The 65,587-nt window shown below is 33.7% G+C and overlaps 1 protein-coding gene across 2 annotated transcripts; it reads left to right on the top strand.

The window, feature by feature from the left end:
• The first annotated feature begins 9,843 nt into the window (after positions 1 to 9,843).
• On the top strand, positions 9,844 to 12,676 carry LOC127860957 (gastrula zinc finger protein XlCGF26.1-like). Of its 2 annotated transcripts, XM_052399288.1 has the most exons (3): positions 9,844 to 9,926; positions 10,735 to 10,881; positions 11,417 to 12,676. In XM_052399288.1, the coding sequence occupies exons 2-3, from the start codon at positions 10,739 to 10,741 to the stop codon at positions 11,691 to 11,693; spliced, it is 420 nt and encodes a 139-aa protein (XP_052255248.1). In that variant the 5' UTR covers positions 9,844 to 9,926; positions 10,735 to 10,738; the 3' UTR covers positions 11,694 to 12,676. The 2 variants fall into 2 exon arrangements, with proteins under 2 accessions (XP_052255248.1, XP_052255247.1); XM_052399287.1 differs by lacking the exon at positions 9,844 to 9,926 and having other exon boundaries at positions 10,003 to 10,881.
• Positions 12,677 to 65,587: the final 52,911 nt, after the last annotated feature.

Below are 65,587 nucleotides of genomic sequence, written 5' to 3'. Positions count from 1 at the left end.
GTATCATTTTGTTAAAACAGGAAAGAACTGTTATATATATTTTCTTAAAGGTGTAAAGAATCTAAAATATTCTGCGATTAAAGTTTTATTTAACTGGATTAGTATAGGCCACATAACAGACGCTATTGTACTGATTTGTACTAAACACAATTTTGTCATAATCAACAGTTTTAACATGCCGCAGTTTCCTTGGAAGTTAACCTTTGATTGGACTTATGTATAAAACATTAACAAGGTATTTGTTGACAGTTTGTCCTGTCACAATTATATATTAGTTGAGCCAAACGTGTGATAAAGATCCCTTTTAGGGTGGCGATAAATACTATTTATATTGTTCAACAGTGGGAGACTGAGAAAACATATGTTACAATTAATTTGTCTACTTTGCCTGCTTCTTCTTTCTATATTTTTCTTGCTAATCGTTTAAGTTTAGTTTTAGTTAAGTAGGTATATCAATTTACATTTTTTGATAGATATTTATTTGGATAGTAATAGTATGTTTTATTTGACTTGACATCATTGAACCGGTTTATTCATTGATAAGATCGGGATCTCCACAGGTGTTTAATCTCGATTGTTAGGTGGGGAGAAGGGTCCGAATGATAATGTTGTCGTCGGCTTACGAATCACATTTCACAAGTTTTAGACAAATATGCATACGTTATAAACCTAATTTAAGTATTACATAGATAATAACTTATCTTTATTTTGATAAACTACGTTTAAGGTATAAAACTATAATTATCTATTTGTTGTGTGCCGCATACATACCATCTTGCTTTTTTAAATTTGATCACAACGGTCCGAAGTCATAAACATTCATTATGCATGGTTGCTAAAGCACAATGTATACTAACTAACCTATGTTTATTGTTGTTTGCTAGGGATATTATTATTATGTATTTCTTTTATTTGGGGGGGGGGGAGGGCTTTTATAGAAGATTTTAACTAGTCCTTCAATTAACGAAAAAAAAAAGTATTGGTATAGGAAATATAAAAGAATAATAGACAGCTTCATTCATGCTGTTCTATGATGGTTTAACGCATATAATTATGTATGGTTGATGAAGCACATTGTATGCTACCGATGTTTATTGTTGTTTGATGATGATGTTAAGTTGGTGTTGCTGTTGTTGTTAATGATGATGATGAGGAGGAGGAGGAAGAAGAAGAAGAAGAAAAAGAAGATGATGATGATGGTGGTGGTGGTGGTAGTAGTGACGACGACGACGATGATGATGATTTTGATTATGATAATGAGATTTGAATTAAATTAATGCGCAAAGATTTTTCTTTTTAGCGGCCAAGTGCAGATATCTGCGCTCGGCCGCTGTAAGGGTTATGTAATATTTGCAATCTACATAGGAGTCAATAGCAGATACCAAGCACCATATGCTTATGAGAAACAAAAGCAAAATATTGGCAATCGCTGAAATCTCGAATATGACTTAATCATTTTATTAAATGAAAACCGGTAACTATTTTAAACTGTTATTATATTGCAACAACATAGCGTTGTTTATCCAAAAGACCATTGTTATAATTACAGGGACGTAAATAGGCCAAACTATTCAGGAAATATGATTTGAGTCGTCAAGAATAGATTTTGAGATCAATGTACGTCCGATGAGATTTTAAGGGAGTTGGAGGCGTAGGGACAGATTCGTTCGAGTACGCGATCATTTGAGAACAAATAATGTTGAAGCTATATCGGAATTCCGGAAATTTGCGATCGGAACCGATTTTTCCTGATTGAGATCAATGTACGTCCGATGAGATTTTAAGGGAGTTGGAGGCGTAGGGACAGATTCGTTCGAGTACGCGATCATTTGAGAACAAATAATGTTGAAGCTGTATCGGAATTCCGAAAATTTGCGATCGGTACCGATTTTTCCTGATTCTTTTTTATTGATTCTGATAAGCAAAGACCTATCAATATACAAAGATAAGCGTTATCGGGTTATCGCGGATTTTCTCCCGGAGGGAACGAGATTTAGTCACGTGGCCAAAGGCTAGGTACAACGAATAGTTCGTCTGCAACGAGTCAGTAACGTGTCGATTGATTCGCAAAATATGAACGGTTATCAAATCAAATGAACGTAACTTGCTGGTGTCTTTGGTGGTACAGAATACTGCTTTAAATAATTAAATGACCGATGCAATAAACATAATCTTTATGGTAATACAATTCTTTAATTAATTTAATGTCACTAATTCATCGGTTCAAAGAATCATCAAAATTATTTATTCAAAAGTTTTAAGTCAAATAAGCGTCCAATTTTGCAGTCATGCATGCGGGAAATATTGTATGTACGCTAAAAAGAAAAATCTTATAACACATTAGTAAGTGTTGTAGTTATTAGTAGCAAGAACTATCCTTAAAAAATGTTTATTGGTGGATATTTCAGTAGAGATTCATTGATCTATTAATAAACATGTTTATTTAAAGGGATCTTTTCACGCTTTGGTAAATTGACAAAATTGAAAAAAGTTGTTTCAGATTCGCAAATTTTCGTTTTAGTTATGATATTTGTGAGGAAACAGTAATACTGAACATTTACCATGGTCTAATATAGCCATTATATGCATCTTTTGACGATTTTAAAACCTAAAAATTATAAAGCGTTGCAACGCGAAACGATTGAATAATTTGGAGAGTTCTGTTTTTGTCGTTAAATTTTGTGAAACTACGAAGATTGCTTATATAAGGTATAAAATACGTTAAATATGTGTACTCGGCGGAATAGCTCAGTAGGCTAAAGCGTTTTTACTTCAGGACTCTGCCAGGACTCCAGGGGTCACTGGTTCGAAACCTGCTCCGGGCAATGTTCTTTTCCTTTTTTAAATTTTATTCTTGATTTTTTACTGGAGCTTTTACGATCCAATGTTTACATTTATCAATATAAAGCATTTAATGAATAAGTTAAAAAATGCCAAAATCTGTGAAAAGGCCCCTTTAAGATCCGATATTAAACAAAGAAGACGCCTAGAATATTGTAATAAAACGAAACGAGTAGTTACAAATTCTTGTTATTTAAATCACTTTTCAGACATATTGAAGGAGCATTCACGGTAGTTTAGATTAAAACCGGCGCCAGTTGAACGTCTACTGAAGGAGAATCTCGGGAAGTTAGCAAGCCAGTGAAGCTTCAACAGGTGTCAGATTAGTACACTTGCATATTAGGTTGACAGATTTCGCACCTTTTTTAACATGATTTCCCAAAATAAGGCCCCGTGACCCCGGGACAGACCCCCGGGTTAACCTACACAACATTCCTACAAACGTATTAGTTTTAACATAAGAATATCATATCATTTTTCATGTACAACATATTCACATGGCAAAATATAACAAAACCGATTTTTTTTCATGGGATGATGATTTAGACCTCGATGAAATTTTAGGAGAATATACAGCAGACGAAGATGCTATTGATAATTCAAATGAGAAGCAAATTGCAATTTATATTTGTCCAGAGTGCAAAATGGAGTATAAAAGTATTTCCGGGTTCCGGGGTCACGTCTTGAAAAAGCATGACAAAAATCTCAAAGGTACGCTATAACGGGTTTCCATGTATCTCTTTGAAATTCAGAAGTCGAAACAGCGGTTATTAAAATAGTTCTTGTTTTAGGAAATAGACCATTAAAGTAAGGAAAACAGGAAAAAACAAATGCCTAACAATATACTGATACGTCTTTGGAAAAACGGACAAATTACGTAAATAAGTTGTTAAGCCCCCTTTTCCTATGCTTCTTTCGCATTTTGAAGCCTAACGCACACATTTAAATTCTCTGTAGAAATTCAAATTATTATATACGTTGAAAGCAATAAAAAGGTGTCCATGCTGAATTGCATTGAGCAAAAGTATACCGTAGTACCTAAGCAGAACGTATCCCCCATCGAGGGTAAACGTTGCATAGAATTAACAAACGAAAAAACGCATGTAAATTATTTGATAGTTTAATAGCATATTTAACAACATACAACATTACACAACAGTTAATAATAAATTAACGAAATACCTTTTTATTGAAGAAATGTTGTTTCATTTCACGAGTCGCGTTTCGAGAAATCTGGACATAATGCTTGTGCGTAGTTTCATCCCAGATTAGCCTGTGCAGTCCACCAAGGCTAATCAAGGACGACCCTTAACGCCTAAATTGGTTTTTTACTAAGAAGAGACTTTATTTAAACGAAAAATGTCATATAAGCGGAAAGTGTCGTCCCTGGTTAGCCTGTATGAACTGCACAGGCTAATCTGGAATGACAATTTACGCAAAAACATTATGTCCAATTTTCTCAGAACGAGATTCATAAAATGAAAGAACAACATTTCTGTAACATTTTTGTGTTAAACAGGTGACCAACGTGAATACTTTGCAAGATCAGTACAGATTAAAACAAAATAAATACGGTCAAGTCTAATACATATAGTTTTTTCATATTAATTACTTCTTGCAGCTGCAGACTACAGAAAGAGTTCACAGCAAGTCTACTACAAAGTTCCATTATCACAGAAACCCTGTCAAATAACAATGGCAGATCTGTCCAAATGACATGACTACGAGGCACTGGTTTTCTATGCACGAACAAATTGCATTTGAAGTCAGAGTGCACCTCTATGGACAGTTTTACGGAGGCAGCATCACCGTGCGAGTACATCTGCATCAATGTCAAATTGCTTCTGTCTTTACGAACCATGAAATCCTGACTGATATTTTCCTGAACTTCAGTCTGTAGTTTTAAAAAGTCAACACAATCAACCTCCACCTCCTCAATGTCACATTCCTGATGATTTAGTGTCTATCTCCCATTTGCATTCTGTTCAAAGTCTTCCAAAAATCCACGATTCAAAATGTCCGTCTCATCCAGGTTCATTATGTCTGGACCATTATCAATGAATCCTGTATTCAGCAACCCTGAATCATCATCTAAACGAACACAGTAGTCATGGTCGTTCCCCTCATCACAGGTTTGGACATAAACATTACTACATGTTGGACTGTTGCCAGAACATCAATCATTTGACAATCCCGATAGAGCAGGTATTGTTTCATCCGATAGAGCAGGTATTGTTTCATCCGATAGAGCAGGTATTGTTTCATCCGATAGAGCAGGTATTGTTTCATCCGATAGAGCAGGTATTGTTTCATCCGTGCTGGTTGTGACCTTAGGTTTTTTCCATAGGTACTTCTGTGTACAAAAGCCCTTACTGCATTTCTTCCGCGGCATCCTGCAAAAAATAAATGTTCATATACATGTACATATTATATGTGCTAATATGGTTTCATCAACATAAAGTATGCGTGAGAGAAATTGAAGTATGAACATGTAATAATAATCGTCCACATACTAATCGTAATAATAACATTAGTATCCTCTTAGACAAAAATGAGAACAGAATTTATTTATTTATTCACAATAAACAGGTTTGTTTTTCATGTTAAGCAGAAGCATAAGAAGAAATATTTATAAATAGTAGAAGTAGTAGTTGTAGCAGCAAAGCAGCAGTAGCAGAAGAAACATATTTGCAGTAATAATTGTAGAAGAAATTCTGACGATTCATGATTTTTAGCAAAGGTTACTTATTAAATACTTAATGGTTAGGCCTGCGCTTGTAAATTATTGATGAATAAGCAATTGACGCAACTTACTATTGACCAAGGTTAAAACAATATAACACAAATTTCAATAAACCATAACGGTGTTTCGCAAAGACCTATCGCTCCGATTCGCTCGTACCATATAACAAAGCGTTGCTTTTAATAAAGAGTAAATTGTATCATAAAATGCAATCTACGAGGATCAACCACTACATATAATTTAAAATCAACATTGTTATAAAGTGTAAACATTTCAAAGGCCGATCTTTTATCCTGGTCCGATACTTATGTTTTATAGCTCATTTACATGTAATATCTGTTTGATCGGAAATTATCGGAAATTATACCCACTGGATGAACCGTCTGCTGAATCGACATTTAAAATTACGCATGCATTGTTATTCACTTAGCACCATAAAACTTTAGTATTGGTATTGTTAACAATACTTTTAAAGAGACATTTTATTTTCTCATTCGACTAAATTCGTTTTAATCGCTGATTGCCAATGTGAGAAAACCTTCAATATATATTGATAGGTCTTTGTGATAAGTTAGCGGCCGGCACGGACATGAATATTAACTGACGAAAACCTCTTCGCTACTTTCTGAAAATCTTCGACATGTTGCAAATATCCGTAATATTCCGCATTGTACTCACCAGAAATTGCAACTAGAAAGACTACAATAAATCAATTAGCTACGGCTCGGGCGGGGATTTACCTTTTATCCCTGTAAGGGACCTAATGCCCCAGACTACCGGCTATTTTTTCCGGAATTCGAACTTGATACACTTGATATCCCTGAATTAAATATTAATATCCGCAATTTTGATCTCTAGAGTGCTGACTGTTAGTATTGTATTTGACTGGAATGACTGTCGATTATGTGTTTTTAAGATTAAAACAAGCTTACGAAGAACTTTGTGTTTGCTTTTTTGTACGCTTTCTTTTTAAAAATGTATTGTCCGCCACGGACGCAACAATTGACCAAATGTACCAGATTGTGGTCTCTTTAAAGTGCTATGTTTCTACTGCCGTGATATCTTTAACGAACTACACATTATTGATCGTAGACGTTTTATACTCTTATTGAATCTGTTTCCCCAAAATATGCTCTTCTATTAGTAGATGTTTAGGTGACGATGTTCTAATTATAGATCTTACACGGCCAAGAAACACTAGATAGGTCTTTGCAAAGAGAGCTGTTGGATATCGTGAATGCGTTCAATGTGGCCTGTTTAGTTCAGAAAGCTATGTGCAATGTTTTATGGGGATTTCTATCAAATTGCCAATTGCAAAATTTGATTTAATTCATTCGGACCTACAAGCGGGAAACTTCTTCATTAAAATTCAATGGGCTTTTAAGAAGTTCGTTGAAAGGCCAAATTTGACGTTAAACAGCAACGCCGAAAAAATTGCTACTCAGTCATATTTATCACTTTTTTTGTAAGATTTACCAGTAGACGTTCTTCAGTGAAATTAAGCAAAAACACAGTATGGAAGGGTATTTAGGTAAAATAACATCCTTCTTTGTGACTGTGTCATGATTCTTGATGGTACTTTCAATTAGTATGTAGACACCTAGATGCAACATTCTTGTTCGTTAATTGCATGCTGCATATGTGTATGTTGGTTTGTGCAGAGAGACTTGTGCAATAGGCGCAGTGCATAATGGAATCAAATATTAATGCGTTTAATAAATTAACGCGATTGAAAGATGTGAGTTTCAGCCAAGCACAAAGCAACATACTATCATGCATGATAAAATGATGTCAATTGACAGTCAATCCGAAATGCTACGGAGGACTACGGAAATTTACGGCGTATAACGGAAATTTTATGTTATAGGAGAAGTTGCGCACCTTTGTAAGATATTTGCTACTGAACCGAAATTAACCGCGTGTTTGTAGACTTAACTTTTTTTTGGTTAATGACTAACCATAATTTTTTTACAGTAATTTACCTTCAATAACCAAAGAAAGTCTATGGATATATTTCAATATATGCTACTAATGCATGTATGCAGAGCTCCAGATAAGACGCTTAAAGTCGTAAAAAATTGAATTAAATTTAGTAAAAAAGTAGACTTAAATTCTGTGCGTACTGTTACACATTGGAAAAATAAAATAAGAATTCAAAATGTGTGATCATGCGTAAAACTCAATATCAATGCATATAATGTAAACATGTTATCAATGAGTTCCCACTCGTCTAGGCCCTCATTACATTTATGAAATCAACAGCACTTTAATGTTATTATGAATAACAGACCATCTTTACAACAGTCGCAAAGCCGAACGTTTTCCATTATCTGGTCCTTTTTATCGCAAAAAGTCTGCTGTAACCCGGCAATTGTCATGAGCTCTTCTTAGACTATAAACCTAAATGCGGATGTGCCAAAAATTATACTTACCTGAAAAAAAGAATTAAAAATTGACTTTAAGGCTGGATTTTTTATAGAGTGTAAACCAAGATTTTGTTGAAAAAGTTATCTGGAACTTTGCATGTATGTGGAGAGGAAATCGATTACATAATTTCAAATTTACTAGAGTACTTTTATATTGCACCACATAAAATGCTATAAAACTATAATATTGAAGTGCATATATAAACTTTATTATAGATGGGTAGGTATTTCGTGTCAATCTCTTTCACACATGAAAGAGCTGTTGGTGATGCTGCTTTAAGTACATATAGATGCATGACACAATTTAGATTAAGCAAAATAAAACACTAGGTATTTGCCAAGAGTCAAATATATACGAGCAGTAAGAGCGTAATCGTGCACAGCGAGACTTACTCATGTAGAATTGAAACTCTTATTGCTTTCTTTCGAAATAATTTCATGTGTCCGATCTAATATGCAATATGCCCGGTGTTTTTTTTGCGGATTAATGTTCCGTTTTAGATCCATAATTAATAAATGCCTCAATGTTTTCAAAAATTAACACCGGAATAATGTTCACCGACATTTGTTCATACAGATTGGATATAAATATTATAGAGCTTAACAAAAAAATACATTAAGCCCTGTTCTCCCGGCACACGTGCTGGACACACAGGTGGTTAGCGTGTGGCTATGATGATAATTAGTGAAAACATCTTTTTGAATGATAAATAATCATATTAAAACGAAAAATCAAATTTTCTATAAAAAAAATCACTATCGTTTTATATATAACAAGGTATCCAACTCGAAATCATCCGAAAACGGGGTGCATCGTTTTGAGCAGACATTACTAAATTAATTTTGCAGCGATTTTCATGACCCGGTCTTATTCAACGCAGAAATGAATTTCCTTTTAGGAAATGTATATATCTTGTTATATTTCTACACATGCTGGGTCAAATTTTAAGAAATAAAGCTATACATAATTCGCTTGACCCAGTTGTGATCGATCAGACCGTATTTATGAATGAAATCTCCAGTTGTAAAGACACAACTCCGCATTGGAGCAATGAAATCACTCTTGTGTTTAAAATGTCAGTTGGTTGAAATGTATGTAAACAAAGGTTTCAAAAGGCGCTGGACAGTTAGTTTTGATGCATAATGCAACGGCAAGCACGGTAAGAATGTTTTTTCATACGTTTTATTGAATTATGGTATCGAGGTTCGTGAACTTTGCAGGGAAAATGCCCTTTTCCCCGTGAAGATTTCAGTCATGAATACTGTCTGATCGATCACAGCTGGGTCACGCGAGTTGTGTATCGTGTTATTTCTTAAAAGTTGACCCGGTATTTGTAAAAATATTGCAAGACATATACATTTCCAGAAAGGAAATTTATTTCTGCGTTGAATAAGACCAAGATCGTGAAAATCGCTGCAAAATTGATGAAGAAATGGCTGTTTAAAACGATGCATCCCGTTTTCGGATGATTTCGAGTTGGATACCTTGTTGAATATATATTTAACTTATTTTTTTTAAAGAAAAGTTGATTTTTCGTTATAATATGATTACTTATCATTCCAAAATATGTTTTCACTAATTAGTATTATAGCCACACGCTAACCACCTGTGGCTGGACATACACCTTTAAAAAACACTATACAAATTCAAGTACTTTTGCACTTAATTGATTGTAAACAATGACGGTTGAAATCCGTGCGTGGGAATTTTTCTGGTAACCAAGAGCGACGTCAACGTTCATGACAAACCTGTTTATATGACATTTATTTATTGATTTTTTCAACTTAATTGAAAATCATGTTTTATGATATTTTAATACATGTAGATGAAGTACACCGGGGATGAACAACTTTTGTCACGTGACCGCAAAAGTCAACGCCGGTTGCAGAAACAGATTGTAATCTTGTACATTAAGGTAAGTTTTGTTGTTTTTTCATATAATCAAAATTTCAGTTTTTAACAAGTGATAGCCTATGACACAGTATACTAAATAAACTTTTATTTGAAATGATTCCATTGCCTTTACTGTTTCCACTTTCCGAGAACACTTCGACACAAAATTCTGAAATGCATTGCAAACGCTGTTTGTTTATGTGGTGTTGATGATTTTCTTTCAACAATATTGGTTTAACGACTGAATTAGTATGATTTTACACTTCATTTTAATATATTTAATAAGATTCATGACAAAAATAGCGGTGCAAATTGAAAAATATCTTATTTTTTTGTTTTGTTTTGTTTTGCAAACGCAGGTTGGTATTTCTTGAGCAATAGGAAATGGCAAACGCAGGTTGCGAGAATATTCAAAGGATAATGAAACGCACACTGTACACATTTTTGAAAGTCTTCTAAAATATGATATGGTTACAAATACGAAAATATTAACTATTCAACACAATATATGACTACGGAACTTCAATTGAGGACATTTAAACAGAGCGGAAATATGCTTATCAACACATTAAGTACTGTTACAAGTATATTGAACCACAACGTGCGTTGCCTCCTTTAAGCGGACCTCGAATGACGCTAAACGCGCCAAAACTCACGAAAATCCCGTGCATTAGTAAACACGCATGTTTATTGAACTGTGACGAAAAGAATAGCAGATAGTGTGTCACATCCAATCACTTGCGTTTCATATCTCTTTTGGTGTAGTCTTTAAAACTTTATAAAAACATTTTAGAAATATATTTTAACAAAAAGTAATTCTTTCATTACAGAAACATGACGCTCGTGTGTGAAATCTGTGGAAAGACATTTAAATCGAAGTGGGGGTTAAAGCTTCATGATAAGCGCCACAGAGGGACTGGACGATTCGCCTGTTGTGGAAAAACATTTTACACAAAACAGGCGTTCAACAGACACAGGTTTGTATTTTTTTTGTTTTTAGTACAATGCTAGGTTATGTCGGTTTAAAAATCAAGATACAATTCAACATAGGTCATTGCATTCTGAGCGAAAGTATGTTTTTATAACCTAGTTGCAAAGCACTATTTAAAATGTTTTGAATGGTGTTTTCGAAAAAAGCCGGCTTTAAAACACTTAACACATTATTACTAGTGTGGTGCATATTGGTGTGCTCATTATAGTATTTAGTTTTTAACGACCATAATTGTCCAGATAAATTTCAATGCAAATTGTCACTGAACAATTGGAATTTACACCGTATAAATCCAGAATGTACGCGTTCCGATACTTCACGTATGTAATTGGACCCTTAAACATATTATTTAATGCGTATTTTGGATTTTGAAATGCGTAAATACGCGTTAACGCGCCTTATCTGGAGCGCTTCTGACGACCATCATTTTGTTAAGTTCCACATTGTTATGGATAATATTCTGTGTGTATTTTTCTGTATTGAATAATAATTCAACAGTTCCATTTGTTTTTGTTATATAGATGCAGCATTCATGGTGTTGAAAAGCCGTTCCCCTGTGAACAATGCGGCAAAAAGTTTTCAACCAAAGATGACCTGAATCGTCACGTCCGGAGGGAGGTTGCTGCAAAGCAATTTACCTGCTCAATTTGCAATGCAACGCTCCGGGAGAAAATTGACCTTCAGGCCCACCTTGCCACCCACAATGGAGAGAAAAACTTTGCTTGTGATATGTGTGAAAAGAGGTACAGGCACCGCAGTAGTCTATCAAAGCACAGATCTGCAAAGCACCGGGCCTAGTCATCTGTTGCATGACGATGATAAGACCAAGAATTATTTTTAATTCTTACCAATGTGCCGTGGTTATTTTCTTAATTATTGAAAATACAGACTGTCATACAATAATATATAGTATTACGCGTGTTTTTGCGTCTTAAACATTGTGTTTCATATCGTTTATCTTGTGTTGTTTTGTTTGATATTCCTGTTTTTAATAAGATTATTGTTGTAATATTTATCATTCTAATTTAAAATGATTATGATAATGGTTGATCTCATACAAATTATTGTGTTCATTATTGCTCATCTGTGATTACTGTTGATCTCAGCCCATGAATTGTGATTTATATTGATTATCTGTGATTATTGTTGATCTTATCAAAATAATTGTAATTTATGTTGATTATCTGTGAATTTTTTATCTTAACCTATTAATAGTGATTTATATTATCTGTGATTATTGTTGATCTTATCAAAATCATTGTGATTTATGTTGATTATCTGTGATTATTGTTGATCTCAACCGATTAATTGTGATTTATATAACCAGTGATTATTGTTGATCTTTTCAAAATCATTGTAATTTATGTTGATTATCTGTGATTATTGTTGATCTTTTCGAAATCATTGTAATTTATGTTGATTATCTGTGATTATTGTTGATCTTTTCAAAATCATTGTAATTAATGTTGATTATCTGTGATTATTGTTGATCTTTTCAAAATCATTGTAATTTATGTTGATTATCTGTGATTATTGTTGATCTCACCATATCCGCTGGAATATACATTTGAGCCGCGCTCTGTGAAAAGGGGGTTTAATGCATGTGCGTAAAGTGCAGTCCACATAGGCTAATCAGGGACGGCACTTTCCGCTTTTATGATATGTTTTGTTAAAAGAAAGTCTCTTCTGAGCAAAAATCGAGTTTATCGGAAAGGTTTGTCCCTAATTAGCCTGTACGGAATGCACAGGCTAATATGTGACGACACCTTACGCACATGCATTAAACCATTGTCGTAAAGTGTCTCAACATTCAGGTGTTCAATACGTTTTCCCAAACACCGTATATTTTGTTTTTATTAACTTTCAACATTTTAGTAAAATGCTCGTGTGCCGAAAATATAGTATTATGAATTGCGGAACAGTAGCAACACTGTAGAGATGATTCTCACAGTTCTTCTATAAATTGTTCCCTCAATCTTCACAGCTGAGCAAAACATATGCATACAATTGTGTTCATTCAAATTGCATTCTTTAACTACCAAATCTTAATATTAAGATAATATTTAATATTAAATATATTTGGACAACTAACAAAACAGCATGAGAAAAATAACATTCCGACAAATTATTTTTCAATTCTTTTGAGATCTTCATTTTACAATACTCCGCTCCGAATCGCGATTTATTTTATGATGATAATGGCGATGAAGATGGAGATGATGATGATGAAGATGTTGATGATGATTTGATTTGAACAGTACATATCGAGTATCGCTTCGTGTGTCGTGTGTCGCGGTCTGAAATTAGACCGCGTTACACGAAATTCGGATAATATGGGCGATATTTGAATAATAAAATATCGCGCGTCGCCGCGACTGTCGCGCAAAATATCGTGTATCGCTTCGTGTGTCGTGTGTCGCCCTTGATGAAAGAAGGGCAAGAATATAGATGTCACTATCCGGATTCCGTAATCTTAACCAACCTGCGTTTGCCATAATCCAGCTTCAGCAAACTGCGTTTGCTCAACCAACCCGCGTTTGTAAATTTTTGAAATAGCAAGAACTGCCCAAATTAAATATAACAACAACAACTTATATCGCAAATACAATAAATCATCAAAAATTAAGCATCGTGTGCTCTCATTTTTCTAGAAATATGATTTATTCGTGAATGGAAAGTAAAAAAATATAAAATCAAACTGCGTTTGCATCGAAAATCTAAAGTTTGTGTCGAAGTGTTCTTAAAAACTGCAAAGCTTCGAAACAAGTGCAATGCGTCTTAATATGCGAAAAGGTATGAAGCATGTCATAAGCTTTGTATTGTCCAGAAATTTTAACATATTCTCTATAAAAAGATGAAAATTACCTGACGGAGCGGGATTCCTGATGTAATTCAACAACCTGCGTTGACTTTTGTGGTCACGTGACAAAAGTTGTTCATCCCCGGTGAAGTAGTTGTTTTCTCAACAGGGCCACAATTCCAACACATCAGCCCCGTTATGTCCTGAATAAAATACATGTATAATATCTTGAGTGCCAATTGCATCTTACAAATATCAAAAACATTCACGGCAGTCAATTCATTGTGTAAACCTACTGGTCTTCATGGCAATAATGAACGTATTTAGTTTAATGGAGATTATATAACAAAGGGAACTAATTCAGCTTATTCAGTTTACTAGTCAAAATGATTCGGATGTTTTCGCTTTTTTTTTCCGAAAAGTAATTCATTCAACATGCGGAAAATAAACGCGCGCCACCTGTTGTCATAATTTAGTAACTTGCATTCTGCTTACTGCCTGTTGCTAACTGCCGTTGTTAATGACGCTTAGTGGCAAAACCGATTATTACTGGTTTCAGGAATAATGAACACACAAACATTGGATAGTCACCAAGCATGTTGAAACAATCATCAAGTATAACCGATAGAGAACAAGCATGTTGGAACTGTCATGAAGCATGTTAGAATAAACATCACGCATAGTGTTAATATTCATCATGAATGATGTAATGTTGCAGCAATCATCAAGTATAAACGAATAGACAACAAGCATGTTGGAATTGTCATAAAGCAAATTAGAATAAGCATCAGTCATAATGTAAATATTCACCACGAATGATGTAATTTTTACCTAAATATCCTTCCATAGACATGTGTTGTTACTAAAATAGACATAGAGGTTTGAGCATTGGGAGTGACCTAATCATACTGTGCTTTAGCAGTATTACGGAATACCGTTAGTGCCATCTTTGTTACACATTAAAATCCAGAGGGCGAGAACGCGAGAATGCGATAGTACGATGGCGACAATGTGACAATACGATGATGACAGGGTGACAATACGATGGCGACAATGCGATAGTACGATGGCGACAATGCGAGAACGCGATAATACGATGACGACAGTGCAACAATACGATGGCGACAGTGAGATAGTACGATGGCGACAATACTACAGTTCGATAGTGCGATAATACGATGACGACAGTGCAAAAATACGATGACGACAGTGCGACAATACGATGGCGATAGCCGACAGTGCGATAGTACGATGGTGCCAATGCGATAACGCGATAGTATGATGGCGGCAATTCGAAAATGAGATGGCGACAGTGCGACAATACGATGGCGACAATGCGATAGAACGATGGCGACATTGCGATGATACCACGGCGACAGTACGATATGACTATCGCATTGTCGCCCCCGTACTATCGCACTGCCGCCATTGTATTGTCGCACTGTCGCATTGTCGTCATCGTACTAGCGCGTTTTCGCAATCGTACGAACGCATTGTCGCCATCGTATTGTCGCACTGTCGTCATCGTACTTTCGCGTTCTCGCATTCTCGCCCTCTGAATTTTAATGAGTAACCACGGTGGCCCTAACGGTATTTTGTACAGTAAAGTGCGTTAAATCTGGTTTGGAATAACAATTTATATGCCGAAAACAGATGTTGAAAACCCGACTTTGTTTTATAAGTAGTAGTCTAAATATACAATGAGTTTTCCGAGCATTAAATAAACATATTAAAATAAAATTCATGTTCGTATCGGTTGAAGTTCTTGTTAATAGTAGAAGCAAACAACACAATAAAACGCTGATTGGGCTTACTAATTTGAAGCAAGAAAAAACACATCGCGCTATTATATATAACATATAACGCGCATCCGCAAAGTTCGAGCGCCCGTCTCGGTGCCGTCGTTTCCGGTGAAAGTTTCGCACAGGAGCTACCAAGTTTGGATATGAGACCACGAATCATGGCTTGACTTTATATATCAGTCAGCGTAGAACCTGACCAGACTGCGCGGTTGGACAAGCTAGGATGGACCAACTTTGGCCGCATATGACATAAGACCCATTTTCGCATGACGCGGGTCATCTGACCTTTATAATGTGTATAAAGTTTTGAATGGAATTTGCACATTTGCATGGAGTTTTTGGCATGGACTTATTATGTTAATGTGTTGCACGCTTTCAAAAGCAGAGGGCATACATAAGATCAATTATACTACGGAGTTCATTTTCTGTTGCAAAATGAAATGCAATGAAGATTGTTACTCAGCGGTGTGTACAGTATGACAGCGTTGTCTGTCTGCGATGCATTTATACTGGTTCTAAGCTGGCATACTCACCAATTGGACTCAACCATCTGCTCGAACAAGAATTGATAAGTTCTACTAGCATAAACCTTTAATTGTAACTTATTTTAAAAATATTCATGTTATTTATATTATTCAATTTATTATTCATAATTATAACTATTATTTCCTTTATTTTTGTTTTTTTGCATTAAGAAACTTATTCGGCTTACGAAACTGAAAAATCCCATGGGAAAAAAAAATCCCATATGTGAAAAAATATCGTAGTTGTTCATCATTTCATAAAATATGATGTTTCTGAAAGTTTCATGAATAAATCTCTCAAAATAAGAAAAAAATCCCATGGGATTTTTTCTCCAATTTTAAAATGGGATTTTTTTATTACTATATATGTATATATATAATTGGCATAAAACCAATATTCAGTCCTTAAATAACGTTAAAATACTTGCAAACGCAAATATAACACGTTTTTTTTAAATGTTCAAAATCCCATGGCATTTTTCTCCCATTTGCAAATTATGGGAGAAAAAAAATCCCATGGGTGAAAAAAATCGCATGGGAAAATCGAAAATCCCAAGGGAATTTGCAAAAATCCCATGGGTACCCCAACTTTGCTTATTAATTTCATAGTGAAGAAAACGCGTTTTTTGAGTGAAAATAACCAATTATTAATCAACGATAAGACTTTTATCGCATACTATGTCTCAAAGTTGCAAATCTTTAAGAAAAAGGGTACTTAAGTTTCTGAAATTTCGGTTTCGCAAAGTTTTTCCGGTGGCCGTTTTTATAAGCTATTTTCAAACAATATTTCAGCTAGGTTATTTCATTTAATATTTATTGACGTTATGACGTCATAATTGATATGACGTTATCTCCATGACATTTTGACGTTGCAATATATTGTATTATGCCCTATATATATATATAAAATAAAACGCTTTTATTAAATTTGCCGTTGAATATCCATGTAGGTCGATGCGTAATTCATTCCTAAGTGCGATCCTATAGCAGTTCCTTCTTTTTGCATGTAGTGGTCTCCATTGAATGAAATGGTGTTGTTATTTAGAACAGTGTCCATCATTTTGATCATGTCGTTGGTTGGTACTTCCGGTTGCACTCGCCGATTGAGAGCTTCAAATACTGCAGCACGGGCTTCTTCTCTTGGTACGCTGGGGTAAAGAGCCTTTACTTCCAAACAAAATATGATGGTACCGTCTGGTAACGGCTGCTGCATCTGTGTTATTTTGTTTAGGAAGTCGGTTGTGTCTCTCACATACGACGGAAGTGACGTCACATGATTGCGTAATTCATTCTCCACTATTTCCGCCATCTTCTCTGTCGGGTGATTGCGGCCGTTTACAATAGTGCGGAGAGGCATCCCAGGTTTATGAAGTTTCAGGTGGCCCTGAAGCTTACCGGAAGTTTCACCGCCGCTGGTGAGATACCTTTTAAGGTCACTGTCGATCGACCCCTTCTTGTATAGGGTATCGGCTACTTTCTTCACTTTGTTTTCCACAATCCTTGTTTTATCATCCGTCACCGCGACGTATGTCTCACTGTCCGACATTTCACACTTCAGCTTCTTGACATAGTCTTCCCTGTCCATTATCACTATCCCCGACCCCTTGTCGGCAGGGCGAATTACTATGTCATCGTCGTGGAGTAATTCTTTGATTGCCTGTTCTTCCGATTTGCTTAGATTATATTTAAATTTTCGTTTTAATCCGCAAATGATGTCGTCTTTGACCGCTTGTATATATGTGTCCAGCCATTTGTCGCGGTCAGCCTTTGGAGTCCACGTCGAGGTCTTCTTTTTGTACTGATGCTTATCTTCCCTGGTTCTATGTTCAGCGTCTTCTGAATAGAAATATTCTTTTAAGCGCATACGGCGTTCCCACGCTGACATACAAACAAAATATGGAAATTTAACATATAAAAAAAGTTAAACCGCCAAACGCGAATCATCCATGCATATTTGAAATACTTAAACGCGCGTTATTCTAACAGACCATTGTTAGTGCATTGCCGGACATTGTTATTTGATTCGATTATTGATAGAACCCATAGTGATCACGATCATGCTAAATATATTGCTCACTTTGATGAAATAATCTTTATCAAACCAATCTAAACTATTATTTATACTATTATTGTTGATAGTACATAAATAATATTTGTTGACATGCACTGTGTGCATGATAATTATATAAGCCGTATACCTTATTTTAAAGTTATGGCTGGTCAAAATATAATTCCAGTTAACTCGGTAGCGTTGAAATGTCGATTCCGGGACATACTGACCGCGAACTTACCTTCATACCTAGCGGGATGGAATGTCGTGCATTTTAAATTAGGTCACGATTCAACTCCTTGATCTACGTATTGTTTGAAACTTAACATGTCGAAAGGCCAATTTTGAAAAAAAAAAGAAAATATTATGTTTAAACTACTATCCGGATTGGTAACAACAGTTATAAAATTACAATTGCACAGAATGCAATATGGTAGCCATTAATAAATTACTAAATATGAGAACATAGCCTTTGAAGTATAAAAGTTCAATGCTAAATGACAATGTTAAATCAAAGCGCTGAAGGCACTGAAGTTGTTCGCTATTGCTTGACGCAACTCAGTTTCAAAATTAAGTTATATTTTGTTACATCGCAAGTTTGAAATGAACACAACCCATTCAAATTTATAAAGAATGCGTCTTAAAGCAAAGGTCGAGATGTGTGTGCTCTGTTTATCCTCAAATATATGTTATAGAGATAACTTAGCAAAATAACAACAATATGTCTCTTTTTTCGAAATGGGTAGCTGCACTGGTAACCATCTTTATAATTTTGGTTGCCTTGCTAACGATTAACAAGCCTAGAATCATGTACATGTTGTGGTATGTGTATCTAATACTTTATATATTTTCTTTAAATTATTGAGCAACAATTTTGCCTACATGACAGCCTTTTACTGCATCATGTCTTGTTGTGAGCCGGAATTGAATCATTTCCAAGGCCTAATTGATTCCCAGTCGCTAATTTGTATTTTATGTTATATTGGATTGAGTTGTTCAAGCTCTAAAAAAGCTAGTTGCCCTACTTTTTAGCCCAACTGTAACCAACTTTTGAAATCAAGTTTCCTGGACTTAAATCTACTGGCCCCAGGCTAACAGGCAACCACTAAACCTGTAAGTTATTCGTGATGTAATATCTGACAGTGTATTGAACTCATTCAGTTTGCAAGTCTGAAAACATTAAAGGGACCTGTTCACGTTTTATTAAATTGACAAAATTAAACGATTTTATAATTTGGAGAGTTCTGTTCTAGTCTTTATATATTATAATATTACGAGGATTGCTTATATAAAGTATAAAATACATCTCTAAGTGTATGAGCACGGATGGCCGAGTGGTCTAAACGATATACTTTTATTCTAGGGGTCAGTTGTTTGAGCCCAGTTGAGGGTAACTTTTTTTGGTCTCTTTAATTGTATTCTTTTTTTTCATGGAGCTTTTAAGATCCGATGATAATATTTATCAATATTCAGCATGTAATGACAAGCTGTGAAAAGGTTCTTTTAGATGTTAATTAAACAATGCCACAAGGTAAATATTTAGAACTCATTGGTTGTTACTTTCATTTAGAAGATTTTTTTATTTGCCTTGTCAGCATGGTTACTTAGAAGTAATTATCACTTTTATCTTTTTTTTCAAATCATTCAAAGAAAAGATAATTTAAGCTTCATTTTGGGAAAACAGGGCTTAATGCATATGTATTAATTGTCATCCCAGTACCAGAGACTCTCTTTAAACAAAAAACACCTTGATTAGCTTGTGCGCATTGCACAGGCTTATCAGTGTGCACATGCTAATCTGGTAACCAATTATTTGACATGCATTAAGCCCCATTTTCCCTGAAAGCAGCCAATGTGAACAGATTTCAATGACAAACTGGCCAATCTCGTCGCACAACCTGTTAAACAATATTGATTACACACACACACACACACACACACTGTTTGCAGTGTACCAGTGATGAAGTATAAACAAGCAGATGCGGTGGTTATTGTTCTAAGCGTAGTTAAGAGCAGACTTACTTGCAACGCATACCAATAACTTTAGTTGTCCACAAACACATTAAGGGACAAACACAAACTGTATTGATTTCTAGAGCTGAGTGTGAAGCTGGTGTATCCCTTCAGCCTTGTTACTGTAGACAAAATAGTTTTGCGCATTTTACATCGTTTCAAAACGCAGTGCTTAATTCCATTCCTATAAATTAACGCTTTCTATTTCGCGCAGTTTTGTTATTTTTCATGAATACAAAAAATCCATTTATTCATTTGAGCCTATTTGCCGGAAATTTTCTTAGGATATCTTTCGGCAATTACAAAGGTCAATTAAGGTAAAAGTCTTGGGGAGACAGTTAAGTCGAAAAAAAACTGAATAGAAACACCCAGGCGCGCAGGTTCACACGCGGATATCTTTGTGAAGATTCATCACTTTATACTTTACTCTGCATGTTAACATACGAACGGTCATTTCCAAATCCGTATGCGCCCTGTTTCCACTCTCCACACCCGTCCAGCAAAGTCGCTCCTTTAATAAAACTGAAGAAAAAAATATGCACTTTAGTGTGGTGGACTTTGCAAATGCTTTAAGTGCCACAACCTTTGAGATGTTTCTGTCTCCTCTTGATGAATCATCACCAATCGTGATACATCTACTATCTGCTGCATATTCCATTAAATATACACATCGGCTATCTCCGGAACCCTCCGAACGAGAGGTATGCGTCTATTAACTCCGGAATCCTCCGTAAGATAGATTGATTTATGTCGTCTGCTGATATAGAGTGAACTTACCAAGTCATAATGCAGACATTTTTTTTTCAGGAAACGCACTTGAAAAATATCATCAATATCACGACAGCTTATTATTTAAAGGGAAATAAATAAAGTGTACTTTTAAAACAAATGTGAATAATATTCGAACGACTGTACTTGTTAACATATTAACAATTTAAAGGGATCTTTTAACGTTTTGCAAATTTGACAACATTTAAAAAAATCAGATTCGCAAATTGTCGTTGTAGGTATGGTGTTTGTAAGGAATCAGTAATACTGAACATTTACCATGCTCTAACATATCCATTATATGCATCTTTTGACGATTTAAAAAACTGAACATTATAAAACGTTGCAACGCGAAACGATTTCATAATTTGGAGAGTTTTGTTGTTGTCGTTAAAATATGACACTACGATAATTGCATATTATAAAGTATAACATACAACAACTATATTATGAGCACAGATTGGTCTAAGCGATAGACTTTTACTCCAGGGTCAATGGTTTGAGCCCAGTTAAGGGTTACTTTTATTCTCGATTTTTAGTACAGCTTTTTAGATCCAATGTTTACATGTATCAATAGATAGCATTTAGTTACAAACTTCAATACATGCCGAAATCTTTGAAAAGTCCCTTTTAACAATTTTCGTCACATGTTGTAAAGACAAAATATAAACTGTACTTCTGCTTATGTTTAAGATATTAACCTCTTAATTTACCATTCCACGTGTCGAGGACAACACAGAAAATATACGCATGAAGATGTTTTTATATATTTACCCCAAACATTGGCATCAGTTTCATTGAACACCAAATGGGAACTGAGGGACTGTTTGGAAGACAAAATTGTGTGTGTGTGAAATTGTTTGTTTGGTTTGTTGGTTGGTTGGGTTTTGTTTAAATAACATGAGTTTTTGTTGTCACGTTCCTTGAAATCCCAATTTCCTAAAGATATATTGTAATACTGGCTTGTCGAGATTGTTTTTAAATTAAAAGAAAAAAAAATTGTAAGAACAACAAATGAATGAACCGTACATGAAACTAGACATTGATATGTGACGATACGTTTCTACATTTTATGTCATAGTATATGTAAAACGACGTGTTTAAATAACAAAAGCGCGCGAAGTTCGAAACAAACACGTACACCTCACAGTCACGTTAGTAACGAATGGAATACAATTAATGCAACAATACGTAAAGTTGTAGACCCTCCCCTCAATATTGTGGACAAATAAAGTCATTAGTTTAAGTCATACATCCGTGCACATACACATTCAATACAATTAAATTGTTAAATGAACTTCCATTGTTCTCATATTGAAATCAAAGCTCAATCAGAGGGGGGTAATCACGTGATAGTCAAGATGGCGACGTAAAGACAGGTACTTTCGCCGATTATAACTTTTTTATAACACTGGGAAGTGAGCGATTAAACAAAAGTAAACAATAAATAAATTAAAAGGCGAATACTACCTGTCTCGGAATGGACGTTGCCATCTTGACTATCATGTGATTCCGCCCTCAGACTTTGCAAATGCGCGTGACGTCACTCGTCACTGGTTCATAGACCATTCAAACTAGCATGCACACATTCTATGTCACGTGGCATGTTAACGAGACAGATAAGAGTTCAAACATTAAAGTATCGCGTAAATTCTCAACTTTTCTTAATATACCCTCCTCAAACCGGGCACTTGTCGTTTATTTCAATTGCTCATCGAGTTCATATGTAGGTTATATTGTACAACATAAACATGGATATTTTAAGAATATGTTTTACAGACTTTGAATATAAAAGAGCTTACTTAAAACTAAAAAGGACCACCGCATATGATTGGGTTTTGTTTCGCTTAGCTTTAACTTTGAGTTAAATAGTCTGTGGGCGTCACAATATAAAACGCATATGAAATATAATGTTTCATTTTTATATTGATTATTTCATCGCTCACTTTCGCTATGGCAGCCTCACCAAAAGTGATATGGTACCGGGAATTATATCTTTCGCGATGGCAACCTCACCGCTAGCGATGTAAGAACCGAAATTGAAACTTTCTGTATTGCATTTGAACCGGAAATGATGTGGGAAACCGAAATAAACTGTCCCTATGGTAACCTCAGCGGAAGTGATGTGAGAAACGGAAGTGGCACTGCGCATGTGCTGCAGGAATCGGAGTGCGTAACCGGTGACGGATATGGCATCTGTACATACGGCAGTCCAATCGATCTGTGAGATAGAGACGCCATTCGCATGATCAATTTCTCACATGTGAATCAAACTTAAATTCCTAATTTGTTTCCAAAATTTGAAATCAGCGACTTTACTCGTCTACAAAAAAGAATTTTTGTTAAACCAATGAACAGCATCAGGACGAATATAGTAATTAAGAGCTTTAATGCATGTGCGTTAAGTAACGTCCTAGATTAGCCTGTTTAGTCCACACAGGCTTATCAGGTACGACACAATCCGCTTTTATTATATTTTTGTGTTTAGAGAAATTCTTTGAATAGCAAATTTCCAGGTGAGGCGAAAAGTGTCGTCAGTGATTAGCCTATGCGTACTGCACATGCTTATCTGGGACGGCACTTTCCTAAATTCAATAAATACCCTTTACATCGAGTGAGCTATAATTATTTTTATAAATCAATAATTGTAAAGTATCTTACCCCAGAGTGTGGTCGTTCTGCACCTTCTCGATCCGCTTGTCTTTTGCCCGCCGGTTCTGGAACCAGGTTTTTATCTGATTCTCCGTCAGCTGCAGCGTTGCCGCCAACTCGAACCGTCGGAGTCGGCTGACATAGTCGGTGCGCGCGTACTCGAGCTCCATCTTCAGCGTCTGGTCTGACGTGAACGTCGTCCTCTGACATCTCTGGTGGTTCTCGCGTCGACGTCGACGTTGAACAGACAAAATAATAATCACGTTATTTGTAATGTTTTCCGGTTTTTGGGTGGAGAATACCAGTGAAGGATACATAAACTTTACAAACTGTTTGCAGAAATACGTCGAGGCTGAACTGACAGATCAGCCCCCAGATCAGCATGTGGTGTCAGCGCAGAATTATCAGGGACGACAATGTCCGCTTTCATAAAAAAATCGTTGAAATGAAGTCACTTTTCAATGAAAGTCCAGTTTAGGCGGAAAGGGTCGTCCCTGATTAGCCTGTGCATTGTGCCCAGTTCTCATTGAACGAACCTCAATCATTTAATGTGTTATAATATGTGGTATATGAGTGGAGAATACCGATGATTAGTAAACCAGGGTGCATAATCGACGGGGTCTTCTAGGGTTTACACATGGGCTGGACAGAATGTAATTTTATCGTTAAGAACTTTATTTTTGCATAAAAGACGGGGTTGTTTTTGCAGTTTGTTCCGATGTCTTAAGGTATATGAATAAATCCTTGAATACGTCTAAAATCGGTGACTAAATTTCACGTTGCGTGAAGCATAACTGTGTAGTACAAATCGAATTTTGAACAAGAACACAGGCTTATTAAATAAAGTAATTCAAATGTGTTTCAAATTGCCATAAGCAGCATAAAAATCTGTATTATATGTACTTGTTGAAATTCTTTAGAAAAATTGTTTTAAAAAGTTTTGTTTTTAATAAATCACCACTTACATCCTATAAAGGTAAAAGGGAGAACCCCACACACCCCACAAAGTCACGTGATCCTGCACCCTGAACCTGTTGAGCATGTGTGCAGAAATAGAACATAACATCGCACACTAACGATAAATACTTAACAAAATAAACGGCATAAAACTCTTACAAATCTGGGCAAATGCCGGAGCCATTGGCAGCTCTGCGCGAATTCCGCTACCTTGATGTAACAATGGAGGAAACGGGAGAAATCGTGGATCCGGATATAAGGTCATCATTTGGGAAATGTGTAATCGGTCGTACGAATGTCTCGTTGATGCTGACGTCATCGGCGAGGCGGTGTCGAAGAAAGAAATTCCTCGCGAAATCGGCGCCATGTCCAACGAACTGTGGCTCATCGCTTGAAAAGTGTTGATAACGTCACTTCCGCTTATGACATCAAAATGTGTTGAAAAAAAATCCTCTTCTTTTTTAGTTTTCGGTAGTGCTTGACCCAGCATTATTTCTTCTAATTTTAAGTTTGTATTATCACATGTAAAATTTCTCCTAAAAGTTTTCATACGCGTTTAACTTTAATAATCCGAAAAAAGACTCAACTTTGTTGCTTGAACGGTGTTCAATGTTTCGTCCTTTACTCGAGAAAGAAGAAGCTCAGTTTTTTATTTATACTCGCTCGTTCACTGAGCAAAACCGGACAGAATTGTTAAATTTTATAGAGAAATATAATTGGAAACAAGACAAGTAGGTACCTTTTACTTCAATAATCTCCTCTTTTCGGATATAAGTGTCGTTGGGAATAAATTAACAAACTTCCGGCGTTTTAGACGGGTTCTCGTATAGATCATTTCGTAGTAAATCTCAAATACTAATTAACCAGTCTCCCATCTAAATTAGTGCTCATGAAAAATAAATTACCAATTATCGCAAACTGTCGTTAAAACGACATCACCCGTTTGTTAAGCATCGTTTTAGGAAGCAGTATCAACAATAACTATTAATTAAATTGTCAATTCCTTCTCAGTGATAAAAAATAATAAATTATCTTCGCGTTTTATACAAATGTCTGTGGTAACGTGTTTTATGACGAATTAATTGCATCGCCTAGTGTGATTGGATACATGTGTTACAAGAGGAAAATCGTGAAACATCGACAACGCCGGAATCCTCCGTAGTTTTGATTTATTCAATAAATCGTCTACTGATGCATTTTAACAAGAGGGTTTTTAAAGTGACATATTTACAGATTTTAGGCATTCATTGACGTTTATTGTGTATATAATTGCTCAACATTGATAAATGTAAACATTTGGACTAAATAGCTCCAGTAAAAACACGAATACAATTAAAGAAAGAAAACAAATCCACAAATGGGCTCGAATAACTGTCAATTGGAATAAAAGTCTAGCGCTTACACCATTCGGTCATCCTTGCTCATACAATGAGAGATGTATTGTATACTTTATATAAGCAATCCACGTAGGGTCACAAAATATAATGATAACAACACGACTCTCCAAATTATTCAAACGTTTCGCGTTGCAACGCTTTCTAGTGTTCAGGTGTTTAAATCGTCACAAGATGCATACAATGGATATTTTATTGTGTGGTAAATGTTTAGTATTACTGTGTTCTCACAAATATCATTACTACAACAAAATTTTGCGATATTCAATCCGAAACAATTTTTTTATTTTGTCAATTTACCAAAATGTGAAATGGTGCATTTAATATAACCGAACTGAAAATAAAACAAGTACTGTCACATTTGAATAACACATTTAAATGTGCCATGTTCAAGAACGACATTCTTGTTATTATCTTTTTAACTTAAGTAAAGACGCATGCTCGTAGATTTGATACAAAAACATGGTGACCATATTTATCTTTGATATATATCCATGACAAATTGACAACACTGTGTATCGGTGCATTTACAATTAAGGAAGTACAACTAAGTCATTTGGTACATTGCTGAGTAAATATCAAAGAATGTATCTCGCACTTGTATTTTTGCCGACGTGTATTTGTACTTCAAAGTCATAGAGCCACACGGGATATAGGGTATTCAGGTAAGGTCGGTCGCGATCCATCCACATCGGCCAGCTGAGCATGGTCTGATTGGAACGATGACATGTCATGTGATAGCTATACCAGTCTCTGCTTATGACTGCGTGTGTTTCTGCTGATTTGTTTGATGTTATATTTATAGGAATAAATGATCATCTAGTATATGATACATGATATCTATGGGATAACACAATAATACTAAAATAAAATAGAATATAATATATCACGTAATGATTTAATAACATAGAACAAAGGGAAGGGCTGTACAAAATAGCTAAGAAATAGCAATACATATTATACTATTATTAACACATTTTTAGATTTAGATTTCTGTTTAATTGAGACATTAAAAACAAATTAGTGGCAGTAATCTATTAAATAACGCTTATATAACATATTGACAATTTGGATAAAATGTTTACGACTAAAAAGCTCTAACTTTCTTACAAAAAAACCTAACAAACAACCAAATAAAACCGTTGCTTTCTTATGTTTAGGTCTTTATCGAAGATAAAATAATGTAACGAAATATATGTATAACAAATGTTCTGTGTTTATTATACATTATATGTTCACCTGTTCCTAGGTCTTCAACATTACATGAAATATTACACAACAATCTGTCATTTGCCTCATGAACTTAAGATGTGCGAATGAAATGAATGATGTACCGGAAAGGAAATTAATTGTTTTCTAAAGCCATGTATGTGTGATTTTTGTTTTTAAACAATGACCAATTATCACTCTAAGATCAGCAAGGACTTATATAGTCGTTCAACAATCAATATTTTCTCCTTTGACTCTAGATAAAATAAGTGAATTCATATTATGTATTGAAATGTTTGAAGAAATTATTGTGAAATAATAATGGTTCATAGCTGCAAGTGTAGTTATCATTTTTATAGCATAAGCATAAAGGAGAAATATTGGTTTGAAAGCTCATCATATGTGTCAGTCACTATAAACCGAATGTCATTATGAACTTGCCTAAAATACCAACATACAGGACAAAGATCCATAACATGCTTGCATAAGATAGATTGTAAGTTGCTTTATTTTTAAGTAAATACTTTGTCATAACCTGTATACCATAATTGCAACGTTGCGATGCCAGTTAGTAGCAGTTGCAGATAATTGATCTCTCGACAACTGTCAATCAAATTCTTATTTAAATCTCGATCGACCAATCAGCGATCGATAAATCGTGCGCGCCGGTTGCTAACGACTTGTCCGCCATTTTATAGACAAGGCCTAGTTCTTATTTATTCGACGAGTTTCGTTTATTTTGTTTGAAAATAGGAAATGAAATATAAAGAAACGGTGTAAATAAGTTTTATGTACAGGTAGATAGATATAGAGAAAATGATTAGTATTTTATACAGAAACAAAATCCATTTCGAATCATACAAAATGAAGTTCTGTTACATGCACTACAAATCTGTTAACCAATTGTAAATATATCTACTGTTGCATCGATGAGAAATCCAATATATAATTTTTTTCATGTTGGCATGCGGGGTCTCATGTTTAGGTCTTCATGTGTGTACACAAAGAAATATATATTTTGGATGTAACCTACAAGCCATCATATATTTCAATGTCTTATGTGCTACAAATATACACAAGTTTATTTGTATTTGCAAAATTACTATGACGTGGTGTTGAAAGTGCAAACTATTTTGTTGCATGTTTTGGCCCGGGTTTAGTCATAATAAAACTAACAATGCTTTACATATTTGCATCTGTTTGGTTTCGTTTAATTTAAAACACTCTAGTTTGAAATGAATTGGTTTCCTGTTTAGTTACACCTCAGAAAGCAAAGATTTAAAGGATGTTTATTGGAGTCACTTGGTCGGTCACTCTGTACAGGATTGATTTGTGGTAATATATTTTCACATCTTTCAAGCGATACAATTAAAAATTAAAACATGTCATCAAATCATGTTTGATCGTTTTGTTAGATCAATATTGTAGTTGTCTGCAGACTGGCTGACAGGAAATTGTGACTTGTACAATGGTTAAATTACCCGTTTCAGACCAGTCGGTCATAGGAATTGTAAACCCCTTTATACGGTGCGGATGATTAATTGGACTATACAATGAAATATACTTTCCTTGTCAGGCGCTTATGAATAATTGGACTTTACAATGAGAAAAGTCAATACAATGGCTTTGCACTTTTATCAAGAAGAATTAAGTTCCTTACGTTCTTAGTGATAAATTTCCTCTTGTTCAAAGATGATTGTTCACAATTTTAAAGCATTATAATCAAGTGAAAAACTATAATGATAACTTAAGCCATTCCTATACTCTGTTGCAAAATTTGGAGTCACATCACAGTACTTGTAGTATGAAATTTAATTTTTGGTGAATTTTGAATCAACAAATTTAACTATTCTATTCAATATTAAAATGTTATCTTAGTATGCATGCAGTTATAAATAAAGTAAGGGTTGAATTCAACATTTATACAAATTCACAAACTTTAGTCAACCTATCTGTATCTATACATTTGAAATCAATCTGCCTATGTAATATTTTGCTAATTTTACAACAAAAGTCCGTAAACATAGTCTTTGATGTCTTTTCAAGCAGCTATTGTTTAATAAATTTATCTGAGGAGGTTAAATGTCAAATTCGACCCTATACAACAATCAGAAGCAAAGTGAAAATAGCTATATGTAAACAGCATCAAACCAGAACAGTCTGCGAGTAACTGGCAGTCTGTTCAGGTTGTATGCTGATTGGTGCTAATCAGTATCTAAGGACTGGAAATGAAGCCTTAACAACTGGAATTAAGTAAGGAAGATATTTAATTAAATGTAACTTTCTACCGGACTACAAACATGTCAAACTACGTATCTTAGTGGTGAAGGGTTAAATGTCAAATTCGACCCTATACCACAGTGGTTATTAAAGACGCTACAGGTGATATCAGTAAACACTAACAAACAACTATATTTGTTCGCTATATATGTCTTAATGGTAATTGTACAGGTAGTTTCTATCAACTCTTTTCTATTAAACATGTATGGGAAATTTTAACTGCAAAATAATAAAGTCACAGTCAGTTTTTGGTTTCAGTTATTTGACATGAAGTTATAATATGCGAACAATTAGAAAAATAAATCTACAAAGTGAACCGCTCCTTTAAATACACAACATGTAGGCTATCATATTTCTCTTAAATCAAAAAACTAAAGGCTTCTGACAAAATAAATGTAACAGGTGTAAGGGTTTTAGTTATGGATGTATCATCAATCAAAACAGATAACTATAAAGCTATTTTACCGCTTTTAGTTGCAAATATGTGTATTTCTAGCATTGTGGTACATGCAACTACAGATAAATAATTTAGAGGAATTTAATTTTACAGTTTTCAACGCACGTGAAAATGTCGTCTGGTTAAGTGCGAATGGAAGCTTCAATATCGCGGGCTTGTCGCAAAACGGTCGTAACTGACATTTTTTACAAAAATGACTTTATTGCATATTTTTTACTATTATGTCAATATTTATAAACTGAAAAAATATTTAAGCTAAATTCTGCTTAAAATCCCCCTAAAACCGTCATTTGGCAAAATATCGTATCTGAAAATGAAATTATTTTCATTGCAAAACAGTCGTATCTGCAGTTGCAACCGTTTTGCACTGACAAAGAATATAAACATGATAGTGTAATGGTACCAGTACCTAGAATGTGAGACTGAGACCATGGTAGCAATACATACAGACTGAGACAATGCCGTGATTTGTGTTTCCTATTGGGAAAAGTATTGGTACCAGCCAAATTGTGTGAGAAAAACCCAGAAATCGGGAAAATTCACGTTGTAAAATCTTCATATTTGGAAACTGGTATATTTGATATTTTGCTCCCAAATACTTAAAAATTATTAACAAAATGTTGTCAAGTTGTCATACCATAGAGCTGCATAGGAAAACAAATTAATTTTTTTTCTTCAATTGTGTGTTTTACAGCAATTGGGACATTTGTAGTTTTTTTCCTAGTTGGAAAATGCCATTTCTGGTACTTAATAAAAAATAAATAAAAACGCTACAATCGTACCAGTACTAGTATGTTAGACTGTGAAAATGGTACCGGTATGTATCATGTTAGTATGTGACAATAATACCAGTATGTAGCATGATAGACTGTGACAATGGTACCAGTAAGTAGCATGTCAGACTGTGACAATTGTCCCAGCACAATTAACCAGTCAAACTGTTACAACGATACCAGTACTTAGCATTTCAGACTGTTACAATGGTACAAGTACGTAGCATTTCAGACTGTGACAATGGTTCCAGTACCTAGCAGTTCAGACTGTGACAATTATACCAGTAAGTAGCAGTTCAGACTGTGACAATGGTACCAGTAAGTAGCATGTCAGACTGTTAAAATTGTTCCAGTACCTAGCATGTGATACTGTGACAATTGTACCAGTGCATAGCATGTCAGACTGTTTCAATGATACCAGTACGTGGCATGTCAGACAGCAAAAATGGTACAATTAGGTAGCATGTCAGACTGTTACAATTGTACCAGTACATAGCATGTTAGACTGTGACAATGGTACCAGTACATAGCATGTTAGACTGTGACAATTATACCAGTACTTAGCATGTAAGACTGTGACAATGGTACCAGTACCTAGCATGTCAGACTGTTTCAATGATACCAGTACGTAGCAAGTAAGACTGTGACAATGGTACCAGTACCTAGCATGTCTGACTGTTTCAATTATACCAGTACGTAGCAAGTAAGACTGTGGCAATGGTACCAGTACCTAGCATGTCAGACTGTTACAATGGTACCAGTACGTGTCCCATCAGACTGTTTCAATGGTTCCAGTACGTAGCATCTAAGCCTGTGACAATTATACCAGCATGTAGCATGTGAGATTGAGACAATTATACCAGTACGCAGCTTATGAGACTGTGATAATGGTACCAGTACATGGCATGTCAAACTATTTCAATGGTACCAGTACGTAGCATGTGAGCCTGAAACAATTTTACCAGTACGTAGCCTGTCAGACTGTGACAATTATACCAGTACGTAGCATGTCAGACTGTGACAATTGAACCAGTACATAGCTGGTCAAACTGTGAGAATGATACCAGTATGTAGCATGTCAGACTGTTACAAGGGTACCAGTACGTGTCACATCAGACTGTTTCAATGGTTCCAGTACGTAGTATGTAAGACTGTGACAATTATACCTGTGTGTAGCATGTGAGATTGAGACAATTATACCAGTACAAAGCTTATGAGACTGTGACAATGGTACCAGTACATCGCATTTCAAACTATTTCAATGGTACCAGTACGTAGCATGTGAGACTGTGACAATTTTACCAGTACGTAGCCTGTCAGACTGTGACAATTATACCTATATGTAGCATGTCAGACTGTGACCATTGAACCAGTACATAGCTGGTCAAACTGTGACAATGATACCAGTAGGTAGCATGTCAGACTGTTACAACGGTACCAGTACATAGCATTTAAGTCTGTTAAAATGGTACCAGATTGTAGCATGTGAGACTGTGACAATTATACCAGTATGTAGCATGTTAGATTGAGACAATTTTACCAGTAAGTAGCATGTGAGACTGTGACAGTGGTACCAGTATGTAGCATGTTACACTAAGACAATGGTACCAGTACATAGCATGTCAGAAGAGACGATGGTACCAGTACCTAGCATGTCACACTCTTACAATGGTACCAGTACATAGCATGTTAGACTGTGACAATGGTACCAGTACATAGCATGGTAGACTGTGATGGTTATACCAGTACTTTGCATGTCAGACTGTGACCATTGTACCCGCACGGAGCATGTAAGACTGTGACAATTATACCAGTATGTAGCATGTCAGATTGTGACAATGGTACCAGTAGGTAGAATGTGAGACTGTGACTATTGTATCAGTACGTAGCATGTCAGACTGTGACAATTATTCCAGTACGTGGTATGTCAGATTGTGACAATGATACCAGTAGGTAGCATCTGAGACTGTGACATGGTACCAGTACGTGGCATGTCAGACTGTGACAATTGTACCAGTGCATGTCATGTCAGACTGTTACAATTATACCAGTACATAGCCTCTGAGAATGTGACAATTATACCAGTATATAGCATGTCAAACTGTGACAATTATACCAGTATGTAGCATGTCTGATGGTGACAATTGTACCAATGCGAAACATCTGAGACTGTGACATGGTACCAGTGCGCGGCATGTTACAATTATACCAGTAAGTAGCATGTGAGACTGTGGCAATGGTACTAGCATGTCAGACTGAGACAATGGTACCGGTATGTATCATGCCAAACTGTGACAATGATACCAGTACATAGCATGTCAGACTGAGACAATGGTACCAATGTGTAACATGTCAGACTGAGACAATTAAAATAATGATGCTCAAAAGGTAGGAAAAAGAGCAATAGGATTTTGAACTAGTTTTTGTCTTAACATTTTTCGATATCACCAGGGGTTTCACTGGCCCAAAAAAAGTTGTCGCCACTTTTTCGCAGCGTGATAACTGTTGGTTATTCCAATCTTATTAATAAGAACAATCATTTAAAGAAACCTTACTACATTAATGTCATTGACTATATGATTACTTTAAAAGGCATGTTATTACATAAAAAATAAATATATATGAAAACATTGTAGTTTGTATTTGAATTCAGAAAGAGGGTTATAGGCCTGCTTTTAATAACAAAGTTCATTATTTTTTTAAATTAAAATAAGCTGATAAGACTTGCTTTGACTTGAACTCTATTGAATTATAATAATTACAATACAAATATTAAATGCTTTATGAAAGATTTAAAGATATGACAATAACTTGTTTCTTCTTATGTATTGGTCTTCTACTTAATAATTCTGTACAGGCCCCCAGTCATTGTGTAATGATCATTTTTCTGTTACTAGTATGTCTGCATACATTTAAATAATTAAAATAAATCAAATAAAGTGATAATACTTTATAGTTATAGTTATTGGTTAAAAACAAGCACAATGCAATGCAATTCATGTACTCCAGGTAATCCAACTTGAATTCAAATAAATGTAAAAATTTTTTATTTTTTTCCATCATTAAAAAATTATTTCAATAAACACATATTTAAAGTATTCCGAATAAAAGTCTTCATATTAAGACATATGAACAGAAAAAAAAACTGATCTGATTTTCAGATACGACCTTTTTGCATAAAAAATATAATCAAACATTACAAGCAATTAAGCGCAAAACAGTCGTATCTTGCTATTTAACAAATATCTCTGACCACAATAATGCCAATAGAGGTATATTGTGTGAACTTTAAATGAATGTACAATACCTACATTTATGCAAAATAATTTTGTATTACTGATAAAAATGAATAAAATATTATTATTTTTTATCGTACTGAAAAGTTTACAAAAAGTCCGCGATATGTAGAAAAAACAAAACAATCAAAACCCCCCTTATAGAAAATAAATTTATTTCAGAAACTGAAATCTTATATAAGCAATATTAATTATGAATTATATCACGTGCATATGTCAACTAATAGGAAATATTGGTACTTGCGTAACTTAAAAAAAAATCAACGTTCTAAAGCGCTTTTTATGTCAGAAACAAGCGCTAAAACTATTTTATTTTATTATTTTAATCAAATCGTATTGATGCCACCGTTGTGTTTGTCTGCATTGTTATACATAATACCATGGGGGATTTCGGTACCCGCTTGGTGTCAAAATTGCGTGAAAAACAAAATTCCAGTCATAAAGCGCTTTTCGTGTCAAATACAGGTGCACAAAATGTTTCGTTAGTATTTTCGCAAAAAAACATTAATTTGTCACTTATACCACCATTACACGTAGTAACCGGTTATATTCCGGTAAGGGCGCAAGCGTTTGCGAGCGTGTTTTAAGTACAGAAACATCCGTTATACACAGTTAATGTTCTATATACACTTACATTGTTTTGCATTTGCATTATAAATATGTGGGATACATCTCTTGTACCAGTGTTATAGAGCGTGAAAAAGCACCCATTAAAATCATGCGAAAAATCGGGTAATCTATATAACAATTACCAACGTTGGTGTTAGCTTGTCAAGGTTTTCTAACCGCTGAGCCAAGTGACTTAGTGGGCCGAACGCTCATCGTCCAGGCGAGATGTCTATTGAGATGAAACCCCTGTGGAGATCCCCATCTTATCAGATGAATAAACGGGTTCAGTGCTGAACACATGGTATTACTATCCAAACAAATACCTTTAAATAAATGTTTATTTATAGAAATTTGTTCAGACTGGTTATTATTGTTAAATTGTGGCGATTCCATTTAACAACTATGCTTGCTTGAAAACAATTTGTATGACTAAAACTTAAACTTAAACTCTAAATTAAACTAAAACGATTATCAAGAAGGACATATTTAGAAGAAGAAAGCACAGATACAAATTAATTGTAACATTTTTTTTCTCACTGTTAAGCAATAGAACTAGCATGTATCGCCACTCAAAAAGTAATCTTTATAACACGTTGTGCTCCATTAAGATAAGATGGTTGTACCTCAAACGGACAACAATTACATTGCTAAAGTTTTACACAAGGTGTCCAATTAGATGTTTACTTCCAAGGAAACTTCGGCATGTTAAAACTGTTGATTATGACAAAATGTTGTTTTAGTAACAATTAGTACAGAAGCGTCGGTAATAAAATAAAGAGAGGATGGCCTTTAATAATCCGGCTCAATGAAACAGTAAACGAATCGCAGGACAAATTTGATAGTTTGCATTTTAACATTAACAAAGAAAATATGAAAAAGCAGTAGCAATAGTAGTAATAGTAGTAGAAAGAGAATTGTTGATATAAATGTTACTAATAATAGCAGAAGCAGAAGAGCAGGAGCAGGAGCAGAAGCAGAAGCAGAAGCAGTAGCACTAGCAGTAGCAGTAGCAGCAGCAGTAGTAGTAGCTGTAGCAGTATCAGCAGATGCAGACGCAGCAGCAGCAGCAGAAGTAGCAGTAGCAGTAGACGTAGAAGTAGAATTAGCAGTAGCTGCAGCATAGCAATATCAGCAGCAGCAGAAGCAGAAACAGTAGCAGTAGCAGTAGCAGAAGATCAGAAGCAGTAGCAGTAGCAGTAGCAGCATAATACATGCAATAAAGGTTCATATACTACTAAAATAGAATAATTCATTATTGATATCCAACACAGCCATTGTTCAGTCACCTGAGAGACAACATTTTATTGTGGGCCAATATATCGTGTTTAACTACCAGTTCACCGACTTGAACACCACATGGGTCGAGCATTAACAGATAAACTAGGCCTTTTATTAATTATGACTGAGAGACAAACGACACTTTAACTAACTGACAATTTGGGGATTGTGATATGTGTGTATTTTATTTGAATTAGCTAGCCTAATTCAAAAACTAATATATAACACCATCATTATCATGGACAACAACATAATTATATATCCTTTTTGCTACAATCATATCACCCTCAAAATATGCCTTAGCGTTATGATTGTGCATACTAATACTACAGCAACATTTACAAAACTAAGTGCATGACAACCACTAAAGCTTTCATACCGCTACTTTGAACAGTTAATTCAGATTGATCTCATTTTATATCATGGCATTAATAAGAGATAACTTTCAATTAACTAAACTATAGTTTGATGCTTCGTACACAGCGATTTCAATTCAAGAAAGTGGCAAACGAATTAATTGGGATTAAGGAAAATGTATACGATTCAAATAATTCCACTTAAATGATTCTAGATTTACTTTCAAAGTGTCGCTCAAAATATTTTTAAGTTTTATCCGTTACTAGGGATACGATTTAGATAATTTCCGAAATCCAACAAAAATGGTGTTTGTATGACAAATTAAAAGCTACTCGACATTGAAGGTATGTAACTCATAAACATTTTAATACGTGTATATCTTCTTCAGATATACTGTGTCATACTGTCAACGTCACCTTAGTAAGTGGTTGTATAACAAAATAAACACAATAACAATATTTTTTAAAACCTATTTAGCATTATGATAATGATTGTATTTTCAGCATTTGTTTGCATTTAAATCTTGTATACAAAATATATCCACAAATGCGTTCGTTTAATAGTTATTGAAGTGAACACTTGGGAACGAATCAGGTTGTTGAATTATAATAAACAAGTTTAACAATATGTGTACATTTATGTAAATTCTTTTGAAAATTACATTTGAGATAATGTCGTTAGGTGTTGCTATTTCTAGTCAAAATATGTGTTCGTATAGAATGTTTTTGTTCATCACTCAAAGTGTAAATTAATTGGAGAATAAATAGTAAAACAATAAAAAGTCAACAAAATTAATGTTACATATTATTGACTTAGTCGTGCATTTTATAACAATAGAAATTTCAACTTTCACCGCCATAAACAATTACGTATTTATCACGGTTACGGCCCATATAAGAGGAACGTGTGACATATGGCCACAATTACCCTGTTCAAATCTTACAAATTCAGTAAATAAGAGAAAATATACTTGAACCCTAGGGCATTTTAAAACTGATAATTGTTGCATTATGTTGTTATGTTCAAATTGTCACGTTCATGTATGTTGTTTATGTGTGAATTGAACACCATAAACACTACTGTAATTTCTCTTAATTGTCGGACATTGTAAATTTTCCTTTTTAGCCATAATTATTTTTGTTCGTGATTCTAAAATTTAGGACATACGGATTTTGTCCATCGTTAAAGACTCTTTATATTCGGGAAGTCAATTACATCTCTATTTTATTAGATTTTGGCCCTGTTTTCGCTTATCTGGTGACCCTTCGATCATGTATTTTTACAGCTGGATTCAAATAATACAACTTGGCAGAATTATGTCTAAGGGCAACGGGCCATTACATTTTCGTTATTGGGAAAATTACCATGTATACATGTAATAAACAATGGTTTCTTCCAACAACGTTTGAAATGATATTATATTAAGAATGCTTTTACTTTTATGTATAATTTCAGGTTTTGCAAAGATTTTAATTTGTTTTTATTGTAAAGCAGAGAACAAGGAGTAAAACAATATGTAATTATTGTACATTGATATATTATTCCTATTTCAATAAAATATTTGACAAACGAGCATAGCATACCCGTATCTACATTTTCAGACACTTGTATTTATAATTTATATTCGTATCTGAATTTTCGGACGCGAAAAGCAATAATTGTAATTGTCAAGAAACTTCGAATAATTTCGGTATTTAGTACAAGCAGGTTATATTTGAATTGTTTCAACCATTAGTAAAATATAAAATAAAAATTGACACAATTTATTTTTCCCTAAAATTCAATAAAATATAAATGAAAATATGGATAAACAATAAAAAATACATGGAGTAAATTGTATTGATTACTTATTATTGAAATCTTGCAATGCCAAGCATCAGTCAGCTGATTAAAAAGATTATGATACAAGATAGTGTATGGTATGCCAATATATTATGAGACTGGAATACCTCATGTTGGAATGCAAACTTATGGTATATTTATATATTTATTCACCATTGCATGGTAGTTAATTTTATGCGTATTATCACATAATCAATTAAAGCAATTGAACACCGACAAATGTAATTGACTAACACAATTTTGCATTCATTAATCAGAAAAACTGTATACATGAAGATGATATGGTAATTAATTGATAGTGTTAATTTGTATTAGTTTAATCACAAAATCATTGCAAGTGTTGCTTTACTTCTGCTGCTATTAAAAGATTAAAAACAAATATATAGATGTTTGTGATAACAGATTTAGACAAACTTAAAATCTTGAAGCATGCTATTAATTGAAGATTATTTAAATCTATGTTTAAAAGCGTTTGCTGCTCTGTTTATGACTAGCAACATCATAAAAAGAGAAAGCAATACACCATTTTATGGTGTAAGTTCATTTGTATTTCATTGTTAATTTGTTTATGGACACGGAGATTTTGATGAATATGTTTGGATAACGGAGTGTGTCTAGATGACATATGCCGGTACCCTTTTTATATATTTTTATCAATTGCAATAAAGCGCAGAAATTAAACAGGCCCTATTACATACACCATTCTTATCTAAACAGTTTCCTTAGCAGCTTTTTGGACTGAATGTGTAATGACTATTTTTAGCGACAAATTGAATTGGTCAAATACTTTATTAAAGTCTAACAAGGGTTAATGAAAATTTTATCGTTATTTTCAAAATAATTAATTCATTCTTGTTTTAAAATTACATCTTAAGTAGCAAACTCTAATAATCAATTAGATTTGATATAAGTCATAATAAAAAAGCAAGTCATCCGAATTCACTGCAAAAAGTAGCTGAGCGAAAGCTTTTACGGTTGTTGAAGTTGTTAGTTGTTACTGTGGTTATTGCTGTATTATTTACATGCGTTGTATAGTGCTTGTAGTATGAAAACTTATTACTTTATAAAAAATTAGGTGATGTTATGCAGTGCATGAAATATGAAAGATAGGATTTTATTTGTATCGTCGTTGATGTTTCAGTTGTTGCTCTTGATATTGTTGATAATGACGGCGATAACGACGAAGATAACGATGATGATGATGAGAACAACAAAGATGACGACGACGATGATGATGCTGATGCTGATTAAGAAGGAAAATAATAATAATACGATGATGATGATGATGATTATGGTGATAAGGATGATGAAGACGAGGAGGAAATGAGGATGAGAATGATAATAATGACGATGAGGAGGCGGACGAAGACCATGCACTTAATGATGATGACGACGCTGGAGATAGCGACGACAGCGACGTCGTCGACGTGGATGACGATGATGCTGACGGCGATGGCGATGATGATGATGATGATGATCATCATCATCATGATGATGATCATGATGATGATCATGATGATAAGATGATGATGACAATGATGATGATGATGCTGCTGCTGCTGCTGCTGATGATGATGATGATGAGGAGGAGGAGGAGGAGGAGGAGGAGGAGGAGGAGCTGGTGAAGGAGGACGAGGAGGACGAGGCAGAGGACGAGGAAGAGGACAATGAAGAGGACGAGGATTACGACAAGGACGACAACAAAGATGACCGCGAGGACAACGACAATGTAATTTAGACAAATTAGACTGTTATCGCATGCTCTTTCTAAAAAAAAAAGCAAATTTTCCAGAAAAATGTTAATTGAGTTTGCGAAATTTCGGTTTCGCAAAGTTTTTCGGTTGGTCGTTTTTAGAGGAATAAATTATTATATATTGTATAATACATGGTATCTATATAATCACAAAAAAAATAATAAAATAAAAAATAATATGATATATCACCTTATGATTCAATAAAAGAGTATAAAGAAAAGAAATACAAATAAGCCAAAACTAGCAAAACCTGTAATACTGTTGTTAACAAATATTTAGAGATGTCTTCAATTGAGACATTAAAAAACAAATTATTGCAAAGAAATCGGATAAAATGTTAACGACTTGAGAGCCTTAACGTTCATACAAACAAAACTAACAAAACAAATAAATAAAACCTTTGCTTTCGTATGTTAACGTTTTTATAGTAAGACAGAATAATATGGCTAAATATATGTTCCAAGAATTGCTATGTGTTTATTATACATTATATGTTCATTTGTTCCAAGGTCTTCAACATTAAATGAAATATTAAACAACAATCTGCCCTTTGGCTCATAAGCCTAAGATGTGCGAATAAAATGAATGATGTACCGGTAATTAATTGTTTTCTAAAGCCAAGTATACATGTGATTAGTTTTTTTTGTTTAAAACAATGACCATTTGTCACTCGAGGATCAGCAAAGACAGATGGGGTCGTTCAAAAATCAATATTTGTGCCATTTGACTCTAGAACAAATAAGTGAATTCATATAAACATATTCTGTATTGAAATGTTTGAAGAAAATTATTGTGAAATAAGATTGGTTCATAGCTGCACGTGATGTGATCATTTTTATAAGAATAAAAGAGATATATTGGTTTTAGAACTGGTCTTATTTATCAGTCACTATAAATCGAATCTCATTTTGAACTTGCTTAAACAACCATCATACAGGAAAAAGATCCGTTGATTGAAAGTTACTTTAGAAGTCCAGTATTTTAAGTCAATAATTTGTCACACATTGAATACAATAATTGCACTATGATGATATATGTTAGTAGCAGTTGTAGATAATTATTAAACGTTGCAATGTCAAGATATAGCCGTTGAATATAATTCTGTACCTCATACATCTACGTCCAATATTTTATAAGAAATTGTAAAAAAATAGTCACTACGACTCTTCATTTTTGCGGGAATTAATATGCTTTGCGACGTTTGATGTGCTAAAAATGACGCCATGAGTAATTGCGCTTAATATTTGTAAAATATGTTTTTGCTGCTGATGTTGCTTTTTGTGTATAAAATATATTACATCTTGGTATCAAATTGTTTGTTTTGTTGAATCTATTTCTATTTTACTAAACATGATGACCTTATAGTTCAATCCGAGTATTATGACGTACCTCCAAACATTGACTGATATAACAACTTCCTGTTGAACTGATATAAACAATATATTATGCAACGTTATGTCAAATTGATATCAATTTAGCGGTATGATAAATCATAATTGCACCGTTACGATAAATTTTAGAAGCAGTTGTAGAACATTCTTAACAGTTGCACTGTCAGGATATAGCAGTTACGGATAATTATTAGTCCGGTACGTCAATTAGAATTTTCTCTGACAACTCGTGTTCATTATTAATCGCTTTTCTGTTCTAGCCATTCTTTGTAAAAAAGAAAAACAAAGTTGTTCAATAAATATTTTCCTTTCAGCCTATTCACGCGCCCAAGAACAATAATATGCAAATTGCCTAGACAAATACTCAAAACTCATCTAAGATTCATGTCCGGTGATATTGTATGGAAGGGAATGTCCGCCAGGCCATTCATGTTGCCATATGACAATTACATATTGCTAAATGACAATTGCAATTTTTGTTTGTATCTGCTACACGATATCTGCGTCTTCCTTTAGTTTGTATGTTTGTTTCTATCAGTTAGTGTAATATTGCTTGCATACTTCGTTTTAATGTTTACTCGATGTATAATAATAATGTATTGCGAGTAAATGACACATGAATTATTTCTGTGAAAATGTTCATGTGGTAATCTTCTTGGTGCTGGACTATTATCAGTCAATACTTAGCAAGGCTAGGAAAGGCATATAGATTGTAAGTTCTACTAAGCGAAATGTATAAGCACAAGGCAGCAGATCACATAAAGTAAGCCGAATGCCGAATGCATTTGTGATTCTGAAGTTATATAAGACGAAGGTCCAGAGGTTTCTGTAGTTTTCGGATGTTTTCGTAAAAGGTTTAGAATAAGAACGGTGTTGTATTATAAATCTACCAGAAAAATTACTCTACTGATTGGTTTCGAACGTATTTTCCAATGTTCTGATTCAGGTAAAGTGTTCTTGTTTATCAGGTAAATTTCATACAAGTGTTATCCCCATTTCGAGCGTTGGGTTTCCATTTGGTTTGTGATTTAGGTATATTTGGAATTAATGGGCGTAAGTTTGTTTTCATTTACACTTCAAACGTACCACTGTCAAAACGTCCCATAGTATAATTGTGACGAAGGTAAGTTACGATGTTCAAAAGGTTTGTTTTCTTGTTTAAATTAAACTATTAATTTCATTCTGTTTTCATCGCATATCTTCGTTATATTGTCTTTATCTAATCAAAATGTACCTATGTTGGTGAAATCGTTCCTTATTCAAAGTGTTCATTTTAATTGTTTTTAACTAGTTTATCATCAATACGCATACAAATTCATATGTCAAATGTTTATATCTCTGATACTGATTTATACTATTATCAGTATATGTTAACCATCTTACACCAATTTCTATATATTGGGGATGAGATGACTTTGTATAATAGCCAGTTTACCAAAAACAGGTATAAGTTACCCAAAATGTGTTTGAGTGGAAACATGCTTTTAACAGCTAACTCTAAAACGGGTTATGCTTTGAGTTCCATAGTTTAGGATATTTCTAACACGCTTGCATTAAAAAATAAAATCCCAAGTGTACCCGTCCTTTTTCCAATTGAGTAAAACATGGCTGCAATACAGAAAATTAGATTCCACAACACGGCACATATTAGTACTTTATACAAATAACCATTTTTATCGATTTTAGTCAGGACCAAAGTGCAAAGGCGATACCGGTAACTCTTCTGGTATTAGTTATATAATTATATTTGTTTGCCCTGAAATACAGGGCCAATATCTATTATAAGTAATCAGTTATAAAATTGCATATACTTAATGTTTCTTAATAAGTCCTAAGCTCTTAAATCAGTCAAGCTAAATATAAAATTAGTTCAACCTTATCAAGAAACATGTGTTGCATTCACTCCCCTGCTTTAAATGCAGATCCCTGGTAACAACTAACGACCACCTGTTGAAGGAGCTTGACGAGGCCCGGGAAAGACACCAGCACAGAGGTGAATAAGCTTAACTGGATCTACAAGCAGCTTAAGAAAACTTTTAAGGAACCAGTATAAATGTTCTGTTAATGACAATAGAGTGTGCTATGTGTTACAATGCTATGAGGTTACATTTTATTTACACTTAAATGTATCATGAATATTGCTGGGCCAAGTGTGGGGTTGAGCGCTCTAAAACCGGTTTAAACCCCAATGCTTTGCATTGATCGTTCCAAGGCAGTGACCCCAGCTTTATTCTTATATATGTTTATGTTGTTTAGGATTGTGCTGTTTTGTGCTGTTTTGTACTGTTTGGGCAATCGGTCACTTGCCTTAAATAAAGGACCAACTAATTGTATATAATAAGAATTTAATACTGCTCCAGCAGCTGGAGTTTCACTTCTTTATATTTTATTGCTAAGGATTTGTGCTACTTGGTATCCAATATACGAATTGGTATTTTATTAAGATTAAGAAAAAACTTAGACCAATCCTAATCACAACTATTCTGCTAGTTAGAACATATTGAACTGTTTATTCAATCATGCAGCAATATGTTGTTTGCTATTTGAGCATTTGACATGCTTAAGCTCAACATATTATTATATGAATTTATTTATTTCACATTATTTTTCTTATCTTGCGGTGATTTTACAAGCATCTTGTCCACACATCTTGTCGATTGGTAAGCAGATATGTTATTACTAGATTTCAATGGTGTAGTTTTTTAAGTAAACATTTATTGCCTTTCTAATTTGTTGTGCTGACATTTACACATGTTATCGTTTGTTTGCAGTGAACAGCCTAGGTTAAGTAGACCTGGTATCAGTTAGGAACATGCATTAAACCCTTTTTCCCAGAGCGAGGGTCAATTGTTTTTATTTTCTTTCAATATTCACATGCCCTTGATGTTAGGGCCATACTGATTATACATGCCTATTTTCTGTAAGCTAACTATTCAGTAATAACCAAAACGTGTCATAAGATCTGTGTTAAAAAAGGACACTGAATTTTAGCATTTAATGAGTTTTTTTTCCCACACTTATTCTATGTCTATAAGTATCAGGTGAACACTACAACAATATAGTTTGCTACCAAAACTGTATTTCATATATTACTTCTTTAACATGAAAGAAGTTAACATGTGTAAAAATGTTTGGCAAAGAAAATGAAAGGTATTAGTTTATTTGTGGTTTGATAGCATTTATTTTACACTTATTATATAACGACGATGAAGTGTATGTAATTAACAAATATATATATATATATATACATATATATATTCAGTTTATTCATTGTGCATGCAGGAATATACAAATTTCCAGACAGTAATGCAATCTCACATGTATATGTATTTTTTTAACTTATAATGCACTCGTGTATAGATTGTTCTGAAAACAATTGTATGATCATGGTAAATTTGCATACGTCTAGACAAAGGCAGTATATGTTGAATACACTAGGAAAAGAACCAGAGGGATCATTTTGATTCCACATGATGTTTGTGTAATGTGCGTCTCACCCTAATATTTATTAAACCAGTATGTAATGCAATACAAATATTTTCTAACAAGAGCACCGCGTAGCGGGTGCCAACGCTCAGCTGTGGGTGCAGTTTTGAATAAATGAAAGCTTGTCAGAAGAAATTTATTTTAGAGGTCAGAGTGACCTTGACCTTTGACCCAGTGACCCAAAAATGGGTGTGGCGTGTAAAACTCATCAAGGTGCAGCTATATATAAAGTTTCAAAGTTGCAGGTGGAAGCACATTGATTTTAGAACCAATGTTTAGGTTTGAGCACGACGGGGACGGCGGACGGCGGACGGCGGACGACGAGCTGGCTATGACAACACCTTGGGTTTTCTCCGAAAACAGCCGAGCTAATAAAATTGTAAAAAAGATCATACCGTGTTTTTATAATCTTGACACGCTATTTCATGATCGACGGCTTCATCTACAGTCATTACAAGACACACAACGCCATAATTGAGCCTTGGTCTGAGAAAAAAGGGTCTTAATGCCTGTGTATCAAGTGTTAATCAGGGCTAATCAGGGATGAACTTTCCGCTTTGATGGAGTTTTTCGTTGCTGACGGTACAGGCTAATCGAAGACAACATTTTACGCACATGGATTAAGTCCCTATTTCTCAGAGCAAGATTCAAATGTTAAAGCAATGCACCTTACATTTTTGGTATTTGCATTTAGGAAATAATAAAAGTACATACTGATGGTATTTATCATTTCTTCTTCTTGTTCTCATCCTGCAATAATTAAAAAGCAGACGAGAAGTACTTTCGACCAAGCCCGTGATTAGTCAAGGTGCGGTAGATCATATGAGAAAGAGACCATTGTTGTGTCGATGACTTTAATGACAACAGAGACATGTTAAGCTTTTAAGTTCCTGTTGTAACGCAAATATATCATAAAAGTAGATCTTACCTAGACATCATATGTATCAAATCAATTTCAACAAGAACGAAGTGTTAAGAGGGTGATTTAAATAATTCCCGTCAAAACAATGAACACGATGTAGACGGGGAAGTTTTTACTTGCTCAACGCCTATCTTCGGAGGATTCCGAAGATAGTGAATGTATCTCGCTTGATATCGGATGTCTGATTTTTATGTTAAAAGTGATCTCACGTCAATAGTAATTTGCGCTAGAATTCGGGGTTTTAAATTATGGTTCACTTTTTGCAACGTGAACTATTTAAAGTGGCGGTGTATACAAAAACGAAGACTAATTCTGAATCAGAGACGCAAAAGCAATCGACTTAAGAAGTACTATAGATCCACACAAGTATTAACAAGTTGTTAAATTCAGTAACAACATATCCAGACGTACATAGTTAAACAAAGAACGCCGTCCGAATTAGCATTAATACAAATTCCGAAAGTTTAACTGTAGTTAACAATAACACACACGAAGTAACGATATACATGAAGTGATAATAAACTTATCAATATAGGGTGAAGAAGATGAAATGTTTGCACAGCAAATGTCACTAGGCATGATGTAACTGCTATGTATCAAAAAGCATATGCTAGTTGTAAAAATAAGAATGACATTTAACAGCATGCATGGTCTGTATTCAAATAAGAATGCCATTTAACAGCATGCATGTACTGGCGGATATTCCCTTCCATATTTTTCCCTTTGAGCACAAGTTGGCATTGATTCATATTATAAGTAATTGCCATTTAACAAACGTATGCATGCACTCCAATGTGTCGATGTTTATGTCACCTAAAGTTAGAAAATAGCCCCATGTTTAATGATACCATTGCACTTACAATAACTAAACACTTATGAAACTAAACGTGAAACCCTCTTCAGATACTTGTTTGAATACTCAGAATTTACTGTCCTTGGAACTGTTATTTTTATATAAACCTTAAGTGTATTGTTATTATTATTATTTGAAAACTAAAAGCCTTTTACAAATATGTTTAAACAAATTCTTTCGTATATGTTTTTATTTTTTCATGAGAATAAAAGCTGAGTGAAAAATCCCTTACAACAGTTTTGATAAACGCAAATTTATTTGCAAACATTGTTTTTGTATTTACCTTTTAATGCGATAAGATGTAGCAATCATAAGAGAATATCACCCAAACCGTATTTAACAGCAATCGAGTTTGCTTTTATATATTTATTTATTTATTCATATGTTCCCATTTTTGAAAAAAACACATATACTCATTTTATTTAGATAAAATCAGATATCAATAAAATGGAACGAGTTGATATATGTAATAGTCATGCGACTCAAACGAAACAATGTTTTGAGCCTAATTTAAAGAAATGAAATATGACGATATGAACTAGATTGTCTAAAGCCGTCGGATCGTGCCAGGTGACACGTGGACGTTGTCTTACAACTGAGGAAGTTAAATGTGAGTTGTAGTTTCAAAGCATTAAATCGCTTAAGGCGTAACCACTATGTGTGTTTCAGATACACAATGAAAACTTAAAGTGGAAATTATATTAAGGGAATTTAAACTTATTGTGTCATATGCAAGCTCTTTATTATTATAAATATAAGCATGAAACCTTAACATTGTTTAAAGTAAATTATATCACAACAAAACATATTAACTATTAAACCAATACTTAAATTTGATAATAAGATAAAATATGTGGCCAATTCAGTATAAGGGATACACTATTACTTCGTCAACCAACCCATCCGATCCTATTTTTTGTGCCGAGCATCGTCTCTTGTTTGTTTTTTTTGTATTCCAGGTAGAGTTTTGAAACGATAGTGTAAATTTCGATCATATTAACAAAAAATACTGAAAGATAATTATTTTATACCAAACTATTTGGACGATTCCTGTCATTGTATAACGTTATAAGATTTAGAAATAACGTGTGTATAGTAAATAGGTACCAAAATCAAACGTTTAGCCCACCTACCGTCATGACTATTGGGGCGATGCTAGATTAAACACAAACTATTGGCCGTTTACTCTTGAAACAATAAGGCCTGGTAAAATAGATATAAAAACCCATATATTTCTGTGGATATAACTGGCATACACGTTAGTAGTGAAATCTATAACTAGCTTCACTTTGCGGTGGTAGAACACGACGTATCGATATAGGTTACTGCTAATGTATTTTACGTGTTGTTGACAGAAATTCAAGCCACGATTTAAGTTAATATTTAATATACACAGTTTAAGATTCGACAAAATAATCAAATTCAATTTGAATTAGAAAATAAAAACCATTTGGGCAGCCGATTTGTATTACCATTTGAGATAGGCAATAATTTTTAAACAAAACAATTATGTTTAAAGATTCAATGAAATAACAAAAATATGAATTAAACGAAAACACTGACTTAAAATGTTACAACCGTTTTAACAAGTTATTGTTCAAGCGGTTAAGGATAACCAAAACATTAATTTGTTTGATCATACAGATTAAAGTGAGCATATACAATCTAGTTACCTTTTGGAAAAAAGGTACAGCGCTGATGAATCAAATTCTAGAATAAAAGTTCATAATGAGTAGTAACAGAAAATCAGCGAAAGTAAATATTTTAAAATAGCAAATATGTTTTTTTCTGTTAGCAGAAAACTGCCTCATGTATACAACACATGAGCACTGTTGATGAAACCAAATTAATGTTTGTAGATTTGTTCATACGACATATATACCCACTTTTGGCAAGTCAATGTGTCGGTATCGGTGTAAACTTGTTCGTTATAAATTTAATTGAACTAAACAATATTTAGTTAGTTTTGCGACAAAAAGATTGGTAATTGAGCTTAAATAACAGTCATCGGTCATATGTTTTGTAATATTGCGAAAATAGAATGTCGAAATTAAAATCGTATTTACTCGCTTTAATGTTAGTAATGGTGATCAAACTATTTCAAAAGCCTATAAAGGCGATCGTCGAAGGGTCTTATTGTGTTAAATTGACGAAACAGAAAGTCGGAAAAAAATCCATGAACATAAAGCCAAATAACCATTGGAATTCCACTCAAAAAGCTTAAAGAATTCCAGAGAACCATTGGCAATACACTCATGTTTGAATCGAACTTATGTTCGCATGAATGATATTTAGTGGTCATTGTTTATTTGCCGATAGGCTATGATAAATCGAAAAGAAGGTGGACGTGGCGTAGTGGGTATAATGTCCGCCTTGGCACCGGGAGGTCATGGGATCAATCCCACTGTGGGAGCTATCTTTAAACCTCTAAAAATACACAAAGATCTTGCTCAATTTAGTAACATAATTCGGGTCTCCATTTATCTGAACACCAGCGACTGTAGTTAATTGGCCTATAAAACAAAGGCAAATAAAACAAAATATGGCTGCTGATTAAAAATAAATACCTTAAAACACACGCACAACATGGGTTCGGATAAACCTGGATTCACGTAAAAAATGTTTAAAGATAAGCTTTCGCTGTAATACCATAATTGCCAATGTTTGATTTAGAGTGTTACCATATTTTTGCCTTATACGATACGGACCAACAGATAAAACCCAACACTTAACATGCAATATTATATCGCACTGAAGGCACCACTCGTTAATTGATGACGATGTGTGTAGTCTTCTGTCGTCAACAAAAGCGAAAAGGTCAAAGACGGGTCATAAAGTGGAGTACTCGAATCTTGCCAAATGCACGTTATAATGTTATGAACTGTTGCTGCAACATTAAAACACGTCCGCAATGTTCCTAAATTGCCTTAAGCTAATTACTATAATAAAGCTTCTTTCTGGGAAAACTGGGTTTAAGGCATTTGCGTAAAGTGTCGTCCCAGAGTCTGTGCAGTCCACAAAGGCTAATCAGGGACGACACTTCTCGCTCGTTTTGTATTTTTCGTTTAAAGAGAGTTTCTTCTATACCAAAATGTAATACTATTGTAATTTGTTTATTCTAGTATACACAAAAGCAAAATGATAGCTTTGATGACATCAAATAAACAGTGCTCGTGGAGTTCTGACGTTACGGCATAAAACATGAGGGCTTACATCAAAATTAATGAAAGTAGATTGTGTCGATAAACAATGATATTGTGAAAGAACATGTACATATGCCCCGTCTTCGCTCAGGCAATAACAATGAACGTTTTTGATGTTGATACTGGATCACGTTATAAACGGAAGATATCATTTCAATTGTAAGAAAATAATCCAGGAAAATATGTAATATTACGTGCGTATTTAACAAACATTCTTGTGTACAAAATATTAAATACTTGTGACAGACGCAAGGACATTGTCTCCGATATGCCCAGGATTTCGAAGTTTGGGTTTGCCGCCCTGCGACCGAACAGTAAAGCCATGTATACAGGATTTCTACTGGCTTTTATTGTTGGGGTTTTAGGTGAGTCCGATTGTATTTTTCTCTGTAAAATAATTTTAGATTTATTAATTATATATGTTTTATTTAATGAAGCTACGAAAATCGTTTCGATTCTAACATTACATGTGTGTTTAATTTGAAATTATAAAGTGATCTGCTTTGCATCTATATCGCAATAAAGGGACTTGTTAACAGATTATCCTAACCTTAAAAGGTCACAAATTGTATATACTAACATATATTAACTATAAGAAATAGTCTGTAATAATAATACAGGCAATACAAAAGAGTTTAATACATTTTCACCATTTTAACGCAATGTTCGTATGACACGCATTTTCGCAATTATCGATTATAAAAGCGTTATTGTTTTGTTGATTAAGACTGATGATTATCCATAAATTAACCGACATTTAAAACAGTTTTCTTATTAAATAGTATTATTTCACCAGTTTGAACGCATTTATTTTCAGATTATGTGATTTTTTAATTGTCATTTTGTCATGCTGTGAACAAGTCCTGTGAAAAAGGCTGTGAACAAATCCTGTGAAAAAGGATGTGATTAAGTCCTGTGACAAAAGGGTTTGCCCGATTTTACTTATGACATCATTAATTGTGCATATATTATACTAATAAATGGTTACGTCACTTTCATTAAAAACAAAAAAAAAATTATGTTGCAGAATTCACTTTCGCACTTGCTTATTAGTTTGTCGATTGTCTTTTCACAAATTAATAATTATCATTTTAGAATATTTTAAAATATTCTGTATTTCACATATTCAATTTTTACAATACATTCGTGTTAATTTTAATATACCATTACCATGCAAATTCAATTGAAATAATTTACAGTTTGGTCATAGATTTTATATAGGTGTATATTGTAGCTAAGTTATATAAACAATGTGGCGTCGATACGAAATTCGAAATGCGGCGTCGAAAGTACTCGGGCCAATTCGTACAGGTGAATGGTAATGGAAACGTATTTATGATGAGTAAATGGAACGGACTAACGAACGAACGAAGGACAAATGCATGCTAGAGCTATTTCTACTTTATCTATAAGTAATAATGTAAAACATTCCAGAGGCCGATTTAAGAAACCCATCTAGCACGTGGTATGACGCTTCCATAAAATGTCGACAAAATGGTCTGACCATGTTCAACACGGCGCTGTGGTTGAGTGGAAGTTTTAACCTGAACATAACATATCCCATTTGGTTCAACGACTTTGAAGTGCGAGTAAATAATCTAGGTAAACCCAACACTTGACGAAATTGAGATTCAATCATAATGTCAGCATAATTGTTTAATACCTTAGAAAATTTGTATATACCTTTCAAGGATCACCTTTGACATACATTCCTTACAATACAACCAAATAATTTTCAGGAATGGACGCTTTATGCGCAGTTCACATACTTCCAGAAATGCTTTAGGGGACTGTTTACGATTGCTCTCTTGCGCGAATCGAGTTTTTTGTACTGAAAATACAGGTTGATTTACTTTGTAAATAGTTAGTTAATAAATTCATGTATCGATGTAAAATAAATTATAATATTGTTTGTAAGTATATAAGTAGATTTATCTTTTTCCCTGTGCGCAATTTGGGGGGAAGCAAGCGCATGTACATACTTCCTAAATTTACTTTCTTGTTACCCGAAGAGTAAAACATAAATTCACGTTGAATACCACTTACAGGTCCTGTCACATTGTCCAAACAGTCTTATATACCTTATGTTGGTGATGATTGTCTTTATTCATTTGTTTTATTTCTATATTCAAGTATTTTTTCAGACTTTAATTTCACATTTTAGCCCACCGTAGCATTAAGTGTTTAAGTGTTAACCCTATGTCCGACGTACATTGTTGTGTTCTGTGTGGTATGATTAGTCAACGTTTAGCTCGGTCCCATTCTAGATGCTACAGTTTTCGGCCAATCTTGATGAAACTTGATCGAAATGACAATATCTAGGTCATGTTTGAATCTGTGTCAAGTGCGTCTGAAAACTAGGTCACCGGATCAAATGTTATAAAAACATTGTCACCTCTCTAGAGGGAAGATTTATTTAACAATCTGAATAGGCCGTAGTTATAATGTTTATCTTGACTAAATCGAAGCTGAGTTCGAACCAGGGTCACGTGCTTACACAAAACGGTCACAAGGTCAAATCTGAGAAAAAGTTTGTTACCACTCTAGATGCCACATTAATGACTCAATTTTGATATAACTTGGTCCGAATGGTAATCTTTAAAATATTTAGGCAAATATTGAATCATAGTCACTTTCATTCAGAAACTATCTCACGAGGTCAAATATCTAAAACATTTATGAGTCACGTGTAATGAAACTTGGTCAGGACGAATGTCTGAACACTAAGCCACCAGGTCCAATCTTTAAATAAATTTGTTGCCGCTCTTTGGCTTTATATATGAATCAGCCTTGATGACACTTGTGTAGAATTTTTTTCTTAACATAATGAAGGTCATGTTTGAATCTGGGTCAAGTGTGGTAAAACAGTAGCTCGCCTGGCTATGTTTCCAGCATTTGTTGTCGGTGAACTCAGGGCTTCACGACAATTATGTCATTTAATTTAGTCCGGGTTGATACGATACAAAAAAATAATGCAATAAAAAAAATAATCCGTTATAGTATTGCAAATCATTTAAAAACGTCCCTTTTAGCATAATCCCCTTCCTTATTATTTAATTATTGCACTCGTTTTGTACGAGTAAACAATTGATCATTAATTTCGTTTCAGACATATTCTTTATAATCGGTACAGAGCCGAACAATGGATGGACCTATGTTCGTTGTATGAACAGTAAGTGATATTGTACATAACAATTCATAGTTAGATGTTTGTCGTGCATTATATGTGGCTGGGATCGAGTTTTTGATCCATCTGGTCAAAAAATGACTTTTTCAGGTAAGCGTACATTATGAAAGAACTACATCTGACAAATCAAAATCTGAAATTTGAGCATTACTAAAATTGACGAAGTTATGTCATTGTTTGTGTTCATGTCATGAACGCCAAATAGCACCGTTTTGAATGAAATGACGGTTTAATTCAATAAATATCAGTACATGCTATGCTGATCAATTTGTGTTGATAATAACTCCATCATTCGCGTACATTGTATGTCGATGAACATAATTGATTACAAAATACATAATTAATTGTAGTATTATAAATCATAACTACTCATAGTGCCATGGAAACAAACATGTTCTTTTGTCATATGTATTTCCATTTTAAAGAATTTAAGACAAAAACAGAACAGCAAAATAAAACAAATGCCCTAGACAGATATTGAACATAAAATGTTTATAATTAAAGAAAATATGCACATTTTCTTGAAATAGGTGTGTATTAAGAAATTTAACAGTTTGTATAGCTACCAACTTAAAACTAAAATGAATAACTGCTCTTGATACAATTTGTGTTGTGCATCTTTACTGTCAGACATTTTTTTTACTTAGCAATTCTATTACATTCAACGATAGATACAATTAATTAGACAAAATTAACTAAGTTTACAGTTGGTATTGAAACAGTACATTCTCAATTACATATTCATGCTATTTGTTATCAACAATATAGTCCTAGTTAATATACTAAAAATGTATAAAAATGTATAACGGTACATAATATTCCCTAAACATACTTAACATGCTTAATATGTTTACTTATCGATGACAGACTGTTAAAAAAAACATAAGATACACATCGTTGATATTATGTACTACAAATTCATGCATATCAATAACATTGTATTTTTGTTATTCCTTGATGAAAAACGGCTTGTTAAGTCTGGAATAAAACACTTTATCTGTTAAAAAACAGTTAAGCACAACACAATATGCCGGTATTGTCCATATTATCATCCACACAATGTCCAAACGGACAGTAAGATGTAAACATGGTAAGCTCTGGTTGCACCAGGATTGGTAAAATGCATTTTCGAAGATCTGCAATGATAATAAATATATAAATGACTGATTACGTATAAGTATCCTTCTACGAACACATCAATAATACATCATACAATGGAGACCACATACTTGCCCACAATTTATTGAAATTACAATTAATATAACATGCGATATATTTCTTCACCGATATTTTTCTTTTTAAACTTAATCTTCGTGAAAATAACACAACAAATAATTTATCTATTGATATTATCAAGATACAAATATTCTTGTTTCGTATATAATTCACTCTGAACCCTCCAGACATGCACAGAGAACAGAGAATAGTCAATGTTTTAAATTAAAACATTAATATTAAGTATAATGCTTATTAATAACTTTATCATACATGTATTAATTGTTGTCAACATAGTGTTGAAGACAAGGTTGAACTTTGCTGGTTACAAGCTAATCTCTGCTTTGGCATCACTGCTTTATCAAAAGCGTAAACTTTTGTCAATCCTGTGACATGATACATTTTCTTTAAATACATAATTTTGTGTTTAAAAAACATCCTTTGCATAAGATAATAACAGGAAAACACTGTTCAAAAGCTTAACACATATAAGGTACAAAATGCAGTTTATAAGTTGTCTTTTCTTCTAATTCATCACTCCTCATAAATAGAAGATGTACCGGCGCTTATAGGCCTTAGGTTAAAAACTGTTCAACGGTGCTCAGTTTGGTGTTAATTAAAAATTATTTACACGGTCATATCATACCTGATAACAATGAGCACATATTTTGGTGTTCACACTGTGTCGTTTCGCCCAATCTGTATTTTGGCTGAAATAAATGAAGGAAGAGTTGCAGTTTAAGACAATAACTAGAAAATATGACAAGAAAAGGAACATAAACAATTGTAACAAACATCATTAAATATAATTTATCACATTGCTGACATATTAATTGTGTAGTCATTACGAATGAAATTGTTATTGCGTACATGCTATTGTGTGATTGCACAAAGTTTTGCAAAGGTTATTTGATTATACAACGCTATTCAGTTCACAGTTTGTCTGCTGTCAACTGATCAACGTTTAGACAATTATCTTAAAGTACATCAAGCGATAGAAGAATACTGTAAGGGGAAAATATGCACTAAAGTGTTCAACGAAATGATATAACTTAAATTCTAGAAAAGTTAAGCAACAAAAGTTAAATTAAGAAGTGTTTTAGATTTTGACAACTCTCGGGTAAAACACACAAACTTTACTAAGAAATATCGTCTAAAATCTTCATTTGGACACCCACAAGGCCACAACGTCTCATACACACACCATGATTGATGGAAGAGATTTATTTTAAAAACAAATTTGCAATTTGATGAAGCAAAACAACTCCAATAGTAAGAAAACTCACCTTTAAAAAAGCAAGAAATTTATCCGAAAATTCACAATGTCGAACTGTGCCCTACTGCATAAATGTTAAATCAGCTAAGGTTAATTTAAACCATAAACAAAACAAAGAACATACGAAAGAGTATCATTCCATTAACTTAATTACGTTGATGTAGTTTATTATTCAAAATTAAACTATTATTTTATCACAATAAGTGGGTTGACAAAGTACGCAAAACGGTAGTCACGAGTTAAAGTCATTTTTCTCGGAAACGATGTCAGAGCCAAATGGGTCAAAATCTCATTCCCAGCCACATATGACATTGCTTACACTAACTATTATTCAAATAATTATTGCAAAACAAGAGAACACTTTTTACTATATTTTCTATATGATTTTTTGTTATTAACTTTTCAAAGCCTTGTTTCTTAAGTGCCCAAAGTCTTGTTTCAGGGGACACGCGTTCAGTACACTTAAACAATAGCGGCTCATAGAAGCGAATTGCTTAATCACGATCTTTGTAAAAATTCAACTGTACAAATATAATGCCTTTATTTACATTTGATGTATAATGTTTTATGTATTTTCAATTTGTGTATAAGTAACTCCTCTTTACAGATAAGTGCTTATAAAAGAATAATACTGTTTTTAGCTGATTAAATTTACACAGTTTGTTTTAATGTCATTATAAGGCACAACGTTCGTTGGTGACCCCAGATACATGCAGTTTGAGGAAGGACGCAAATATTGTCAGAATCAAAGCAATGGATCACATACAGATTTGCCATTTGTGAATCCCACTAACTTGTACATGTTTAAAGAGCTTACTTATGGACAGTATTGGCTACAAGATGTAGACTTCGGATCATTTCTAAAATGTAAGTATATTTGTAATTCATGTTTCAAATGTAGTGTGGGTATAAACCAGATGCCCGTTAAGCTCAGTGTTAAGAGCTCTGTATAAATTGTGATGTATGTCGTTTGTTTGAATCCCGCAAGTTAAAATTAACAAATTAAGAAATCAGTCATTCGATTGACTGATTTCGGTGGGTGAGCGGTGGGTCGTTGATCGTGCAAACGTTTTTGAAAGCCAAGTTTAGCACGGATTGTGACGAAACTTCATTAATTGTAACCAGTCGTTTAGAATTCCATCTGGGAAAAACAGGGGACATGTTAATTATTTTTGTTACTCAGAACATAATAAAACACAGTTTGTTTCTCACTAACTTGCCAAAATATGGAAATATTCTGTTCAACTCTATGTGTATTATGTAGCGGGATCTCACACCGTTGGGTTACCAGTCATAAGAAAACCTTCCCTTCGGCTTTATCGTTGCCTTACCATGACATAATATATTTTATGTTTTATTTTGCTTTGATATATTACTTTGCTTTTTTATTATTATGATGATGATGATCATATTGCGTGTAATGTTTGACATAAATTCAAATAAGACTTCAAAACATCGTTTTTTTAAATATATGTATCAATTAAAATTTATTGTTCAACACTATTGTTAACTGTCAACTGCAGAACTATTCCCTTAAATAGAGTGATAACTTTTGAAATATTAATTATTATTTTAACAAAACTGAAATATTTGAAATATTTGAAATAGTCTAAAATAATAATTAAATCACGAAACACATTTAATAACATGCGAGCGCCAAGCGGGATTCGAACCTTTAGAGCAAAATCTCCCACGCTTACCATCGGCCACTGAGATCGTTGATTTGTAAACGATCTGCTGGTTAAACAGTTATTTTTCACTATCAATCTAAATGATAACACACCTATGATTTCGGTTGATGATTATCCATAATCTTAACGTTATAGTTAATATTGTTATGTGTTTGTAGTCTTAAGTTTTATTTTGCTTTTGTGTATATCATGAATTCTTTCTTATTAAAATCAATATTTTTTAAGTGTACTTTTGTCCAATATATCAACAATTTCTATTAAAGCATGATTGCACAAAAACGATGATCCCCGAGAAATTTGTCAAATACGTGTTATACCACTTCTCATTTTATTGCTGGTTGCGTTATTTTGTTTTTGCTAGCGGAAGACCTTACCGTGCATTGTTTTGTGCATGAAAAAGGCATTGCTCGAAAAGACACCTGTACTAAAAACTATTCATCTGTATGTGTAAATGGTAAGAGCAAATAACTCATTATGATCCATTGATCTGTGTTTATCGGCTGATATACACCGGTTTTAAAATTCATATGCCTAGGAATTCAATGATGATTGACGATTAGGGTAAAGAACAGCGCGTCCATTTGAACGATAAAAAGTTGTTTATATTCGAGCTAAGTGTATTTTCGCGTTGTTTATTTGACACTGTTTAATGGTTGTTGGTATTGTTTATGAGTGTTTGTTACTATGGTCGTGATTATGATTAAAATTATAATAATGGCGATGATAATGAAGATGGCGATGATGATGAAAATAGCGATTATGATGGTGATTATTATTATTATTATTATTATTATTATCATGTTAATAATGATTTTGAATATGATAATGGTTTTGATTATGATCTTGGCGATGAGAGTGATGATGATGATGATGATGATGATGATGATGATGATGGTGGTGATGATGATGATGATGATGATGATGATGATGATGATGATGATGATGATGATGATGATGATGATGATGATGATGATGATGATGATGATGATGATGATGATGATGATGATGATGATGATGATGATGATGATGATGATGATGATGATGATGATGATGATGATGATGATGATGATGATGATGATGATGATGATGATGATGATGATGATGATGATGATGATGATGATGATGATGAAGATAATGATGATGATGATGATGATGATGATGATGATGATGATGATGATGATGATGATGATGATGATGATGATGATGATGATGATGATGATGATGATGATGATGATGATGATGATGATGATGATGATGATGATGATGATGATGATGATAATGATGATGATGATGATGATAATGATGATGATGATGATGACTTATTCTAAATTAAATTAGTCTATCGAAAACGTGTCATCATGCTTAAAATATTCGTTAATCTTTTCAGAAACTGTTCACGACACCATTTATTACGACTTAGTCAACTCTTATAAGATAAACTACGATCCGACGCCACCGAGCACACCTGTGACATCATCAGAGGGTATCTCAGCGTTGGTGACGTCAATATTTACCTCGGAAACTAAGAGTGGCGTTGACTTAACAACCAGAGCAGCAAACAAACTGCCCGATTTAAACAATGCAACCAGCGACCATAACAGTAAATAGCTCGCCTTGTGATGATTGAGTAATACATACAGCCTGTCCTCAACCTAACGCACTATTACAATAACACGTTATATAATTAATAAATCAATGCACGTTAAAAACAGTTCTCATGAAATTAGAACAAAATGCAATTAAGTATATTTTGTATTTGGATATATTTTGGTAAATTTTCCAATGATTCAATTAACAGGTAATGTAATGCTGTGTCATGTAAAATAATTTCCTCTGAAATCTTAACCTTCAGTGGTTAAATATTTGTTATGTAACATGGTCCAGTAATACTTTGCAAATATTGTTCAAATTATGCCGATGAGTTTAAAACTGGCCACGGCCCAGGTGTCACATGACTTGCGTAGACTTGCGTAGAAAGTAACTTTCGAAATCGCCTATTAAACGGCATGCATCATGAGTTTGTTAGTTGGTTTTCAACATTGTATTGTGGCCTTCTACTTTTTTATATCTTGCTTCTATGGTCAAAAATGATCGTCTGATTTATATCGAATTATGTAGTTAATACGTTCAAAGGCATAATAACCTGAAACCAGAAATCCAAGATATGAACATCAGATAGAGGTCCCATACAAAGTTTGTTGAATTTATTACCCTTGGGTAAAAATTCAGATTTATAAAGTAATTAACTTTTAAAATATTTGCATTGAATCCGCAACGGTCAGGGTTAAATATTTTATTTGTAATATCGTCTTATTGTAATATTTACAGATTGTTCAAATTATCGCCCTGGGGGGCAAAATTGACCAAGCCCCAGAGGTTATATGGTCTTTAATGACGTATGTTATTACTAACTCAAAACAAATCATAATCTATGATACCTCAAGGGTCAGGGTAAAATAATATTGTGTGTAAATCGCAGTGTTTCTATAAAACATGTGTTAAAATGCTGCCTCTTGGGTCTCAATTGGACACGCATAAGAAGTCACCTTATTTAAAAAGATGTAATAAGGACACAACTTTAAATATCTTCTTCTTTAAACCGTAAGGATCAGTAGTAAAGTTTTTGTTGTTTAGCATGTTATAGTAGTTCTCTGTAAAGTTTGTTGAAAGCATGCCGTAGGGTAAAAACTTACCAGACATCGTGGGTCACATGCTTTAGACAAAATTGTTTGGTAATTAACTAAAAAAATGTTATCTTAAACCAGTCGACGTATACCTTTGGTATTTGGCATGCGACATAAAACATTGTTCATGTTCAAAGTTTGTTCTAATCATGGCTCTAGGATCAAAACTGCCAACGCCGCAGTGGTTTAGGATACCGTGATATTCGTCGTCCGTCAGTCCGTGCGTGAATGCTTGCGTGCGTCCGTGAAATTTTGTTTTAAGGTTACCTCCTCCTAAACCGATAGCAGATTTTAATAAAACTAAACAGAAATTATCATTTGGTTACTCTCTGAAACCACATAGAACATGGACTGTATATTTGGTGTGTTTTGCGGTATGGTTGTTAACAACCATAAGTTTGTTCATATAATATACCTTAGATCAAAAATGGTCAGGCCTCAGGAGTCACATTATTAATACTAATAATAATATAGAATATTACATTACAAGTTAATTTCTCAACAATGACATTGGCCATATCAGAATGGAGCAATATCAAGTAGTAATCGACTGGGCATAATTGTTCCTTATAGATAATCTGAAAACTTCAAAAATCTGATATAAAATACCAGGCCCAGCTGGATATCAAAACTCTAGGCCTTTGTGTTTTAGAGATGAGGATTTTAAAAGGTATGTTGCTTTACAAGTCGATACTAAAATATTTTACCCTATTATTTGTCAATTATTGTTATAGGTTTCAAATGTTCAAATTCTATTGCAAATGAACATAAACTTTACCATGTGACTCATCGGGCGTGGCCAGGTTTCACCCCACACGTTGTTGATAGAAAGCATACATCATACTCCTGAATTACTTTCTTTCGAAAAAACGTTTATGTCGAACAGAATTTCCAATTGGAACGTATATTATTAATAGATGACGTATGTGTGGTATTTACACCTAATTAAATTGTTAAAATATATGTAACATAGATATGTACGCATTCCCAGATCAAAAGGAATCAACGGTTTGTCTTTCACAAAATTTAATTCGTTTTGCATTAAATAACGCACATATATATATATGTATAAGAATATATTCACAAATTGACATATGCAATACTTTAAAATATTTATGTAATAGCCGAAGAAGAGGTAAAGGCGTCGTCTATTGTTACATGGGTTGCAACAACGCTTGGCTCATGTGTGGTCGTACTGATCTTCACCATCGCTGGTTTGTGCACCAAGAGGACACAAGGTTAGTTACATTTCATACTTGTTTTATGCATATCTTTTACTAAAAATATTTTATAAAAACATGCCGCAAAACATATGATTTCATTTGACCAACTTTTGTATTTTATAACGAGACGACATTTTTTCATAACAATGAATCCTTATAATTAATATGTTTAATGATTTTCAAACTATGTATGTTATTTCGTTTGTTCTTGTAACGACACATGTTTTTTTCTCCAAATACAGGGAACAACACTGGAACTACCGTTCAACAGTAAGAATATGCGTATCATACGTTTCATAAATATCTCATTTGATAGCATTAAGACTTCTTTTTAAATAAGTCTGACAATACAATGGTTTAATTGAATTGAAATCAACGTCATCAATATCAATGTGCAGATCATTACATAGTGTTTCTTTTCAGAAACGACCTTGTACAGCCATCGAATGTTCCACAGGGTGTGTTATTTTATATAATTCCATATATACTGTATATGTTGTAAACAGTGACAAAGGCGGCATGTCTTAAATAAATAATACAAGCACGTCAAATTTTCTCTTTGCAGTACTTTGCAGTTTATTTTCTTACACAATCGTAAAAAGAAACAACTGTTGACAAACTGTTTTTAAATCAACCAAACGCATTAACCGTATGACGAAGTGTAACCTTTTTAACGAATTAAAAATCATTGTGATATATATTTACTTATTTACAGAAGGTCATGACGACAACATCGTTATTTATGATGTCATTCCCGACGATATAACAGAGCGTGAGGCAACACCGTACACCTCACTCCAGGTATGTTGAGATGCTTCTAGTTGGCTGGCTTTGATGTAAGAAGGTACCTTTGGAACAAAAACAGTTTAGTTCAGTACTTGTCTGGTGCAATATTTGAACTGCAAATGTCACACATAACTGAAGTTGATATTTGACTCAGACATACAGAACTTGCCACCACACGTTGATGTTATCTTTCTTTTAATAACAAATGTATATTTAAACTAAAAACATAACGAGCCCGTTAACCAGGTTTGACCCTAGTAAGGATAAATGCATTCGCTCGTAATTCAAAGCAGTGTTTTATCTTATCACGGTTCTGTATTAACGTTTGTTTAGATCGCTGCTAAATACCGCAGTTACATTAATCATAACATTACAGCTAAAGCAATCTTTTATAACAACATGAAAAGCAATCAGTTTTAAACTTACAAACATACAGATGCAACTTAGTTTGAGATATGTATAATTTGTAACCGGTTTCCGCCTCAACTGATTCAATTGCTGTGGCAAAGTCGTCATACAAAATTGTAATCAATTTATGTCTTGTGTTGTTTTTTTTACTGTTCTGTGTTGTTCAGGAAAATGATAATTCGCCATGAATAAACGCCTCTCTGGGAAACAAAATGTTTCCTCTAGTGGCGCCTCAGGAGTTTTAATATACAGATAATTCCTTTAAATTAATCCACAGATGACAGAAAGACATCGGTACACTGCCTTGGTGGGACCCAGCTTCATGCCAACAGAAACGTCTTATGTAATTGGTCGAATAGCAGATAGGGACTTTCACGTTGAGACACAGGTTGAAATGTCAGAACGACAAGAGAACAATTTCGACGAATCTGAAAATTACGATCCAGGGGACACAAACTACGATGATGTCAAAATATCGGAAAAAGACGGTCCAGGACAGACAAACACCGAATCCGAGGCGACGATGTCGTATATTTTTGTTAAATAAGGTACACATTTAATCAATTCTTGCAAACAGGCATAGATATGTTTGGTCCAAGCTCGAACTGTGTAGAAATAACATGTTGAATTGCTCAACACCAAATTAAGCCTATGTTCGCAAATATCGAAACCTATGATAAGGCAATTTAATTCTTAACAATATTTATTTAAACTCGTTCAGAAAGTTTGTAACTACAGTTTAATTTCCCCGGACGTGTTTAATATAGAGTGTGTGGAACCAGCAGCTCAGATAGCACAGTTGTTGTATCGTAACTGTTGGGTCCCGGCGTTAATAAGATAGAAACAGCATCGAAATAGTCAATTGCTAAATTGTATTTAATATTAATGCAATGACTACATATTGTGAACGCTTTTACACCGCGCATACATTTTATTTTAGACTTGGTGATTAAATTTGTATTCTATGCGACTTCTTTCTACCAGTAAAATGAAACATTTAATTTTATTATTAAAATAAAAAATGGTACATACAAACTATTTTTGTTCAAGCTTATTTATCTTTATTCTTTCAAAAATTTTATGTAGAACAGAATGACGTTTGTAACATATATAACTGGTTTAAACCCCCAATACTTTGACCGTTCCAATGCGCTGACTCAAGCTTTTTTCTTCTATGTGTGTATTTTGTTTCGTATTTTGCTGTCTCGTACTGTTCTGGCAATAGGTCACTTGCCTTAAATAAGTAACCAACTATTTTATATTGTGAATGCAATACTGCTCAAGCAGTTGGAGTTTCACTTCTTCAGATTTAGGCTACGCACTACGTTCTCCTACGTAAAATGTAAACTTTGAAACAAAAAAGGGCATGAATATATAGTACTTAGAGCTTAATTTCGCAAACACGTCAACAAAGATTAACAATGTTTAAACGAATTGTACGTAACTACTATGTAAATATGTGAATAATGTACCTTAGAAACACAAATACCATGTAATAATGTACGTAAATCAATATTACAATTGTTTAAAGCTACTAAAATCTCACAAATTGTAATTTTCTAATTGGTGTTGTTGTGTTTTTTTGTTATATTTACTTATTTGTTTTTCTCTCATAAAATTATCCTAAATATCTAATTTTTACATATACAAACATTAAATATGTGTTTTTTTAATATTTAACATATCTCTATGAAAAAATTCTTATACAGATTTGTTTGTTGTCATTGCCATGTCCATCATTAATAATGATGATTAAGTAAATAATAAATAACAATTCTGAAAATGTCATTATACGTTAATGTCATATTATTCATTATCTTGACCATGTAAACCCTCATAATTGTTTTACTTTAAATATTAAATTCATCAATGTATGTGATATAATATGTTTCAATCATTATAAGTCTGTCATATAATGTTTTGTAAATATCTAAAATATATATATCCTTTCATTTCCTCATTATTATTTTTGTATTGTGTTGTAATTTCCATGTTTCTCCTTTAACATGATAATAAAGTGAATAATAATTAAAAATTCTGAAACAGGCATTATACATGAATGTTATATTATTTATTCACTTGACCATGTTATCTAAAGTATTTACTTTATCACTATATATGATATATAACCTGTATTAATCATTATAAGCCAGTCATGTTTATGTGTATATTGAAAGCATGGGTAAATATTGCATTTGTTCCTCACATAATATCTATCTATCTATCATGTTGTCCACAACAAGCAACGTTCATACTTAGTTCATATTATGATTAAGATCATTTGAAGATTAGACTAAGACCATATAATGTAGTGCCTAAAAGAGGGAAAAGGCAGCGTTTTCCATGAATATGAACATTGGCTTGTTTCTTCGCATACTAAAATAACGTTGGAATCTTAAGACTATTGTACCAAGTTTTTTTGTTTTCGAGAAATGCGAGAACGCCGTCGATTTCAAGTATTCAACACCGTTTTTATTTATTCATGAAACATTGTGGTAGAAGAATATGTGAGGATTTTGAAACGTTTTACATAAAATTAATGATCATATTTCATCGATATTGTTTTATTTCTTCTTTAATTGAAGTTCAATTGATTGGTAAACCATACACATTTTATGTATTTCCTAGTATGGTACATTTTAATGCAATATTTTAGTACATGGAAAACTACTTCTACACTTGCAATTGTTATTAATAATATAACTATTTCTTATAAACACTTTTCTTCTGTTTAGTTTATATTTCTTAAATAATATTACCCTTTTTTCACTTGCATTTCAAACGAGATTTTTTAATATTAATTTGATTTTGTTAAACTCTAAACCATAAACAGATTTATTAATAGACGATTTGAATGCTTTCTATAGTATTTGATCACAGATTCAAACAATTAAAGTATGATATTTATAATTACGAGCGAAATTACATTGCAATTGCACATTATATAGACAAGTAGCGCATTTTTTATTGTTTAATTATTTGTTTCATTTGTAATATTGCCGCATCTTTATATCATTGTACAGGTATTATTTTTGTATCCACTGATAAGTAAACAAGAAACATTTTATTTATAGTCTTATTAATAGCGATGGACCGACTGGAGTCGATTAATCGTCGCGCAAATTTTCTTCATTGCGATTGCCGACATTGCGTTCCGGCACTCGATTAATCGAAAACCAAATCGTGTTTTGTAATCTTTTCTTGCGAATCTTCCGTTCAATTTGACTTTGGTACAATATTCTAAAATAAAAAAGGCGTCCCCATCGCGCAGAGAAAAGCTCCAAAAAATGGAAAAGAACAGGCACAGGGTGATATATTCGACCACCCCAGGTCGAAACATTTTCCAAATGTTGGCAGATTTTTGGTTCTTATAAAACTTAACCAGGAAAACCATCATCGAAGACATTAGACCTGACTGTTGCAGAGTGCCGGCTTTGTCGAAAAGAATATAGTAATAGCCGTAAGTGTTGGTGGCACTTATATGAAACCGAACCATGCTCACTGTATTAACATTCTGTTCTGTATTGATCTGAATTTTATTTATAACCGAGA

Source organism: Dreissena polymorpha, chromosome 15, assembly GCF_020536995.1.
Source record: "Dreissena polymorpha isolate Duluth1 chromosome 15, UMN_Dpol_1.0, whole genome shotgun sequence".
NCBI classification, from domain to species: Eukaryota; Metazoa; Mollusca; class Bivalvia; order Myida; family Dreissenidae; genus Dreissena; species Dreissena polymorpha.
The sequence above is the reverse complement of the archived record's forward strand: the minus strand, read 5'-3'. Positions and strand labels throughout refer to the sequence as shown.

Bases quoted from the DNA above. Each gene is read 5' to 3' on its own strand.
- LOC127860957 (XM_052399288.1), top strand. From the start codon at position 10,739: ATGACGCTCGTGTGTGAAATCTGTGGAAAGACATTTAAATCGAAGTGG. The intron at 10,882-11,416 runs GTTTGTATTTTT...TTTGTTATATAG, and splicing joins CAGGCGTTCAACAGACACAG to ATGCAGCATTCATGGTGTTG.